The 72,089-nt window shown below is 37.2% G+C and overlaps 1 protein-coding gene and 1 pseudogene across 2 annotated transcripts; one reads left to right on the top strand and one right to left on the bottom strand.

Moving 5' to 3' along the window:
* Positions 1-19,639: 19,639 nt before the first annotated feature.
* LOC145134455 (uncharacterized) lies at positions 19,640-48,432 on the top strand. 2 transcript variants are annotated; one of them, XM_079069301.1, is made up of 4 exons: positions 19,640-20,013; positions 21,079-21,228; positions 43,322-43,423; positions 48,195-48,432. In XM_079069301.1, the coding sequence occupies exons 2-4, from the start codon at positions 21,094-21,096 to the stop codon at positions 48,423-48,425; spliced, it is 468 nt and encodes a 155-aa protein (XP_078925427.1). In that variant the 5' UTR covers positions 19,640-20,013; positions 21,079-21,093; the 3' UTR covers positions 48,426-48,432. The 2 variants fall into 2 exon arrangements, 1 of the variants encoding a protein (XP_078925427.1); XR_013719156.1 differs by lacking the exons at positions 19,640-20,013; positions 43,322-43,423; positions 48,195-48,432 and adding an exon at positions 27,538-27,943 and having other exon boundaries at positions 21,100-21,228.
* Positions 48,433-48,778: 346 nt separating this feature from the next.
* Positions 48,779-49,174, bottom strand: LOC145131774 (cytochrome b561 and DOMON domain-containing protein At4g17280 pseudogene; annotated as a pseudogene).
* Positions 49,175-72,089: the final 22,915 nt, after the last annotated feature.

A 72,089-nucleotide genomic window follows, 5' to 3' on the forward strand; every position in this document is an offset into this window, starting at 1 on the left:
CCTTCCAAAGGAAATTCATTTCTGAATCCGGAATCTCATTTTGCCTACTCAATACACCACTAGAATCGAACTCAACTCGAGAGTCTGATCCGGCACAGAGTTGGAACCACTCGTCCCAATGAACCACTCAACTCATGACTCATGACCCGCAACCCATGCATTCCTCACTTATCCACTTCCCTTTGGTTGCGACAACCACTACTAAATTCAGAATATAACGACTCCCGACAAATATGAAGACCCCAGTCTCGCCCCTGGTTTGACCCCAGGCTTTCACAAACTCAAATATTAGGGCTACCCAAGCCTATAACTCTTTTGCGTCAAGCTCTGATCAGAGAGCACTTCATCACAACATTCTCTCGCTGACTAAGGGGTACTACGGCTCCCCGCAATATCACAACGACCTTTCACTGAATAGTGAGTACTACGGCTCCCCGTAGCATCACCACACCCCTCACTGAATAATGAGTACTACGGCTCCCCGTAGCATCACCACGCCCCTCACTGAATAGTGAGTACTACGGCTCCCCGTAGCATCACCACAACCTCTCACTGGATAGCGAGTACTACGGCTCCCCGTAGCATCACCACACCCTTTACTGAATAGTGAGTACTACGGCTCCCCGTCGCATCACCACACCCCCCACTGAATAGTGAGTATTACGGCTCCCCGTAGCATCACCACACCCTTCACTGAATAGTGAGTACTACGGCTCCCCGCAGTCTTACCGCACTTACTCTTACCACTTCACAATCTCATCCTCAGGTTGACATCACACTGCGATCATTAACTCATGCTCTGCGGCCCAGCATAGATAGGTACACACACACCCATCCAGGCTAAGCATCACTGCTTCAGACGACCACCGTCGTGACAAGACCTCTTTTTCTCGCTGCAATTCACATTCTCAAATAAATCCATTTGATGTCAATTAGCTGAAGGGCCCCTACCGGAACCATAGACACTTGATACACCACTCGTCATCTCAAACTCAAACTTAAAATAATCCGAGATTTAGGACGTTAAGCTCGGATACCCCCGGAATACCATCACAACGCCTCGCAGTGTCTTGACTCTACCACTGATCTCATACTCATGGCATCATACTCAGATACCGCATTGCTTCCTCGGAACCTCGCAACCGGTCTTTCTCTCGTGCCACTTGTAACTCCGGAATACTCCATCTCCCAAATTAAAACACGGAGAAAATTGCCAACGACTTAGAACATGAAGATGACAATCTGAAACTTTCTCCTCTATTGCTCAAAACTCATGCAAGGATACTCATAACGACCCTGAAGTTGGTTGCACAATCAACTTCTTCCCTTCCCATACTGCATAACAGCCCAAACATTGAATCAGAATTCTTCCACCGCCGAACTAACCCTCCAAGCCAACCACCTTGAAGAATTTCCTATCCATCACAAGGTCTCCGATCGATGGCAACTTGTTGTGGAGACATTCATCCTTTACCAAACGTATGCCACATGCATTATCTCGCTCTGTACCTCGCTTCAATCACCGATAACCCTGATCAACTGAATCAGCACCGCAGGTCTCGATATCCAAATCTCCAACTGATCTCGAACAGATCTCTGATCCCCTCAACAAAATACCCGGTTCTCCCCCGCTCAGGGTTCGAACCAATTAGCGCACCAACAATCTATCTCCCAGGCTGTTTCCACCAGTAACAGCGCACCTACTCTTGGAAGGTGCTACGCAACGCTCGATGATCCCCCTGACAGAGACCACGCAACTCCAAAAACCTTGAATCTTATATGAAATCCTCAGAACTTCCAATCATGCCTGCCTCTTAGTCATTCAGAATCTCACACCATTCCATCATCGGACCTCCCAATTGTCCATTACTAACCCTGACTCTTAGTCTGGAAATAATGAACTATCATTCTCCTCGTCCTCGACTCCTCAACCAATGCTCCATCACGTCACTTATCACAAGAGCAGAACCCACATTTCCACTCTCGATACCCGTCAAAGACAATAAGAGTCACCGCCCTAATATACCCTTCTCGATCGTCCGACACTGCAGCTAACACATGCCCTACCATACTCAAATAGGGTATATCCAGGTCCTTGACCATCTCGATCCCCACTGACGACCTGATCACGCTATATTTTTTACCTTACGACAACCTGTTGCCCTTTACTTTGATTGAGGATCATCATCAGTGCAATCCCACAGGGCTCACTCCCAAACTCAGAGACCGAAATCTCAACACCTCTTACGCCTCCCACAGGAAACGGAAATGGCACCACTCGGGTCACAGAAAGTAACCTCTCCTCAATCGGCCGGTTGCCCAGCCCAGAACGTATTCTCCCATAACACACCATCCCTACTTATCCCTGAGTATTGCGACTCCAACTGGCATATCACCCCAAATCCCTCGGAGCTCACTCGATTTCCCTTTTCAAGGGATGCTCCACTAAAATTGTTCATCATGGCCTTCTGGCCCCATACTTATTCACCTCTGATCTCAGTCTAGACAATCCCCACGGAATAACTAGAAACACTAACCGCCACATGTCAGGATACTCAAACCGTGTGGCCACCTCTCGATCTGCTATGGATCATGGTACCTGAACCATGTTATCTCCTCTTAATCTTCTACGAATCATGGTACTCGAACCATGTTCCCTCTTCTCAATCCACCACACATCATGGCACTCGAACCATGACATCACCTCTCGACCTGCTACAACTCATGGTACTCGAACCATGACGTCGCTTCTCAATCCGCTACTTATCATGGTACTCGAACCATGACATCACTTCTCAATCTGCTACTTATCATGGTACTCGTACCATGATATCGCCTCTTGCGGCTATCCGATCATGTCCCATCAAACCCTGGTGACTTTGTGTTGCTGAGCTCCCGGTACAGCAACGAGTCACCCCCTCGTGGCCTAGCAGTTGCGACAGCTTCGGTGGCTGCAGCAGCAGCAGCTTCCGAAACAGCAGCGTATCGCTCATCGAACGTCTTAATCAACATTGTCTCGATAGACTCAAGCATCTCGTGTATGACCTCACGTATGGTCGCGGCCACCTCATCACGAATCATCATGCGAATCTCGTCATCGCTAACTCCGCTGCTCTCTGGTGTGACGTGTACCCACCATGATGTCTCTGAAACACAACACAAGGATACCAGAGACTCGATCGAGTATACTCGCACTCGATCACCCAACCCTACTTGTTCCTTAGTACCCTAAGGATTCTTACTTGGACTGCGCACTGATCCGGTGTCTTCAGTAGTACGGGCCCTATACTACCGTCCATACCGCATCAGTATTCACCCCAAGTCCTCCTCCTTGGATCCCATATCACAAGTACTCTACATCTCGCTAGCATAGGCTACCCTTCGGTAGACCTCTCATCATCTCCTCACTGCTACCTACTCACTCTCAAGCATCTCATAGCAGCAGAAATCTTCCTAGGCTAAGGCATCACAAATCAGGCCACTCTAGTCCTAATATGAATACCTAGCCCACTCTAGCATGCATAACATATCATAACATATCTCATAACACATAATGTAAGGGTATTTGGGGAAATCACCGTTCGGGCGCTGGCTGATCGTACACACTGCTTCCTTCTGCTTTTCTCAAATTCTTTTACTCCCTTAGAAAAATTGTTTATTTTGTGAAAAACTTCCTCAAACCCTCAGTTTGAGTTCAGATACGCCCGAAGGTGCATCCGAATCCCTCAAACCAACGCTCTGATACCAACTTGTAACAACGTAAATTTTCAAACAATTTTTCATTTTTAAAACATAATTTCATCCTTAACAGAATCCATTGTATCACATATTATCTCATAAACAACCCCAGAATCTCAAGTACATAAATCTTTATCAGTGTGTACAGATCATGCCGGCGCCTTCCCGCGATCCTCGCTAGTACCTGAAACACATATCACATAACACGGTAAGCATAAATGCTTAGTGAGTTCCCCAAAATAATACATACAACACATACGCCACTCGAGGCTACAATACGACCCTCCGGTCAATGTGTCTCAGCGGAACCCTCCAGTCCCGTAGCTCGTTGGACCCTCTGGTCCGGTCATAGCTCGTTGGACCCTTCGGTCCGGTCTGTATCGTTGGACCCTTCGGTCCGGTCTATATCGTTGGACCCTCCGGCCCGGTCTATACAACACATAACATGCATATATCACATAACACATAATCTCATACATACACATAGCACACAAGACCCTCCGGTCTACATATAGATACCACTCTAGGTAATGTATAGTGAGAAGACTCACCTCGGGTAACTCTGATAATCTCGCTCACGAATATACTGATCTAGCCCCCGCCTAATCACATAAACAATATCCTCAAATAAATAATGGCTCTCAAAGGCTAGATTAAACCCTTCCTATTATCCCACAGAAGGGTAAAAGACCATTTTACCCCTCCCTGACTCAAAAGTCCACATGTTGACCAAAACCCTAAAAGTCAACGAAAGTCAACAGCAAGCAGTACGCGGGGCGTACCAACTCGTGTACGCGGGGCGTACACCGGCTAACCAGAATCGGGGACTCGACCCCCTACGCGGCGCGTTCTGAGACTTACGCCCAACGTAATTCCCAGACTCATCCTTTCTATATTTTTGGTCTGAATAGATTAAGACAACAGTTCAAATCTCAGATCTCCACATTCCTCAGTCTCCTAAACCACAAAGTCGGGACCTTTAGGCCTTTGCATGGCTGAAAAGGTTATAACTCACTCCAACCTTTTATCCCCTTTTCTCATTAAGACCAAAACTCAAGCATGACCCCATAACCACGACCAAGTTTGGATTTTTATAGATCCACAACACATCCTAAACTGAAATGGGTCAGATCAAGGCTTAGGGAGACCATTTACACCAAAAAGTCTCCATCTTGGGACAAAACCCTAGAAAATGGACCATGAAACACAAAACCAAAATAAAGAGCAAAGTGCTGAGCTTTTTACCTCCAAGTGAAGCTCCTCCCTCTGAAGAACTCAGATCCAAGCTTGAACTCCAAACCCTAGCCTCCACAAGCCTCCCCTTCTTCTTCACTAACACACAAAGGCACCTTCTAGCTCAAAACACTCACACACAAGCTTTAGGACGAAGATAATGCTCTCTTAGGGTTTCTCTCTGTGAAATGGTGGCTGAGGATAAGGCCATAGCATTCCTTATATAGTGCACAAGTCTCATTTAGGGTTTGAGTCTAGGCCCACTACGCCCAGCGTAGTTCAAGGTACGCCCAGCGTACCGTGAGTATTCTGTGTCCAACTTAAGCGCATGAGTACGCGCAACGTACTCATTTGCCATAACTTTCTTTTAAGGGCTAATCTTGACAACTTGAAGAAAAAGAAGGGTTAAATAGATATATCCAAATTTCCGGATGTTACAGAGAGTTTGTGTATAGATCTATACGGGGGTGACTCCCCCACACCTGAGTTGTTCGCTACAGTTAGACTAGGCCAGTCTAGGGTGTGAAAACCATGATCGAAAATCCGGCGTTTAGAAAAATGCCAAGACAGGCAAATCAGTCACTATCATGTATGGTTTTAACGACTCATATAGAGATCCATTCCCATTAAGACATTACGGAAAATTAAAAACTCGTAAGTCATAATGATACAAAACATTTCTACAGTACAAAGACCGTGACATTTTTATAAATCAGAAAAGATCGGATTTTCTGGGGCAATACTATTATTCAAATACCACTTACTTACAATAGAAATAATACAAAGAAATTTGAACTGCATTCCTATATGTTATTACTATGAAATTCACACATGCATTATACTCAATTTTCACATCATTTTTCAGACTTTTTACAGAAAATATCGGATTTTCTGGGTTTTACAAACAATACAAAGACTTTTATTCAAACATGCTTATGAACTCACCAACATTATATATGTTGACCGTTTTGAAAATAACTTGTATTCTCAAGTAATCGTTAAGCAGAAGGACTTTCAAGTATGTATGGATTTATTTTGTGTAATGTCACTCAACGCGCTATTAATACTTTGAATTTATGTAATCTATGACAATGTACTTTATGTGAACAATACCAGTTGTACTATGTAATGTTTGGTGATGAATGTGTTATGTTTCATGTATATTCATTGTGATGATATTTCAATTGATAGTCACACAAGCCCTCAGACGTTTCCGCCGTCTGGTTCGAGGGTGTGACAGATCTATACACAAGTGTCACGCTTTCCCTCCAGGAGACTCTGGTTATAATATCAGGACTTGATTGGTACTCAAATAAGTACTTGAAGTGTGTCTCACAAATGCTATATTGATGATTATGTATAGAATAATGAAAAGTTACTTTGTAATGAATAAACTGTAATTATATTTCATAAATTATATTTAATATAGTGTATATGTTTGTTTCCGTATTGTAACTTGAACTTATAAAATAGTACATTTGTTCCATAAACTATATCTATTATACTTTATATTTTGTTTTTGTATGAAATCCCAAACTAGTATAGTAGTATGTTTATCCTGGTAAAAACGGCAGTTGAAAATTATTTGAATAGTTTTATTATTGACACAAGATTTCCTTGTGTTTTACTTGTATTTCCCCCCTTAAAATATAAAAAGATAGTGAAAACGCAGGGGTATGAACTCACTTGAATAAGTGGTGATTCGGGAAGCACTTCGTTACTAGAAATGATTTTCCTTGGCGAAACCGTGAGTTTCTGTTGAAAACCGAGCTTTGCGCTGGGCAGAGCTTCGAACCGGAAACACTCTTTTCTCGAGAACTTTGGGGGCTCCGAGGCTTTCTTCGGGTGTTAGGGAGGTTCTCTAAGCTTCGGGGGGTTTAAAGTGGCTTAAAAGGGTGTTAAAAGTGAAAGGAATAGCAAATTTTGTAACATAAACCGGGAGATCTCGCATACTATTTATAGGAGGCTTCTGACCTCGGAGCGCAGCGCGTTCCGGAGCGCAGCGCATTCCGAAGCGCAGGGCGTTCCTTCAGACGCAGCGCGTAGGAGCGAGGCGTGTCTGTTGTTCGGTTTCTGGGCTTCGGACGTATCAATGGTGCGAGATATATGTCCATCTGCATGTGAACGCGGGGCGTTCCCTCGGACGCATGGCGTTCCCCTTCGGATAAGCCTCGGAGTGTGTGTCCAAAACTTCAAAAATTCATAACTTTTGCATACGAACTCCGTTTTCGACTTTATTTATATCCACGCTTAGGTGAGACCGTACTCTACGATTTCGTTTAGATTCCGTCGGCTAATTTTGAATTTTATTTTTAATATAATACTTTTAATTGGCCGGGACAGGAAAAGTCCGTTAAAATTTCATAACCTCTTCATCTGATGTCCGTTTTCGTCTGTCTTTTTACCGTTGAACTACTACTGACGAGATCTTCGATTCTCGTTTAGGTTGTGTCGGCTAAAAATCACTCGATCTTTAATTCAAATTTCGGGTTGTATACTACTATGCCGAATCTTAGAAAAATCATAACTTCCTCATACAAATTCAGATTTGGACGTTCTTTTTATGCACACTCTTGGTTTATCGTTTACTACAACTTTCATTTAGATACCTAAGGCTAAAAAGCATTTTATTGTAAATTCACTTTTTACGTCACACAGTGTCGTGTCGGTTCCGTCACGAAACTTCGATAGATCATAACGTTTTTGTTATAACTCGGGTTTCAGCATTCTTTATATCTCTGGAATCCTTGTTACGACCACCACAAGTTTCTTGATAGATATCAAGTTTATCTAACATTTTATATTTGACGATTATTTTTATCTTAATTTATTACATCTTTATATATAATTAAATGCACATAATATTCAAATAATTTCTCTTTATTACATTAAAACTAGTTACAATGGTTAACCTAGACTATTACATTGACTTGAAATATTGGGTTGTTACATTATCCCCCCGTTAGAGGGAATTTCGTCCCGAAATTGTTTCTAAAGTGGTACTCATGAACGAGGGAAAAAATGTGGATATTTTTGTTTCATCTGATCTTCCTGTTCCCAAGTGAATTCAGGTCATCGGTTGGCATTCCAGCGAACCTTCGCTATTGGTATACGACTTTGTTTTGTTCTTTTATTTCCCTATCCATGATTTCCACTGGTTCTTCTACGAAGTGTAGACTCTCGTTTAACTCGATTTCGTCAAGTGGAAGTACAAGAGTCTCGTCAGACAAACACTTCTTGAGATTAGAGACATGAAAAGTGGGATGAATGTTACTGATTTTATGCGGTAGTTTGAGTTTGTAAGCAACCGAACCAATTCTAGCAAGAATCTCGAATGGTCCGATGTACCTTGGATTTAGTTTTCCCACGTTTTCCGAAACGTATCATGCCTTTCCAGAGTGAGACTTTTAATAGTACACGATCACCAACTTGAAATTCCAATGGTTTTCGTCTTTTGTCTGTCTCGGGAAGCTTTCAGTCGTTCACGAATTTGGATGATATTTCCGTTGTTTCCCTTATAACCTCGGGGCCAGTAAGAGTGCCATCAGGTATTTGATTCTTGGCTAGTTGCGTATTACCCACTTCAGCCCAACACAGAGGGGATCTGCACTTGCGGCCATAGATGGCTTTAAATGGAGCAACTTTGATGCTAGTGTGATAACTTTTGTTGTACGAGAATTTGACGATCGGTAAATGGGTATCCCAAGCTTTACCAAAATCTATCACACAAGCTCTCAACATGTCTTCCAGCGTTTGTATGGTTCTCTTGCTTTGTCCATCTGTCTGAGGATGGTACGTTGTACTCATGTCAAGATTGGTTCCCAAAGACTTTTGCACTGATTGCCAAAACCGTGAGGTAAATCTACTATCTCGGTCAAAGATAATAGATATTGGCACACCATGAAATCGTACTATGTCTTTAATGTACGTCCTTGTTAACTTCTCCATTTTATCAGTTTCTTTTATTGGCAGGAAGTGTGTTGATTTGGTTAGTCTGTTGACGATTACCCAAATGGTGTTATGACCACTTGTTTTCCTGGGTAATTTGGTTATGAAATCCATAGTAATCCGCTCCCACTTCCACTCAGGTATTTCTGGTTGTTGTAATAAACCTGAGGGCTTTTGATATTCTACCTTAATTTTGGCGCAAGTTAGACACTTGCCCACATAGGTAGCAATTTCAACTTTCATGTTCGGCCACCAATAGAGTTTCTTAAGGTCCAGATACATCTTGTCTGAACCTGGATGAACGGAGTATCGAGTTTTATGGGCTTCATTCATGACAATATCTGTGTAGCTACCAAACTTCGGTGTCCAGATCCGATTCATGAGATAACGAACTCCGTCACCCTTGACATCCAAGTTCCTTTCCATTCCTCTTAGGGCTTCACCTGTCACGTTTTCGGGTTTCAAGGCTTCTAGCTGAGCCTCCTTGATCTGTGTGGATAGGTGGGAATGGATAGTCATATTAGAGACTTTACTCGGTGAACCGAGTACTCTTTTCGACTAAGGGCATCTGCTACTACATTGGCATTACCGGGATGATAGCGAATTTCGCATTCGTAATCATTGAGTAGTTCCACCCATCGTCATTGTCTCATGTGAAGTTCCATCTGATCGAACATGTGTTGGAGGCTTTTGTGATCAGTAAAGATTGTGCATTTCGTACCGTACAGGTAATGTCTCCAGATTTTCAGAGCAAAAACCACTGCTCCCAATTCAAGGTCATGTGTGGTATAGTTGACCTCGTCGTTCTTAAGCTGTCTCGAGGCATAGGATATGACCTTTCCTCGTTGCATAAGAACGCAGCCTAGCCCTTGCTTGGACGCATCGCAGTAAACCACAAAATCTTCCGTTCCTTCTGGGAGGGACAAGATTGGTGCGCTGCAGAGGGCTTGCTTTAGTGTCTGGAAAGCAGTTTCTTGTTTTTCTTCCCAGCTGAAGGTTACGCCTTTCTGGGTTAAGGTGGTGAGTGGCTTCGCGACCTTTGAGAATTTTTGGATGAACCTTCTATAATAGCCAGCAAGACCTAGAAATTGAGGAATCTCTGTTGGGGTTCGTGGGGTCGTCCAGTTTTTGATAGCCTTGATCTTGGAGGGGTCAACATGTATTCCTTCCTTGCTGACTACATTACCCAATAATTCCACCTTCCGGATCCAAAATTCACACTTTGAGAACTTCGCGTACAATTTCTCTACCCTTAAGGTTTCCAAGACTTGTCGTAAGTGTTGGCTGTGTTCTTCCTTACTTCGGGAATAGACTAGTATATCATCAATGAAAACAATAACGAACTTGTCTAAGTAAGGTCGACACACATGGTTCATCAAGTCCATGAACACTACAGGTGCGTTCGTTAAACCAAAGGGCATCACTACAAATTTATAGTGACCGTAGCGAGTTCTAAAAGTGGTCTTTGGAATATCGATCTCCTGGACTCGTAGTTGGTGGTATTCTGATCTCAGGTCAATCTTTGAGAAGAAACTTGCCCTTGAAATTGGTCAAAAAAGTCATCAATTCGAGGCAAAGGGTATCGGTTTTTGATAGTAAGTTTATTTAATTTTCGGTAGTCTATACACATGCGAAACGATCCATCCTTCTTCTTCACAAACAAGACCGGTGCTCCCCAAGGTGAGAAGCTTGGTCTTATGAAGCTCGTTCAATTGGCTGGATAGTTCCTGCATCTCTGATGGCGAAAGACGATATGGGGATTTGGCTATGGGGGTAGCTCTGGGAATCATGTCGATTCAGAATTCGACTTGGCGTTCAGGAGGAACTCTTGAGAGATCTTTGGGGAAAACATCAGGGAAATCACATACTTCAGAGATATCCTTGATTCCTTTTACTTCTTGTGTCTTATCTACCACATGGGCTAAGAAGACACAATAATCTTTGCGAAGATACTTCTTGGCCTTGATGCAAGAAATGATTTGAAGATTTGCACCAGATTTGTCGCCATAGATAACGAGAGATTCATTACTTTGCAGATTAAAACGAATGGCTCTTACAAAACATAGGATATCAGCACGATGAAGACTTAACCAATCCATGCCGATTATAATGTCAAAGCTTTTAATTGAGACCGGCATAAGTTCAATTTGAAATGAATGATTGTTTAGAGTAAGTGTGCATCCTATGTATATATCATTTGTGCTCTCGGTCTTTCCGTTTGCCATCTCTACTGTGAATGTATCTTTTAATGATTGAGGATTTTGTTTTAGTAGATGTTTGAATTTATGGCTCACGAAGCTTTTCTCCGCACCACTATCGAAAAGAATGCATGTGTAAGAATTGTTGAGAAGAAACGTATCGGTAACCACGTTAGGATCTTCCATTGCTTCTTCATGGACAATTGCCAAGATTCTCCCCACACCACCAACATTCTTTGACTTTGGGCAGTCCCTCTTGAAATGCCCGATTTCCCCACACTCATAACAAGCTTGACTTACTCCTGCGGCGGGGACTTGAGAGATGGGTTGCGCTGGCGCTTTGCAGAAACGGGCAATATACCCATTCTTGTTACAGTTTCTGCAGTTTATTTCCCTGCAAACTCCCGTGTGATGGAAGTTGCACTTATTGCACTTAAGAAAAGTTCCAACATAACGACTTGGGGTTGCCGGAGTAGCATAAACGGTTGTAGGTGTATGAGTAGGAATAGTAGCAGGAACAATAGCAGTGTGTACCGCCACAATTTGTTGTTTCTTAGAAGGCTCTTGTGATGATTGCCCCTTTCATTTATTCCAGAATTTCTTTTTGCTGCCTCCTTCTTTGGTATTTTCAGGAGCGGCTGGTATGGAATCTTGAATAACTCCATGATGTACTAATGTTTGTGCCAGACGTTTGGCACTATCGAAAGTAAGTGGATTGGCGGCAATAACGTTTCCTTGAGTCGAGGGAGTTAATCCCTAAATATACCTCTCCACGTTTTTACTCTCCGTGGTGACCATCCCGGAACACAGTAGAGCCAATTCACTTAACCTAGCAGTGTAAGCAATGATATCGGAGCCCTTCATCTTCAAACTCCAAAGTTCCTGTTCTAGTTTTTGCATTTCGCCCCTCGGGCAGTATTCAGATAACATTAGTTCTTTCAAATCATTCCAACTCATACCGTTTTCTATCGGAAGAGTCATGGATTTGACTTGGCTATTCCACCAAGTGAGAGCTCTGTCTGTAAAGGTGTATGCTGCAAATTTCACTTTGTTAGACTAGGGGCATGCATAGATTTCAAATATTGATTCGATTTTCTCGAACCAACAAGTTAAAGCAATGACACCTCCCGTGCCATCAAAGGATCGAGGTTTAGCATTGGTGAAGTCCTTATATGAGCATTCCTTCGGGAGACCATGACTATCCCCATGATTAGAAGGATGGGCACCACTACCTGCCCCACTGATTCCACATGCATTAATCTGTGTCATTGTTGCGGCCACAGCGGCAGTTACTGCTGCTTGGAATACAGTAGTATCATACTGCAGAGGTGGCGGCGGCGGTGGATTTGGTGGATTGTTGATCTTTCTGTTGGACTTCCTTGGAGGCATCTTTATCTATAATGATTTAAGAAAAATGGTGATAAGTACTCTATAGTGATCATGAGTCAGGTGATATTGAATAAGACATATCTTACTTCTAATTGCATTATTTCCTGACTGCTATAGTGTTCTATTAAGCGATTTACAATAAAAGTATGCTAATATAAGTAAACAATCGCCAATTTTGTTTATAACAACACTTGTAATGAATTTGTATAATGTATTCCGTACCAGGTTCTTCTACATTCATTTTATGTATACAAGTTGTATGTAATTAAGATTGAATAGATTGTCGAACATAATAGGTCTGCCTCAAGTCCACAACCAAACAAGGAACAGGGCCTAAGGTGGACCTACCATTTCTAGGTCAATATAATTTTAATTACATAATACTTTAACATATACACTTAAATAATTATAGATTTACCATGAGTAAACAAAATGTTATGAAAATTATGCTAACTACCAATGAAATAAAATGCTTGTCATTTGATACATATTTTTGTACATACAATTGGAAATATTTAACCTTGATATAGATCTATATTATATCTACATAAGGGAAAATTTGACAACATTACGACCTACGAGTAGTGTATTCACTTAATCGTAGGGTGAAGTTTTACATATAGATAAAAGTAGTATACATATCCGAGATCCTAGTCTATATCAAAATAGAAGTAGTGTAAACACTACTTGCGGCGAGTACGGTTATGGGCAATGGATTTTGTAACATGGTGATCTTTCCCATCAAACGCCTCTCTAGTGTAGTTTGATGCTCCCGAAGTGCTCTAATTTCGGCTTGAGCAGCAACCATCTCTTCTTGAAGCCTATCAGTGTGGTTTCTAGTTTGATCATGATCTCTGTCCAGACGACGAAGATTAACGGCGTTAACTTGGGAAGTAGCGTTAGCTTCCAGAATTCGGTTGATCGATATTCGTGATTGATCAATCTGGCGAGAGACACGGCGTATTATGATAGGGAGGGCCCTGTCGGCAGAACTTCCTCCTTCGAGGTTGTAGAAATCCATGTTCATACCGAAAGGAGGGCGTTGACCATATTCTCGACTCCATAACTTTAATTCCTCGACCCATTGGGGGGTCGGGCCCCGAAAGTGTTGTCTAGGAACGGGGACAAGAGGTGGGTTGTAGAACTCGGGCTCCTCGTCGGAATCCTCACCCATCTCCTCTTCATCCTCGTCCTTTTCGGGATCCTCTTCAGGATCATCTTCAACCTAACAATTATTCCCTTGATCAGGGAAGTAGGGATCTCCGTGCGGGGGATATCCTGTCATAATGTCTATACGAGTATTTAGAGGTAAGAAGCATAGAAAAAATGTAAACATGTTGTTTTATAGTATTACAAAATACTCCTATATTATTTTAAATGATAAAGGTTCTCTGTATAGTTTATTGGTAAGTTTTAGACTTGTTGCAACACCACGATCACTCCCGAACACATGTTGGTTATATCTTAAATAAATATAGTTGATCAGGCTATATTTATCCCAGATATAATTACATAACTGTCTAGGTTTAACTGTAGTGTCCAACATCTAAATACTTCTGTTTTGTTCTTCTTGTGATACTTGTCCTAGTATGTAAACATGTATGTATACTTTTATAAAAATATTGTTATATTTTAAAATTATAACTCTTGGTCAGAGAGCTTTAGCCCCATTGTATTTATAGTTGTATATCTTTTATGGTTTGATATACTTAGTTCACTATAACCAATGCTCTGATACCAATCTATCACACCCCAAAACCGGAACGGCGGAAATGTTCGGGGGCGGATGACTTCATGTATAATATCACAACAATTGCACAATAGTAATCAAAGTACAACAACCATGCATTGATAAAGTATAAGTTTTACATTTGTGTTCAAAATCATTGTTTACATGACAACAAAATGTATATCAAAAGTTTAAAAGACATGAGTCTATAATGCTCCGTCTTCTCAAAAACTCGTGGATGTACCTGTTTACCGATTTCCTAAGAATATAAGTAGTTTTGAAAAGAGTGTCAACAATTAAGTTGGTGAGTTCATAAGTATGTTTGTAACTGAAATCCGATGTTTGTTCCTTGAAAAATGTAAGTATGTTTTTCCCATAAAATCCTATATTTTCTGTTGTAATATGTTGTAGTCAAACGTGTAATTGTTATTGTACTTTGAGATAGTAAAATGTAGTTCTGACTCCTATAATACCATGAAAATTATGTTTTCTCTAAACCGGAATAGTATTCTGTATCTGTACTTGTATGAAAACTATGTAATTGTAAATATCTGGATTCACCAGTTGCACTTGTAAAATACTGTATTACAGTTTTATTAGTTAATAAAACTATGTGAAGTTGTTTACTTATTCATACACTAATCGTATTGTTCAATACCAAATTGTGAGTTATCATAACCATGCTTGATGACCTAAGATGGCCTGAACACGACGTTCTTCAGGCGTCGCTATCGGTACGACATTTGTCACCTCAGGCTTGTCGGCCTAGCTATTCCAAGCAGCTCAGGTGCGGGATTGTTAGTCCCGTATAGATCTATACACAAGTGTCACGCTTTCCCTCCAGGAGACTCTGGTTATAATATCAGGACTTGATTGGTACTCAAATAAGTACTTGAAGTGTGTCTCACAAATGCTATATTGATGATTATGTATAGAATAATGAAAAGTTACTTTGTAATGAATAAACTTAAGTATATTTCATAAATTATATTTAATATAGTTTGTATGTTTGTTTCTGTATTGTAACCTGAACTTGTAAAATAGTACATTTGTTCCATAAACTATACTATTATAGTTTATCTGTTTGTTTTTGTATGAAATCCCAAACTAGTATAGTAGTATGTTTATCCTGGTAAAAACGACAGTTGAAAATTATTTGAATAGTTTTGTTATTAACACAAGATTTCCTTGTGTTTTATTTGTATTTCCCCCCTTAAAATATAAAAAGATAGTGAAAACGTAGGGGTATGAACCCACTTGAATAAGTGGTGATTCGGGCAGCACTTCGTTACTAGAAATAATTTTCCTTGGCTAAACCGTGAGTTTCTGTTGAAAACCGGGCTTTGCGCGGGTAGACCTTCGAACCGGAAATACTCTTTTCTCGAGAACTTCGGGGGCTCCGAGGCTTTCTTCGGGTGTTAGGGAGGTTCTCTAAGCTTCGGGGGGTTTAAAGTGGCTTAAAATGGTGTTAAAAGTGAAAGGAATAGCAAATTTTGTAACATAAACCCGGAGATATCGCATACTATTTATATGGGACTTCTGACCTCGGAGCACAGGGCGTTCCTACGACGAGCGCAGCGCGTTCTGAAGCGCAGGGCGTTCCTTCGGACGCAGCGCGTAGGAGCGAGGCGTGTCTGCTATTCGGTTTACGGGCTTCGGACGTGTCAATGGTGCGAGATACATGTCCATCTGCATGAGAACGCGGGGCGTTCCCTTGGACGCATGGCGTTCCCCTTCCGATAAGCCTCGAAGTGTGTGTCCAAAACTTCAAAAGTTCATAACTTTTGCATACAAACTCCGTTTTTGACGTTCTTGATATCCACACGTAGGTGAGACCGTACTCTACGACTTTCGTTTAGATTCCATTGGCTAATTTTGAATTTATTTTTAATATTATATTTTTAACAGGTCGGGACAGGAAAAGTCCGTTAAAATTCCATAACTGCTTCATCCGATGTCCGTTTTCGTCTGTCTTTTTACCGTTGAACTACTAATGACGAGATCTTCGATTCTCGTTTAGGTTGCATCGGCTAAAAATCACTCGATCTTTAATTCGAATTTCGGGTTGTATACTGCTATGCCGAATCTTAGAAAAATCATAACTTCCTCATACAAAGTCAGATTTGGACGTTCTTTTTATGCACATTCTTGGTTTATCGTTTACTACAACTTTCATTTAGATACCTAAGGCTAAAAAGCATTTATTGTGAATTCACTTTTTACGTCACACAGTGTCGTGTCGGTTCCGTCGCGAAACTTCGATAGATCATAACTTCTTCGTTATAACTCGGTCTTCAGCGTTCTTTATATCTCCGAAATCCTTGTTACGACCACTACAAGTTTCTTCATAGATATAGAGTTTATCTAACATTTTATTTTTGAAGATCATTTTTATCTTAATTTATTACATCTTTATAAATAATTAAATGCACATAATATTCAAATAATTCCTCTTTATTACATTAAAACTAGTTACAATGGCTAACCCAGACTATTATATTGACTTGAAATATTGGGTTGTTACAACTTGGCTCCCCCTCAACAAATGGATTAGCTTCTTGTTGCTCCACTTCAACATAATCTTGTAAAGGTAACGACTCCCCCTCGATTAGAGGTTGTGTAGTCAAGTACTCCCCCTCAGCCGGACTTGATGTTGAAGTTTGACATTCTTCGACGTTAGCACTTGGTGCCGATGATGAATATTCATCTGTTCGTCCATTTGTGATTGTAGAGTCAACTGAATGCTTCGACACTTCCGGTATTTGAGTGTCCTCGATATTGACTTTAGAATCAATTGCTCTATCAGATTAACATCATTTGTGATTGTAGAGTCATCTGAATGCTTCAATCACTCAGATTCTCCTTCCTTCCTATCAAGTGACATGAGCAAACACTATCGATATACCAGTTTTCATCATACTGCTCCTTACATAGTACCTGCGATTATTCAAAGAGATTTAGGTCCCCAAGGCTTTTTGGGTCCTTGGATATTAGTGTGAAAAATTATGTGTAGTGACGAATTAAAAATCCAACTACGAACTTTTGTTTTGATTTTGTCAATTAAATCAACTTCGTCGGTTTTGGGCACATAAAAATAATCATTCATTATCAAACTTTTAACTTTGATTTTCTCATTTTTCATCATTTTTTCTTAGAAAAATCAACTTTTTTTGTTTTAACTTCTTTCCATTTTGACATTTTTGACACTAATTCTTGGGATGAAGTACTTCCACTCATCGAATCATTCAAGTAATTCTCATAAGCCTTTTTGACTTGTTCTTGAGAATACTTATCCGATTGAAATTGCTTTCCTTTTCCTTCAAACCAATGATTGAAACTTTTCATTTCATTTTTTCCCTTAATGAAACATTCGATTTATGCCTTGAATCTAGATTTGGAAAACATGGACCAACAAGTTTGAATGGTACATTTTTCTTTAAAACATTTGTTGGTTTAGAAAAACTCGTTTGCGAAAAAGTTTTGTGTGATTTTTGCTGAAACGATTTTGATATCCAAATTGAGATTTCTGTTGAAAACCATTTTGATTTTGTGAAAAAATCTTTTGAGCATTTCTTTGAACATGATTTTGCTCTTTTTGAACTTGTTTCATTTTTGAACTTTGATCAACCTTCGTCTGTTGAGAAAAATCATTTTGATTCTTGTTATCAACCTTCTTGCTAACAACTTTGGGATCAACTTTCAAAAGTTCTTTTGGAACTTGAGTTTTAGGTTTTTGTGAAAACTTATTTTCCTGAGTTTGTGGCGATTTTTGTTTCAGTTTCTTTTCTTTTTGAAAATCTCTTCTTTTCTTCCAATAAGCTTTATTTTGAGCTTTATTTTTGGAAATTTCGTCTTATGAAACAGTCTTTTCATCATCGTTTACACAAGTTTGAGTCTTCTTATTTTGTTTATTTAAATCATTTGGTAAAGGCTTCTCAAAACATTTCTCTGCTTCGCCTTCGACATCAGTCTTGGCAGTTTTCACAACCCAAACACCATTTTTGTTTTCTTTGGGAAAAGATTTTTTCTGACTCTTTTGACGTTGGAAAGTTTTTAACCTTTGATTCAGATTACTTTCCTCAACATTTGATTAGAATAAAATCCTTCATCAATCACTTCTGAATTATCTTCTTTTAATAATTTATTCAATTTAGGATTGACATTATCCCGATTTCCTTTTGTAACGAAAACTTGGTTTGGAAGTCCTTTAATGAATGTTGGATAAAGAACTGAGTTTTGTTTAAGAAAATGTTTTCCTTTATCTTTCAAAACTTTCTCAAATTCCTCAGAATCCTCAAATACTTACAACTTGAGGAATTTCTTTTTCAGATGAATCATCATCATTGTCACTTTCATTATTCGTTATGTCTTCAACAACTGACTCTTGTGAAACACCAATGTTGGTCGTCAAACATGAATCATCGTTTAGCTTCATTCTTGAATCATCATTTACTTTGCTATTAGCTAACTAAGTGATATTAATGACTGACAATTTTGTGCAATCAACACATTCCTCTTCCTCAATTTCATTGATATTATCAGAATCATCTTCGATATCAGCAAAATTTTGTTAAGTACCGTGTGTCGAATTCTCAATTTTTTTCAAAATCTCTACTTATTCGTTTTTAGACAAGGTACCATTCACAATATTAACCAAATCATCAACATCTAAGCAATCATTGATATTAACAACACCATAAGCATAATAATAGTTAGGAACTTGTTCATATTTAACTATTTTAATCTCACAATCAAAGGTAGTTTCATCAACTAATTCATGTTTGAAATTTGTAAGTGAGAGTAACTTACTATGCTGTTTGTTGCATATGTCAAATGAATGATAAATGTCATTTAATTTCCCATACAGACGTTTAACAATGTTACGGTAAATATTTCTTTGCTTAATCAACATGCTATTATCCATCCTCAAGGAATCCCTATCTATAATGACATTTATGATTTTTAACTCTAGGCCTTCTATCCTATTCCTAGTGTTCTTCTCTTCCAATTTATTTCTTGCTTCGTAAATCATGACCTTAGTTTTCTCCGCTTTGCTACTCATATAAATCAACATATCATTCAGGTAAGCGAAAGTATCATAAAAAACAAATTTCATTTCCTTTCCTTTATCTTCTTTTCTTTTTGTATTTTCTTTTCTCGTTCTTTTTCTTTTCTTTGATTAAACTCGAGAACTCCATTAAAGTTCAAAACTCACAAACACTCTCTAAAACAAAAAGCGCTCCCAAACACCGCTAACCCTAAGACAAATTTGACGCCTTCTCCATATTCCTTCTCTTTCTACCAGACTACCACCCTGCTCCCGAGTTCAACTTAAGAAGATAAAAGAAAGGAAATGAGTGGAAATGAGTGGAGAGTAAGATAAATCGGTGCTTCCGAATTTCATTAAAGGATGAAAATGGAAGGAAATGGAAGGCTCACTTCCCTCCTAACTTCCCCTCTAACTTTCCTTCCTATTGGAGGATCAAAGAACAAAATTTTTAACTTACCCGTTAACTCTATCGCCGTTCACCCCCACACCACTGTGTACCGTCGCCGTCATCGTCGCCTTCTACTTCGCCTCCGCGTTCGCCTCTCACCCGCCTCCACCTTCATCCTCTCCACCGGTTGAGGCTACTTCGCCACACAACCATCGTCACCATCCGCTTCCACCCACGACGCCACCTTCCTCGCCGAAGAGAGCATCACCAGTGTCGACGACTTCTCTACCATTATTGCCAACGACAGCCTCCCCACCACTCCATTTTGGGGATTTTTATGGTAAGAACCCTAAATTCATAATTTTTTGGTTAGATTTTAGTAAAATCTTTGTAATTAGTTTTTGGTTTTTTGTTAGTTATCGATTTCTATGTTTCATTGGTTTTGAAACACTTTGATCAAGGAAGAGCACCGATGATGTACTTTGAATCTTTCGCAACTGATTATTTGAACACCGTAATAAATTTTACTTTACGTATTTATTGAATTTTTTGATTTGGGGTTAGAAGAAACTTCATCTCAGTTCATACCTACTAGTTTCCAATGTTAGATTCTGTTTTCTGATGCAATACTTAACACAAACAATTTTCAAATTAATCTGCATTCTGCAGTACTTTGTAAATACATTATTATAGCCAGCAGTTTTTCTTGATTAAAAATTCATCATAGAAAAGATTGCCCATTTGACATTCAAATTTTATGTTGATAACATATTGTTCTTACATGAACAAAGTACTTATTATTTATTGGCATTGTGAGAAGGATAAATTGTTTTGGAATTTTGTAAGCCATCTAATGAATTAGGGTAGGTCTTACTAATTATGAAATAAGTGCTAATAACAGGACTTTTTTGTTTGTCATTTCACATTATCTACATCCCAAATACTTTGTATATATACAAACCAAACAAAAATACACAAAAGACCGAATTTGAATTCCATTTCATTTCCTTCCAACCAAACACATGGTAGAATTGAATTTCTTAACACTAAATGCATGATAGAATTGATCAATCTGATTTCAATTAAAAAAATCATCAGGATCAAGTAACTTTCATGTCTTAACCTCCCAAGTGTGGAATTGAGCTACATTGCACTAATTCATTTATGCTATTATGGATCATGTTTCTTCATAGTTCTGATGCTCAATTGTTGAAAAATCTTATAACTGAAAATATTTATATAATTATTATGCATGAGGATTATTTATTAATACCAGGAAAATGAAACTTATGGTCTTGATGCCATTATAGCTTCTCTTCTTGATTGCTAATGATGATGGAGCTTTTGTAGTTTCTCCTCTCGATTGCTAAAGAACATTCCATTTTTTGTTTCTTTGGACATGCAGTGATAGTATAACAAGATGGATGACAATGATAGTCATTTTAAATCCAAGAGAATTGTTTTTGTGACTGACCAAGTGAAAGAAGAACTGTCAAAGAAAGGATACACCCACCTTGTCATTCAAATGGGTCATGGATCCTACATCCCCCAAAAGGTATATTTAATTATGTTTTTATATTAATTTACTTTAAGTTGATTGAATTAAATTGAATCTAAGTTGATTGAAGCCATATCTACCGGATAGAGTTTGACTTTTACGTGTTTGACTTGATTTGCTAGTTGCAATCAACCGCTATATAAAAAATTTGTTAATCCCCCAATTGCCATTTCATTTTGATAGAAACATATCTCGCTTGAGTACTTCAATATTCAAAGCATATTACCTCAGTGAAAGTTGGATATATTGTTTCTTAGATCAAGGACTTGTTGCATTATTCGGCCTTTTATGCTTAGCAAACAAAATAAACTTGAACTCTTTTTCCTTCTTTTTCAAACTAACAATTGGTCCGGGAGGTATAATATGTCTTCAGAGTAAAATTATATCACACATTCATTGTAGAAGGGTTACAAAGGGTGGTTGAATACAATATTTAGAAGAAAACATAATATTTGTTGTTAATAAACTTTTAAAGGTTAAGTTGATGACTTGTTGTATATTTAGCTTTTAGATAGATGCCCTTTTATGTAATTTTACATATTTCAAAAGCTTCTATCTACTTTTGCCAAACACTCATAACAAAAGCTCTAGCTTCCGGTTACCAGCTAGTTTTGCCAAACACGCCCTAAGCCTACAAGCATTTTAAAAATGAATTGCTTTACCAAGTGTTACACGATAAAAAAGAGAAACAAAATATAATAAAGATTTTAAGAAAGCATATATACATCATGCCCTTTTTCCAATCTTTATGGTGTGTTTATGTATATACGTGCCACTTTGTTACTTGATAAACATGAAAGATGTGAATAGTTTAGAACTTATTCTTAAAGCCGAATTAAAAAATCGACTGTTAGTGTTTGATAAAGGTTATGGATATGAATCCTAATGGCAAAGACAAACATATGTGGAATTATAATTACGTTGCCCATAATAAAGTTTTTAGAAGCAAAGTATTTACATATTTAAAAAACTGCATAAATTTACATTTGTCGAACAACAATATCATAAAAATCCACAAGCAAAATATCTCTAGATTTAATAAAGCATAAACATCCACCAATAAATGATCTTTAGATATAATAAATCATAAACATTCTGAAGCATTTGATGTTTTACCAACAAAGCAAAGGTTAAGACAACTATTTCGTAAACAAAGTACCGAATGACAAATTCATGCGTTACATGTGTTTGGGTATGAAGTACATAGAAGCTTAAAGATATAAAGTGATAGCTTGATGTGTTTGGGTATGTTGTACATACAATGTTATATTATTTACCAACATAATAATAGGGCGACATACATGATTATATAAACTTGATGTAGGTTTGCATGAGACATCATCAATTTGATTTTGCTTCTCTAGATGTTTAGGAGGTTAACTTTTGATGTTTAGAATTGAAGTATGTAAAATACTTATGAATTTAGAACTACTTACCTTTATTGTTAGTATTGATCAATAAAGATCTATTTATAGGACGTATCATCTATGTATTAACTATTACTTGCTGTGATTTCTAATATTTGGAAGATACTAACGATAAGTGCCACATATGTATCCAATAGTTGAATTGAGCATACAAAAGCAATTGTATCAAATAAATATTAAAAGTTTTGCCTTAAAAGCTATTGCAACTTTATCCTGCATGTAGATTTGGAGATCCTTTTTGTAATTTTTTCTAGTTTGACCACCCTTAACTGTCATAGGATCATAAGTCCTTTATGCTGCCACAACAGCCCCCGCGGTGTGCAACTTGCATTTTTTCTTACATCATTTGAAATTTGAATTAATATACCACGCGACCAAATAAAACACACAATATTATCAAACATTTAGGAAAAAAACTAGTGTACTGTTGAAATGGGTTAATTGAGAAGAGGGGCTCTTTATGCATTATATAATTAATATACCAAACTAGTCCACTTATGTCAAGGGACTTGAACCCTCAATCTCAAGAAGTGAGCGCAACACTTGTAAATTTAATGGATTACTTTTGAAATCACCTCATTCTGTTGATTTCGGTTTACAAAAACGAAAGTCCTCTGTTAGTGGTAAAATAGTTATTTTTTTCACTCATGTCGTTTATTCAATCCATAAAGCAAATATTATTATTATTATTTTTATACAACACTTAACTACAAATACACAATATTTATCGATTCTAACACTATATTCACACAATACTTAATGAGAAAAACGGAACAAAGCCTTTAGATGTCAACAACTAAGTATTTGAAATGGTTGTGGATTACGAACTACTTATAAATAATTTTAATTGCCATTGTTGGCATTAAGCTTTGAAGATCTATGTACATGATGTATCTTTAATACGACTTGGGGCGACTTGGGGTGTGTTTGACAAAATTAGCTGGGAGAGGGTAGCTTGTTGCTTGTAGCGTTTTGTTAAAAGCTACATGAAGTAGCATTTGGATTTGGAGCGTTTTGTTTAAACTAAACGCTAGAAGCTTGTAGTGCCAAACAATGTTTTCTGTTCAAAGTGGAGCGTTTTGTCAAACGCTAGAAGCTAGAAGCTCGCAAACGCTACGTGCCGAACACGCCCTTGGTATAATTTAATTTTTACCCTTCATGGCAATAGACATACATATGAGGTGTTTATATATAATAGATGTGATATTAGCATACTATAATTGTTGTAATTATTAATATAATATAATTTTAGTTGGAAAAGTCACCATAAAAGAGAACTTGCAAAGCATCAAAACATTTTTTCCCCTTAAATATCCTTGCTACGAGGCGTGAGTGCGTTTTGTTTGCTTTTCTATATGTGGCACAAATTTGATCCTACAAACATTTGAAAAATGAACTATTATACCAAGTGATCACACAACAATAAAAGGGAAACAAAAAATAACGAGACATTTCGAAAAGGGCGGTGATTCGTACTCAACACTTTTTAGTCATATACAACAAATTATGTTTTATACAGTTATACAATACAATCATATAAATCATAAATTGTTGTGTATGGCTAAAAAGTGTTGTGTACAAATCACTACTCTTTTGAAAGTATAGGATCGAGCCAAGAGTTGTAAGTATTAACAACCGTATAGTATGCATTTTGGCATGGTGTTTCACAACATTATAAAACATGTGAATAATTGTGAAATTGAAGCGATCATCAAAACAGAATACACAACGTGGATGCAATCAAGTATTAAGTGTTGAAACAACATATCAACAACCAATAAGGAATAAAGTCCTGATACTTAAATGTGCGAGTGGAGAAAGTGTATTTAAATCTCCTACTTAATGAAAGGTGAGCACCATAAATCTATCATGAAACATCGTGTAAAAAAGACAGGTGAATTCCATGCAACCATTTTAAAATCCACTAATCTTTGATCCCATATGTTTTTCTTTAAAATTGGATTTAGGTATACAATGTCAATCGCTTACTTACAAAACAAAAGAATACATTGATTTACCATCTCATTCAAATCGCTATTTGATTGAAAAAAGATTGAAAACTTATAATAAATATGTAGGGCCATACCTAGTTAGAGTCCCTTTAACCATCAAATCCAAATAGAATAACAATATGATCTGTAAAAACTACCACCATAAGAGATTGTTCTGAGCATAAACTAATTACTTAAAGAGTTATCTTGTCATGTGGTAGTTATTGTGGCAATTTGTTGGTTGTTGAAGGCATCTAGTCTAGGTGATGCAAGTAAGAATCAGATCATTCATAACTATTCCTTCTACCTCTTTCGGTTTCGTGTTATTAATAAAAAATCTCCTTAAGTATTCTATTCATTTATTAAATAATAATGTCATTTTTTCCGCACTTACGAGTTATTTTAAATTGTGTAGGCGGAGGAATTGACACTATTGTTTAATGAATGAATAAGATGTTTAAGGAGGTTTCTTATTAATAATACGAAACTGAAAGAGGTAGAAAGAATAGTTATGGATCACCTGTTCTTGTTCTCATTACCTAACTGTATCTAGTTGCCTTCAATATCTAACAAAATAGCCACAATAACTGCCATATAACATGTTAGCTCTTTAAGCAATTAGCTTCTCCTTTGGACGATTTTTTATATGGGTGTTGTCTATACGGATCATACTATATGCTATTTGGATTTGATGGTTATGGGACTAATAAGACCCTACATATTTATTAGAATTTTTCAACCATTTTTTTTCAATCAACATGTAATTCAAGTGATTTGGTAGATCAATGTTTCTTAATTTTCGTATAAGTATAATGTTGATAACGTATACCTCATCCAATTTTGAGGAAAAAATACGACATAAAATATTAGTGGATATTGAGATGGTAACTTGGATGAACCTCAATCTACTTTTTTTTTATGGCGTCCACCCTTCGTGAAGTAGGAGAATTAAATACCTTTTCACCACTTATCACGACGTTATTTCTTCCTGGTTATTGATATGTTTTTTCAACAATTTATAGTTACTTGTATTCACGTTGTGTATTCTGTTGTGATAATCGCTTAAAATTTTCAAATATACATGTCTCACAATGCTGTGTAAACATTGTGCCAAAATGCATATTATATTGTTGTAAATACTTACACCTCTTGGCTTGATCCTAATTCCTATATATATATATATATATATATATATATATATATATATATATATATATATATATATATATATATCAGTGTTGTCAATAGCGATCATAGCGATCGCTATTGCGTTTAGCGAGGCGAGGCGTTGGTGTGTCGCTATGGGGCTTATAACGAGGTAATAGCGACGTAGCGATAAAATGTTTTTTTTTAATTAAATCGATTTTTTGTATAAAATGGCAAAATTGATTGCTGGAACATGTTTTTACTGATCGGAATTGGTCTAATTATTGATCGGGATTGCTAATTTTGCATTTGGGATCGCCAATTTGGTGTTTGGATCACCGATTTGGAGATTGGCAGGAAAACCATCGATCGAAAAAAAAAAGTTGTGCTTCACCTCTTCGATTAAGTTTCTGAATTCTAATGCTATGATTAATGCTTCTAATATATTCAATTGATTATATATTCCATATTTCTGTACTCCTATTCTACAATTCCTTTAACTGCCTATACCACAATTCCAGTGTTACCACTTTTCTTCTAGTTTTGCTTTCCTGTTTGAAGTTGTTTGAAGTATAAATTAGGTTTGAAGTGTTAGAAGTTCTATTTTTAAGGAAACTTTAATTTTTGTTTTTATGTTAAATGTTATTAAAACAAATAGGAGCAAGGTTTTCTGAGATTTGTGTTAGTTTGATTCCAAGTAGTATGATAATGGAAAGTTTTCCTGCATTGCTCCTTCTCTCCATATCAGCTTCAAAGGTTTTTGTTCTAGATTATTTTACACTTCGTTTCTTTCTTTGTTGTACACCTATGTACTTACAATTTCTGTTCTTCTCAGTTATAATTTGAATGCTTATTGTGAATCAGTTATTTAATATTCATGTTTTAGAACTTATTTGAGCCACTAGTATTGGTTTATAGCTTATTTATTAGTTATAATTGTTAAATAGGTGAATGTATAAATAATATTAATTTTTTATTAGGCAATCGCTAAAATGAAATAGTCGTCGCTATTCCATCGCTATAGCTACGTAGCATATAGGTAGGTTATCGCTATAACCTCGCTATCGCTATCGATAACACTGATATATATATATATATATATATATATATATATATATATATATATATATATATATATATATATATATATATATATATATATATATATATATATATATATATATATATATATATATATATATATATATATATATATATATATATATATGATTTTCAAAATCTTTTGTTATTTTTGTTTTTGTTATTTTTATTATTTTATTATTTTTTTCTTTATGGTGTAGTCACTTGGTATAATAGTTCACTTTTCAAAAGCATGTAAAATCAAATTTGTGCAACACATAGAAAGACAATCGAATATTTTTATGGTAACACATCTCTTGCCCTCGTAACAAGGATATTCGTGGAAAAAGAATGTTATTAACGTTTTGCAAGTTGATGTTGTGGTAGTTTTCTGGATTAAACTTTATTATATTGTTAATTACAATAGTTTTTCATATCTTTTAGATACAAACAACTCATATGTATGTCTATTGCTATTGCCATGACTTGGGTAGACATTAAGTGGTACTAAGTCGTACATTGAAGATACACCTTAAATAATGTGTCTATAGTTACTGTTGTATGAAAAAACATCCTTTGCGTGGTTTGAATAAACGACATGAATAAGAAACAAATGATTATCTTACACCTTATATCAAAAGACTTTCTTTTTTGTGAACTAGTTCACGAAATCAACAGAAGAATGTGTTAAGGTATAAAGTGACCCTCGGCAGCTGAAGTGTATGAGCCATACCAAAGACCTAAGACCTGATGATTCAAAGGAACTGGCGAAGAGTTAAGGCTCAGCGAAGAGCCTTGTATGTTTTGAGTTACACCGAAGAGGAGTCGACCGAAGAATGAAGATTCCTTAGTTGTCTTTTCATAGCTTTATGCTGACATTTCTTGTAAGACTATCCAAATCAGTCGTAGGCATGGGCAGTATGGCCGCCTAACTATTATTTTATATTTTATCATGTACTGTTTTGCTCTTTAAATAGATGATCATGTTGATCAATCTAAACACACCTTCACTTCCATTATACTTCCTGTGTGTATTCGAAATATTGAAATACAGAAGTCTCTTTCTCAGATTATCTCTTATCTTATGTTGTTCATCAATTACTAACTTGGTCTTGACTGCAAGCCTTGTTACGATTCAACTATGTTTTATTGTTTAGCTTTCTTAAAAGATCTATTGAGATTAACTTATTCCATATCTATCTCAAATATTATTCAAAAGTTAAGTTTTTCTTCTCTCAACAATTTGTATCAGAGCAATAGTGGTTGCTTTTTAATTTTCTTTAAAAACCAAACTTGTTTTCAAAAGAAAAACTCTGATTTAAAAAGCCTTCTATACCATTTAGCTCATCTTTTTAAATCTAAGGAAAATGGCACAAGCTTATTCTCTAAATATATATAACAGTGTCGGAGGTTCGGATAGAGCTCCAATACTCGTTGCAAGTGAATACCATCATTGATCTCAAAGAATGGAGAGATATCTAAGAAGACTTGGAAAGGCCACGTTTAGAGATCTGTAGAAGAAGGACCACATGTTCATATTCTCACACCCATTTTCACTGACGGTGACCAAGTTAGACTTGGAGGAGGTTAGATCGCCATGACCAAACCCACCAACAATGATATTGAAAAAATGAAGAAAAATTCTATAGCCTTCTATGAAATCTCGTGTGGTTCCTCCAGATAGTTTTGATATTATCATTAATTGTAAATCTGCTAAAGAAATTTAGGATATACTCAAAAATCTTTATGAAGGTATTGAACAGGCACAACACAAGAAGCTCACCACTGCACTCAACGAGTTTAACAACTTCAAAGCACTACCTGGTGAAAGTCTTGATGATTCCTTCAAAAGATTCAACCTCATCGTTACAAGATGCCAAGCGTTGGTACAGTCAGAAGCAACCATGAAACAAACCTATAGTTTCTAAATGGCTTGGGTAGAACAGTGGACTACAACAAAGATGATCGTCCAAGGAGATAGCAAGATCTAAACGCTCTTCGTACAAACTCTACGGTGAGCTCCAAGCACAAGATTCTACGGTGATGAAAGACTGTGGATCTCGGTGGACCATTAGCACTTGTTGCTTATATACCTCAGTTTCCCAAAGGATCTCAGTATCCCCATACCAGAGACTCTTTATATCAAACTCCATATGACAACTCTTCTCAGTCATATGAAGCACATATGGAGCTAGAAGATGAAGAAGGTTTTCAAAATGCCTTAGCTCTTGTCAGTTAACAGTTCAACCGACTTCCACCACCCAACTTTCGCAAAAACCAACAGTTCACAAGACCACCTTTAAATAGAAACTACAACTCTCAAAACAATCCATCTCCCCATCCAAATCAAAGGTATCACAGAAATCCACCTTATCAGTCTCACTCTCAAAACACATCTATGATGATCACAAACTCCACTGAAACACCACATGAAGACAAATCCTCAGACATCAACAACGTCCAGGAAGAGAAAAAGGATGGAGTTCTCATCTGTCGCAAGTGTCATAAATAGAATCACTTTGCAAGGGACTGTAAAGCCAATGTGGTCAAGGACAAAACATTCTACCTCAGAATGGCTCAGGAGGTGGAAGATAAAGAAAAAGTAAAAGCATTGGTAGCTCAAGTTCGAAGAGACCACCAAGTTTGGTATTTAGGAGATGAAGATGATAAACCTGACAACAAGAGAAAAAGAGGAAATATATGTCTTGTTGCAACCGAGAAAGATGGCTCAACCAATTTGAAAAAGAACTACTGTTACATGGCCAAAGAAGGAACTCTCAACATCGTGGAACAGGTAAAAATTATGATTCAATCAAATAATTATAACATGCTTGAATGTGAACCTCATTTAGACAGACTGACTCAAACGTGTGCTGACGTCCTTACAGATTATAACAAAACCTTAGATGAAAAGAACATAGCGACCCAAGAGCTGTATCACTTGAGGGGAAGACTAGTGGACAAAAAGCTTCAGGTCACTAAGGGCCTGTTTGATTTACCCTCTTACTGGTCCAGTAAGAGATTATCTCTTATTGGGTCCGGTAAGAGTGTTTGATATCATAAAATATAACATCTTACTAGGTCAACAACCTCTTACCAACTCCACATAAAAAAGACGCCGACTGAGAAAGATAAGAGATTGTTTACCTATCTGCCGTTCTCCTTTTCACGCTTTCCTTCTCCTTGCCCACCTCCTACATCTGCAAGGGCAAACTGATATCTGCACCACTCTCGTCTCCTCTAAACGATGCCTTTTCCGTCCTCGTCCAACGTCACCGTATCTAGCGACGCCGCCTCCTCCTCCTCCTTCCCCTCATCCTTCGGTATGTCTCTCCCTCTCCTAATCGATCTGTGATTTAGATTATTGCATCGATTCACACTGAATCTCTTCTCACTGCTCGCTCAATCTCTTCTCATTGCTCGTTCAGTTTGATCAATTACAAGATCAGAATGGTATTCCCTTTCGTTCTTTATGTAAATTGTCACCTAGTTATGTGTTGGCACTCTTAATATTAAAAAATGAAACTGAAGTGATGCTAACCATTGAGAATTTGACCGAAACAACTTCGAATTTAACTGCTAATAGGGACGATGATTATGCAGAAAGTTTTAGGGGCAAGGTTAGTAAGCGATATAGGAGAGTAAAGTGATAGCAACAACTGGAATGGTGTCAAATGGAAATTTTTCGAGACAAGGTTGAAGGGATTTGTTGATGGAGGTGCAACCATGAAGACGTTGAACAGTTTTTGTGCTCGATGCCTACCTGCTTAGTGATGAATGTGAATTGGGCATGGATTTGGTCAAGAACATACATCGTGAGCATTATAAATCATCCAAGATCTTTTTGTTTGATATATATTCTATGCAACTTGTTCGTGCATTGTGTTTCAAGTTGTTGCAATTGCTATTGAGATACGTATTGTTGTACAACACACTGTGTGAAACAGAGGTTCTTGATGTTTCTGTAAAATTTGTTTGGGAATTAGTCATAGGAAAGATTATATCTTTTTGTTATTGAATCATATTGATTGTGGGGAAATAAAATACGGGTTTTCTCTGTATGTTGATAATTTCCTTGACTATGGGTTTTTTCCTGTGTATTTTGTAAATGTATGAATTATATGCATTTTATATTTGGATTTGAAATGATTTATCAAACAAATACATTTTATCCAATACAAAATAGAACATAAGGGTAATATGGTCATTTTCATCTCAGTCAGATGCATAATCAAACAATATGGTTTCAATCAGAACAGACTCAGTAAGATTTTCTAACTCAGTCAGACCTGACTCAATCAACAGCTATCAAACAACCCCTAAGCTAGAAAGGAATTTGTTATTATAAAAAGATGCTAAACTACTTTGTGAAACTCAACTAGATATAACTTTCAATCAACGGGATTAGCCCGCAATGAAATTATACGCTTGAATCTTTTAATAGAAAAACTGTTTAACGAAAGCGAGGCTATTGAGAACCTAGTGAACAATGGATCTGTTGATAACTCTTATAACTGGGGATGGTCCAATGGTTATCGTACTGGAGAGAAATCTCCACCACGATTTGACGCTGATCACCTTATGTCCCTCCTGACCGGACCTTTCACTATCCCACTAATGACAAGACCTTCCCTGAGGACTTAATGTGTCATTTTGGAAAACCTCATGCCCTTAACAATAACTGTGTAATAGAGGAAATCCTCCTATAGGAAACCTCTGAAAATTAACAGTCGCTACCCATCACTGGAACAATCCATTCAGGATCTAGTTCCGAGGTAGATGAGGAAATCATTGTGGAAGGACCTAATGCACCATCAAAGTCCACTGAGGACTTACCCATCTCATGCTCTGCGGACCCCAGTCCTTGTCCAACATAGAAGTCTTACTGAAGACCTTTGTTAAAACAACATCCAAAATTCAACCTCTTCCTTAAGGGGGTTAAAAACGGTCAAATTGAAATTTGCCAATGCTCTCGATGTCATGAACGTTACAGTTCTGACGACTCATCTCCCAGACCTATACTGAAGAATCAACTTTTCAAAGCAAGAATTTCAAGGAAAAAGGGTTTATCGAAACCCCCAGAAGAAAAAACTTTTCAAAATCATTCCGTGGTAGTCAAATCATTTCAAAATCACTCTGCGGTAAATAAATCTTTTCAAAATCATTCAGAAGCAGAGAAAACATTTCAAAACAACACAAGATTAGAAACCTTGTCTAAACTCTCTTCAGAAAAGGATCACAAAATCAAAGGTCTCTTTTAAACTCCGAGTCCATCAAAAAACAAGACTGCAGTGTCCATATTCCAGACCAAATCTTTACATAAATCGAAGGACTCTTCGGTCACCCTTAATTCCAATATTGGACAAAGAGACAAGTCTGCAGTCCCTGTCAATCATAGTCGAAACAAAATCAAGACTCATGTAAAGACAAAGACAGTCTATAATGTGGGTCAATGAACAGAAACTTACCTTCGGTTTCTACCTACCTGTGAAGAAGATACATCACACCTCAATCTCTGTCTTCAAACAAAAGACAAAAAATCTTAAACCAATGATCAAGAAAACTTGGATAGAAAAATCTATTCCTCGGTCCCAAGTCAAAACAACACAAGTCACCATCACTCCCATGCATTTACATGATAGGAATTTTTCGTACATTGTTACGGGCCCCAAACAAGTTTGGGTGCCCAAATTAAATCATTGATTGTGTAGGCGTTGTGTGTGGAGGACCATGAAGAAGATTGATTAATTGATAGTGCTTGTTCCTTGCACATGATGGGAAGGTTAGAATACCTTCGTGACTTTAGGCCAGTTACTGGTGGTGGATATATTACTTTTGGAAATAATGCAAATGGAACAATTCGGGGTTATGGTGTTCTGACTATAGGCAGCTTCTCTATTCTACAAGTAGCTTCTGTAGATGGTTTAAAACGCAACCTAATTAGTGTTGGGTGTAAAGTTGGTCATCGTGTGAAATCTGATGACAAATACTGCTACATCATGTCAAGTGACAGAGAGACATGTCTCATCAAGTCTAAAGCTGAAGGCATAATGTATCCTCTAGACGTCTCTCCAATTATTGGCAAACCACAACTGTGTTTTCTGTCAAAAGCAGTTTCCGATGTCAGTTGGCTATGGCACCGAAAACTTGCCCATCTCAATTTCCGGTATATAAACAACTTGGTGACCGGAGAAATGGTGCGAGGACTGCCTATCCTAAAATTCGACAATGACACTCTTTGCTTTGCTTGTGAGTGTGGTAAACAGACTAAAGGAAGCTATCCTTTGATCATAGACTCTTGAATTGCCGAACCCTTGGAGTTAATTCACATTGATCTCTGCAGTCTGTCAACTGTAGCCAGTCTCAATATCATAAGAAGTATATCCTGGTCATAGTTGATGGCTTCACTTGTTTTACTTGGGTCTTCTTTCTTACACTTAAGTTTGACACACCGCAAATCCTGGTCAACTTCATCAAAGAAATTGAACTTCAAATCAAGCTTCCCATCAGGAAGATACGAAGTGACAATGCTAAATGACTTTCTTGTGTCTAAAGGGATCTCTCACAATTTCTCAGCTCCTTACACCCCACAACAGAATGGCGTAGTAGAAAGAAGAAATAGAACTCTAGTTGAGGCTGCTCGATCCATGCTCAATTTCGCAAATCTACCTCTCTACTTTTGGGCAAAAGCAGTCGCAACTGCTTGATTTGTTCAAAATCGAAGTCTCATCTGCAAACGTCTCAATAAGACTCCATATGAAGGACTGAACAACCGAAAACCCAATGTATGTTTCTTTCATATATTTGGTTGCAGGTGTTTTGTGGTCAACAAGGATCATCTCAACAAGTTTGCTCCAAAATATGATGAAGGCATCTTCTTGGGGTATTCAACAAACAAAGTTGCTTACAGAGTTCTAATCCGACGAACCAGGATGATAATTGAAAGCTTTGATGTGAAGTTTGATGATTTCTATGCCCGGAAAGCTGCTCCAATTAATGAAACAAAGTTCATTTTGGAAAATGACATTCAAACTCACTCCGGACCTCTCAACATAGTCGAAGTAAACTATGACACTCTCTTTGATCCCCCTGAAACTGCAAGATTTTTTATAGGAGTTAAGATGGTTAAATACTTACAGGGGTAAATGGGTAATTCCTAAATAGAGTGTGTTAGAGGTTTGCTAATAAATAGAGGGTAAGATTGCATTGTTACTCAAGCAGAAATATCTTAGATTCTTATTAGTCTCTAGAGTGAGATTGGCTCATTGGCTACGCCTTTGAGAGAGGGATTCATCCATGGGCAATCATCCTATCAGGAGATTGTATTCTCTATTTTGGTTCATTCAATCCTCAATATCAATTCCAGTTTTCTCTATCAATCATCCATTGTTTGTTTGTTCTGTTTCAATTCTTCATCATTGGTCTGACCTGCTACGACCTGCCTTTGTTTCACCATGTTTGATATCAATGAGTTTCACCAAATGATGGCTCGTGAACGGGAAGAAGAAAGAGAATTCTGAAAAGCTATGTTGACTTGAATGAAGCAACGGGAACCTGAGTTTTTCTCCGATATTAGAATTTTTCAGATCCGATTAGGGAATTACTAGAACCAGTGGTTGATGAGGCTTTTAGGGATACGTCCAGCATGGTTAGCGGTTTCCAATCTCACCCTACTTCCGGTGTCGTCGCATCGATGGGATTGCCTTCGATGGTGAAAAAGATCAAGTTAAATTACCAGAGTTCCAGATTCCTCATGTACTTCTCCGGTCACTCCTGTACCTATGAGTGAAAGTTCAGTGTGTTTATCTGGTTGCAATTCCACTCCGAAGTCATCAAAGGTGGTGGAGAGCTTGCCATGGAAAGCGAATAGGAGCGGCTATGAGAAGCTGGATACGATCAAACAAGCATCGCCGATTTATTAGTCTGAGATACACTTGTTAACCTTCTCCAATCTGAAACCATAGGGGGGAATTTGGGTCTGGCTAAATCTATAACGACCGGAGCAACTTAAGAGCATCGCCCAGGTATACTTCCGATTAGGACATTGACGGAGTGCAAAGGGAGCTTTACGGAGATAACGACTCCGTTAAATGATGGATGGGAGGAGGGTTATTTGGGTCGACACAATAAGTGGGCTGGAATTATATCTGTAGGCCAATCTAATATGAATCAGACAATGGGTTTATCTAATCAGGAGAAAACAAGCCCTAGTGAATCTAAAACAACGGTAACACATTTACCCCTTTCACTGTTATCCAAATACTCATTATTCCTATCGATATCAATTTCACCGTTTCCTCGTAGGGAGTTACAAGACGAAGGTTTTTCACTAATCACTTCTTATCCCCCAAAACCATTCACACAATCATACCAACTAAACCCTTTTCAAAGTGTTTTCAGTCCTCAAAATCATCATTCTTTGATTAAATTTCCTAAAGAAACACTTAAAACCTCATCTAACTCAAATTTCCAGTTTTACCTTTATGCATAAGTCAAATGGGGGTCCACTTACGATCATGAAAATGGTTTGACCAAGTCAAGGTATGTTCAAACGGTCAAACCTATAGAAATTACAATTCTGAGTTTCATGACACGTATAAACTTGAATCTAGTAGTTACATGCATACCCTTGGGGAACTACCACTTCATGTTTTGTTAGTAACTGATTGTAGGGAATATGGGTTAAATTATGAAGATAAGTTTTATAAAGAAGTTCAGGAGATTCTACTTTCAAAATTCAATGAAACTTGTGATTGGTCTCTAATGGCAAAAATAAGGGGGAAGAAAACAAGTGAGGCTGCTCGATTGTTGGTCAAGAAGCCCCAAATTATTGATTGTCTTATCACTAAAGGATATATTTTGGATGCATGGATGTGTGATGAGGGGCATTTAGACATGGTCTTAGGAAGGGTTTGGCTCAAAACCTCGTGTGCGGTTGATCAAATCAAGGACAAGTCAGCGATATGTTTGAGGTATCAAGGAGTGTCGGCTCATCTTCAGGGGCTAGTTAGGATAGTGATGGAAGCAGTGAGTCATCATCTTAGGGATCACCTCAGTTGGTGGCCAAATGGAATTTTTTAGGCTAAGTTTTGGTATGCTTCCAACTTCATGGGGTCCATGAAGCTTACATATGAGATTATGTATGGCCAAAAACCACTAATGGAGAGTCATTGTGTACCAAGAGGGATACGAGTCAAAGAAGGATTTGTAGTTTATATGTTTTGCTATCAGAACGAGAATTGAGTGCTTCGGATTGGAGGATCCCCATCAGTATACTGGTTATCCATTCTATCATTATTGGACATTGGAAAAAAGTTGAATGGTGGTTAATCTGGTGGGAAGAGAGCACGACTAAGAAAGCTATAGGGGAGGAAGCATGGGCAATTAAGAGTCAAATTCCTGAAGCAAGTCTTGAGGCTTTGTTGAAGGGGGGAGTAGTGATATGAGTTACATAGTTAAATACTTACATGGGTAAATGGGTAATTCCTAAATAGAGTGTGTTAGAGGTTTGCTAATAAATAGAGGGTATGATTGCATTGTTACTCGAGCAGAAATATCTTAGATTCTTATTAGTCTCTAGAGTGAGATTGGCTCATTGGCTACGCCTTTGAGAAAGGGATTCATCCCCGACCAATCATCCTATCAGGAGATTGTATTCTCTATTTTGGTTCAGTCAATCCTTAATATCAATTCTAGTTTTCTCTATCTCATCCATTGTTTGTTTGTTTTGTTTCAATTCTTCATCAACTTTCAGAGATATTGGTATCTCCGGTAGCTCAATTACAACATTCCGAAGTATTAGGGCCGTCATTTTCTGATGACCCCTTACTCAATACTTCCACCTCGTCGGGTGTGGGGGAAAGCTCGAATCCTCCACTTCACACAACCATCGAGGTTCCAGTAATTGAAGACGCTGCTCTGGTACCTCTCCCTAGAAACAACAACCAATCAAGTGTCAAGTGGCTCTGATGATTCCGAGGACGAAGAAGTTGAGAACATAGATTTTGAAGCTAACCCCAAAATAGTAACCCTACCATCAGTTCAGGGGGGACAATCAACTTCCCAGGGGTAGCCTTCGTCATCAGTTGCTGAACCAATTCCAATAGTTCATGATTTATCTATGGGATGTTCTCACACCGAGGGGGACCAAATTCAAAATGTTCATCCTATCCCTGAATCTCCTGAAATAGAAGACATTCCCTCCAATGCAGCTGTTGAACATCATCAACTACGTCTATACATCTGGACAAAAGATCATCCACTCGACCAAATAATAGGAAGTCCTTCTATAGATATATATAAACTCGGTCATCTACTGATTTAACTGACCAATGTCACTATGCAGCTTTCATGTCATTAACTGAGCCCATAACCATCAAAGAAACTCTTTTGGAACATGACTGGATCGTTGCAATGCAAGAACTAGCAAAATTCGAGAGGAATAAAGTTTGGAAACTTGTCCCAAAGCCAAAGGGACATACGGTAGTTGGAACTCGTTGAGTTTTTAAGAAAAAATTAGATGAATCCAGTGTGGTTATTCGAAACAAAGCCCGATTGGTAGCCAAAGGTTATAGTCATTTAAAGGAGTTGACTATGATGAAACATATGCTTCAGTTTCAAGGCTCGAGGCCATATGCATCTTCCTGGTGTATGCGACGCACAAGAATGTTAAAGTTCATCAAATGGATGTTAAAAGCGCTTTCCTCAACAAAAAAAATAAAAGAAGAGGTATATCTACAACAACTTTCGGGTTTTGAAAACCTTGATCTTCCTCATTACTGTTACAAATTGGAGAAGGCTGTATATGGATTAAAACAGGCACTCAGAGCCTGGAATGAAACACTCTACGCATTTCTTGTCAACTTTGGATACGAGCGGCGGGTAATTGATCCTACCCTCTTCAGACGTTCAAATGATAAACACTTAATGCTTGTCCAAATCTATGTTGACGAGATTATTTTTGGTTCTACGGATTAAGCGATGGTCGATGACTTTGCATTGCTCATGACAAGTAAGTTTCAAATGAGCATGAATATGTAGATTAACTTCTTTCTTAGTCTTCAAATTAATCAAGTCCCTCAAGGAATCTTCATTTATCAAAAAAAGTATACCGCATAATTTCTAAAGAAATACTCACCGGATAACTGCTCTTCGGCAAAGGTCCCAATGGCCTTCGGTTACAAAATTTCAGCCGATCCCACCGGAGAGTCAATAGATCATAAGGTATACCGATGAATGATAGGTTTCTAATCTACTTGACCACAAGTAGACCATATATTGTCTTCGCAACAGGTTTGTGTGCCAGATACCAAACTGATCCCAAGGTCTCTCACCTGAATGTCGTAAAACAAATTTTCAGCTACCTCAAAGGGAGCAAAGCTCTAGGTCTTTGACACCCAACAGGAAATGACTTCAGTCTTCAAGCTTTCACAGACTCAGATGACGCGGATGCAAATTAGATAGAAAAAACATTTCTGGAGGATGCCAATTTCTAGGTGGAAGATTAGTAAGTTGGTATTCAAGGAAACAAAACTGTGTTTTACTCTCCACTGCAGAGGCAGAATATGTTGCAGCAGCCACCTGTTGCTCACAAGTTCTTTGGATAAAAACCCAACTCTTAGATTATGGCTACATGATGTTAAGAATACCAATCTATTGTGATTTAAAAAGTGTTATCGCCATTTCACATAATTCCATTCATCACTCAAAAACGAAGCACATCGAATTACAATATCATTTCATCAAAGATCATATTCTTAAAGGTAACATCGAACTCATCTTTGTTCCATCTCATGAGGAAATAGCCGATGTTTTTACCAAAGCTCTTGATGCAACAAAACTAAATGGATTTTTGGAAATGGTAGGAATGATGAATCCTGACTCGCAGTTCTTAAAAGAATGAATGGCGAATGCCTCATAGTCTTTGCATCTAACAAATAAATATGCTTCACTCATTTTACTACTGTAAGATCTTTGAAGCACCTTTATTTGTCTATGTTTTAAAAAGTTCATTGCTCTTCAGTCTAACTATTGAGCACAGATCTCATAAACTTCTCGGCATTTCCACATACCGAAGATTATTTATGACTTATGTACTCTATGGGTCTTATTATTTTTATTTATAACCTTGTAATTTAGTTACTCTGCAGTATCCTTCATACCGAAGCATTACCTATTGCATCACACCGCAGTCCCTCCTTCAAGTAACATTGAAGTCTCTTTTCCTGTCTAGAAATGAACCAAGGTTTTTTTTTGGTGTGTGTGTGTGTGTGTGCTGTTTAATGAATTGGAACATTTAATTTTTACAAAAGAATGTTTTTATTCCATTCATTAAATATGTTCGTAACACTTAATGGTACCTTTTCAAAAACCGATACATTTACCTTAAAGTAAAGTAAAAGGAAATTTCCTGTTTTCAATAAACGATTTTTCAAAACCCAAATTGAGGTGACTATTCAAACCTTTAACCGCCAAGAGACGATTTTCAAAACATATTTTCCACGTCTCTGACAGTTTTTATCATACCTCAACCCACGATTACCCATTTCATACTTCTATTCATTTAATGCGCCTATTTAGCATTAAATGCGGGTCATTTTTGGATTTTTTTTCTTAAATTAATTAATTTCAGTCGGCTAAAAACCCTTTGGTTTCCTGTTTACACCTGTCAAAAGAAAAACTTTAACCACATTGAATAAGTTTTCAAATCTGGAGGTATAAATTCCTCATTCTTTTTCCCAGGAAAGCTTTTATGCTCTCTGATTCTCTGACGAACTCTCTCTCTTTCCTCTTGCACTAAAAACTTTTCGGCAAGTTCAAAAAAAAAACTTTTCCGATCAACAATGGTGAAATCAGGCGTTTCAAAGAAACAAACAAAACCAACAGGCTCTACATCCACTGTGAAAACCCCCGGACTGACGATTGCTTCGAGCAACTATCGGGGAATCTTTTAAGACCATGACCTCTATGATGAGCCGATCAAGATCATGAACAAATTCACGGAGAAACACTTGCTCTTCAGTGCATTCAACTCAGCGATTGACATTGTTCATCTGCCTCTTCTGTTCAAATGTGTTTTCTCTGCCTATCAACCAAGGGATGGCCCTGAAATCATCAACTTCATTCTTGCCGATGACTCGACGGTGACGCCCTCCAAGGCCAAATTTCTCGATTCCATTAATCAATTGGTACCCCTAACCATCGTCTTGAAGATTTCATCAAATAAAGAAGTGTTCAAAGCCCTGTATCAGATGGGTTATTAGTGAAAATTGAAAGGCATTGTCGATTTCAAAAAGGCAAAACTTCCGGCTGTGTGGCAATTTGCGTGTCACTATCTCATTCGATGCCTTTCTGGCAGGATTGGCGACACTAATGCCATGGGAAAACAATTCCTGGATCATCTCTGGAGTATCTTCACCGGCGAACCCGTGGATTTTGGGTCAATCTTGTGGGACGACTTCTTAACCTATGTTGGAAGGAATGAACTAAGATCGGGCCTCACCGAAGTCACTTTTTCCCGCTTCTGGTCTCTCTGCATCAAAAACCTTCATGCCGCAGCCAAAATCAGCTTAGGCGCAGACATCAACTACTTCGTCTGCCGTGAGCTTAAAAGGTACTCTCTTCCCAATGATCAATCTATCTTCAGTCCAATTAGACAACTTCCTTTACACATCTTGGCAGAGGTCAGACTAATCACCCAGTTGGTCTCTGACCACATGTAGGCTACGAACGATATATCGCCATATCATTCTACCTCGCCTTCCCCCTCCTAAATCTATTGACCCAATATCAGATGGGCTATTGGTCCAAATTGAAAGGCATTGCCGATTTCAAAAAGGCAAAACTTTCGGCTGTGTGGCAATTTGTGTCACTATCTCATTCGATGCCTTTCCGGCAGGATCAACGACACTAATGCCATGAGAAAACAATTCCTGGATCTTCTCTGGAGTATCTTCACCGGCGAACCCGTGGATTTTTGGGTCAATTTTGTGGGACGACTTCTTGACCTATATTGGAAGGAATGAACCAAGATCAGGCCTCACCGAAGTCACTTCTGCCCGCTTCTAGTCTCTCTACATCAAAGACCTTCATGCCACATCGAACATCAGCCTAGGCGCAGACATCAACTACTTCGTCTGCCGTGAGCTTAAAAGGTACTCTCTTCCCAATGACCAATCCATCTTCAGTCCAATTAGACAACTTCCTTTACACATCTTGGCATAGGTCGGACTAATTACCCAGTTGGTCTCTAACCACATGTAGGCTGAGAACGATATACCGCCATATCGTTCTACCCCGCCTTCTCCCCTCCTAAATCTATTGACCCAGTCACTGCACTGAAGACAAAATGGACCAAACAGATTGAAAAGAAGAAAAACTCTAAGTCCGTTAAGAAACCGAAAACCAAGAGGAAAATGTCTGCGGTTACCAAACCATCTACAGAGGTTCCTCCGACATCAAAATCTCGTTAGACTGCAGACCCATTGGATGAAGAACCTGAAGACTCTCAGCCTCTATTTAGAATGAGGAGAGCTTCTACTCCCTCCCCCTCTAGCCAAAAGCGTCATAAGGCCCAAACCAGAGACTCTCCAAAGTCTCTGGTAGCCATTGGACTCAATGCTGAGTCACCCAAAAGAATCCTATTGATGAACCAGTTTCAGAACACTATTATAGACAGAACCCAATCAGGATTCGAAGATCCTGATGTCCATCAACCTCCCAAGGTCGCCGGGAGAAAACAACTGCACTTCTTTACTCTACAAGAGACGAACTCCATTTTTTCTTCACTTTCACATACACGACAAACACTTATTGTACAGTATGGTTCTTTTTCAGAGACCGCAGGATTCCAAGATCCTGATGTCACTTAGGGGAAATTGTTAAGGAATAAAGTGACCCTCGTCAGCTGAAGTGTGTGAGCCATACCGAAGACCTGATGATTCAAAAGGAACTGGCGAAGAGTTAAGGCTCAGCGAAGAGCCTTGTATGTTTTGAGTTACACCGAAGAGGAGTCGACCGAAGAATAAATATTGCTTAGTTGTCTTTTCATAGATAGTATAATGATTAGCTTTATGCTGACATTTCTTGTAAGACTATCCAAATCAGTCATAGGCATGGGCAGTATGGCCGCCCTAGCTACTCTTATTTTATATTTTATCATGTACTGTTTTGCTCTTTAAATAGATGATCATGTTGATCAATCTAAACACACCTTCACTTCCCTTATCCTTCCTGTGCGTATTCGAAATATTAAAATGCGTATTCGAAATATTAAAATACAGAAGTCTCTTTCTCAGATGATCTCTTATCTCATGTGGTTAATCATTTACTAACTTGGTGTTGACTGCAAGCATTTTTATGATTCAACTAAATTTTATTTACTTGTTTATATTTTAAGATAACTTGTTGCTATATCATTTCCTTATTATTCTGCATTCTAGTTATTGTTGAGATTTTTTAAAAGATCCACTGAGATTAACTTATTCCACATCTATCTCAAATATTATTCAAAAGTTAAGTTTTTCTTCTCTCAATAGAATGTGATTTCGATAATAATCCATTAAGTTTTACACAAAAACATCGAAATCAAAGTTAAAACAAATGAGTCTTTCATTGTCGTCCACTAATTTCTAATCATTTACCTTGTTAAGGCAAAAAAAAAAAGAACATGTAATTGGCTTCGAGATCCTTCAGAGAGAGAAAGAGAGAGAGAGAGAGAGAGAGAGAGAGAGTACCCCAATGGTATTACAGTTATTTCAGCTTATCAAGGTATCAAATCTACAACAACACTAGCTCAAAAGTTCCACGAAGCCAAAAAAATTGAGTAATGGTCCTTTGGAGTAACACCATTAAAAATAAGGGTTAAGTTTTTGTGAAATGACTAATATACTCTTCTTGTTTTATTTTATTTTTTTATTTTTTTATTTAAAAAAAAGATAAGTGGAACTCTCTCTCTCTCTCTCTCTCTCTCTCTCATTGTGGCTATGGTTCTTTTGCACAAGAGTAGATTAGATCTCTTTGAACAGAAAGGGCGGTTAACTGTGAGTTTTTTCAGCAGTATCAACCCATGTAAAATGCACTTCGACAACATTACAGAGAAGTAGGCAAGTGGGTTGCGGTGTCCTGGATTTTACTTTACATTTGCGAGAGAAACCAATTGTGTGATGAATCCATGGGTGAAATATAGGTTAAAGTAAATCCATTTCACACATGGCGCTAGGTAAAAGGAAAAAGGAAAAAGTGTGGGGAAATGACATCATCCAAGAACTGTGTGCCCCAAACACTAATCTTCTATATACACTAAATAAGTAACTTTAGGGACACCTGTCACCTTCCTGTGTTCCCAACTATCTAACCTAGTCTTTTATTTATAAAAAACTGTGTTCCCAACTATCTAACCTAGTCTTTTATTTATAAAAAATGTTGATGTATATCATAAAAATGCAGTCCAGTGGAGAAGATGGATCACTAATTGTGGATTACTTCTCTTACTCCTCAAGCATTGCACACTATTTAAGATCAGCATCTCTTGTGATAAGCCATGCAGGTATTCAAAGTTAATTTTATTGCATTGTTACAACATTATTTATATAACAAGGTTGGTGACTTATTTTAGGTTCAGGGTGTTGGCGAGAGCCGAAGAATAGGAGTGGTTGTTGTATTCCTTGTTAATAGGCTGTAGATAAAGAGTTAGTTGTGTTAGTACCTGTATAAATGTATGTACTCATTTCCAAAATCAATATAGAAAACACAGGAATTATTCCTCCATACGAATTTGCTAAGTCTCCAGATGGTATCAGAGCTAAGCAAAATCTGATCTATTGAAATACTGAAGCGATATGGGGTCCGGTGACACAAATACAGGATCGTCTACCCCTGTTATCGTCCAGAATGTTCAGGACGCCCCGTTGCCCACCGGAGTCATCCTCGATGACACAAACTTCCCGCTGTGGTCCCAATTAATGGAGATGTGAATTGGTGCTCGCAACAAATTAGGGTTCCTCACAGGTACAACTGAGAAACCCACAACGAACGAAAAGACTATTGAAGTATGGACGACAGATAACAATCGAGTGAAGAGCTAGTTGATTGACTCCATGAGTCCAACCCTAATGCGCAGGTTTATTAGATTAAAGACAGAAGCAGAGATTTGGAATGCAGTTTCGAAAACGTTTTACGATGGAACCGATGAAACTCAACTCTTTGAGTTGAACCGAAAATCCTTCAACACCCGCCAGAACGGACGTCCCCTTCCAGCTTACTACAACGAATTAGTGAGCCTTTTTCAGGAAATTGATACACGATTGGAGGGCGATGCAGAAACAGTTGATGAAACTGTTGTGGCTAACAAGATGTTGTCAAGGTTCCGTGTCCACATCTTCTTAGCTGGATTGGATTCTGAGTTCAATCACGCAAGAAGCGAATGCTTAAGGAAAGACCCACCACTCAGTCTTGAAGCATGTTATGCTTACATCAGGAAAGACTCCAGTCAGTGACAAGCCATGGAAGACTCACCTGTTGAACCAGATAGTGTGGTTCATGTTGCAACACGAAACCGAACTGCGAAAGGAAAAAGCCTTAATGGAAAAGGAGGAGGAGGAAACACCTTCAAATGCACTCACTGTGGAGAAGAAGGACACTCTAAAGCCAGGTGCTATGAGATAATTGGCTACCCAGATTGGTGGGATTTTTCAAAGAGGCCAAGAAAGAAAGTCGGACAAGCTACAGTGGCAACCTCGACCTTTGAGACTCAGGAGGTAACCCCTCCTTTGGCAGTACACACCTCCACTAGTTCTGGTAAGTCTCAATATAAAACTACTCATAGTAATGAGTGGATAATCGATATTGGAGCCTCAGATCATATGACAAATAACCTTGAGAACTTAACTACATCGCATATTCCTAAACAAATGAACATTTACACAGCTAGTGGTGAAGTTGAAAATGTCACAGCTGAAGGCACTGTGAAAGTGTCTAGCTCTATGGAGCTTAATAAAGTCTTAGTAGTTCCCTCGTTGTCATCAAATTTATTATCAGTTAGTCAGATTACCGAAGCTCTAAACTGCTATGTTACTTTTTGGCCGAATAACTGTGTATTTCAGGACATTGTGACACACCAGATTCGTGGCTATGGTACTAGGAGGGGGGGCTATACTATCTGGAAGAAGACTATCGAAGTCAAGCAAATCATGTAGGAGTAACTCAAACGAATAAAGCCATGGCCATGTTATGGCATCGTAGACTAGGGCATCTATCCTTTAGTTATCTTAGAAAATTGAAACCAGATTTGTTTTTGAATATATCAGATGATGAATTTAGTTGTGGGATATGTGAGTTATCGAAAAATAAAAGAATATCTTACTCTCCTAGTAATAATAAAAATTTGGTACCATTCATGACAATTCACTCTGATGTATGGGGTCCTGCACCAATCCAGACCCCGAGTGGTGCTCGTTACTTTGTTACGTTTACAGATGAATGCACACGCATGATTTGGATATCTCTCCTCAAACACAAAGGAGAGGTGTTCAAAGCCTTTACAGAATTACATAAGTTCATAAAAACTGAGTACAGGAGAGAGATTCATACTCTACAATCAGATAATGGGGGTGAGTATGTTAGTTGGGAGATGAAAAACTTTTGTAAAGAAAATTTGATACGGCATCAAACTTCTTGTTCACAAACTCCACAACAGAACGGACTTGCTGAACGTCGAAATAGATCAATTCTCGAAATTGTTCGGGCTTCCCTCTTTGATATGACAGTACCACGCACGTACTGGGGAAGCAATTCGATCCGATGCTTATATCATGAATCGTACACCTTCAAGGGTCATTGAATTCAAAACTCCTCTACAAAAACTACATGACCTCATAGAAATTGCGCCAAAACAGAATCTTGAACCTCGAATTTTTGGGTGCACGGTCTATGTTCATCAAAGTATAGGTAAACTTGAACCACGAGCCAGTCGATGCTTCTTTATAGGGTATGCGGACTATAAGAAGGGTTACCGATGTCTTGATCCCCAAAGTGGAAAGGTATATGTCACTCGTGATGTGTCGTTCCATGAAACTATACCATACTTTGATCATAAGGGTCCGCTTCAGGGGGAGAGATGTCATGAAGAGAACCCAAATGAACAAAGTCCCAACCAGAGTGAGTTTGTTGAAATATTTGAATGACAGCAAGATAGTAACACCAACCCAGAAATCGCAGAGGCTGATACTAACGAACGACAGCAAGATAGTAACACCAACCCAGAAATCAAAGAGGTAGATACTAACGAAACTGAAGTCACCGACGAACCAGTTATCGAACAGGAGCATAATCAAGTGATTGAAGATACTAACGAAACTGGTAATATAATACCAGATGTGTCTGTTTTGCAGGAAAATGAACAAGGAAATGATGATATCTCAAACCTTGAAGAGGAATATGATGATATTGAAACAGGAAGTGTACAGAGATACCCCATAAGAAGCAATCGGGGGAAACCAAAGAAACAATATCAACCAGACGTGAAGGCAAGAGGAAAATACGCAATCATTAACTATGTTTCACAACATAGGTTGGCAAAACCACATGCACTTCTGGTAGAAAATTTAACCACTATCTCAATTCCGAATAATGTGCAAGAAGCCTTGAGTGACGAAAGGTGGAAGGATGCAATGAATGAGAAAATGAAGGCACTTCAAAAGAATCAGACGTGGGAACTAGTGAGACTTCCTAGTGGAAAGAAGACTGTGGGGTGTAGGTGGATTTACACTATCAAATTGGACTCAAACAGGAACATTGACATATATAAGGCCAGATTAGTAGCAAAGGGGTATACACAAAAGTATGGAATAGATTATGGTGACACATTTGCTCCGGTGGCGAAAATCAATACCATTAGAATTCTTGTTTCAATTGCTACAAACGAAGACTGGCCCCTTAAACAATTTAATGTAAAGAATGCGTTCCTCAACGGATATCTTGAAGAAGAAGTCTATATGGATCCTCAACCGAGTATTAAATGCGAAGGGAAGGTGTGCAAGCTGAAGAAAGCCCTGCATGGACTGAAACAATCCCCACGTGCATGGTTTGGAAGGTTTTCAACATTTATGAGGAAAATTGGATATAAGCAAAGTGATGCTGATCACACTTTGTTTGTGAAGGCGAAAAATGGGAAGGTGACTGCCCTAATTATTTATGTTGATGACATGGTAGTGACAGGAAATGATAATGTTGAAATGAAGAATCTCTAAAGAGTATTGGCCACTGAATTCGAGTTGAAGGATCTAGGAAGTTTGAAATACTTCTTAGGGATTGAGGTGGCAAGATCAAAGGCAGGAATATCAATGAATCAAAGGAAATATGTGCTAGACCTCTTAGCAGAGACTGGGATGTTGAATTGTAAACCGGCAAATACCCCTATCGAAGCAAATCACCATTTGGAGATACTTCCAAATCAAATTCCAGCAAATAAAGATCGGTATCAGAAGTTAGTAGGAAAATTGATCTACCTATCTCACACGAGACCAAACATAGCTTATGTTGTGTCTGTGGCCAGCCGGTTCATGCATGCGCCAAGCGAAACTCATATGAATACAGTATACCGGATCTTGAGATATCTTAAATCATCTCCAGGAAAGGGTATATTTTTTGGAAAAAATCAAGACCACCATGTTAGTGGTTTTACAGATGCGGATTGGGGTGGAGATCGAAGTGATGGGAAGTCCACTTCAGGTTATTTCACCTTTGTTGGTGGTAACTTAGTCACAAGGAGAAGCAAGAAACAAAAGGTGGTCTCAAGGTCAAGTACGGAAGCTGAGTATAGAGGAATGGTTCATGGCATTTGTGAACTGTTATGGATAAAGCGGATTCTAAGAGATCTAGGGGTCTCCTTAAGATCACCCATGAAGCTATATTGTGATAATGAATCAGCAGTGAAGATTGCCAATAATCCTGTACAACATGATAGGACAAAGCACGTGGAGATTGACCGACATTTTATTAAAGATCACCTAGAAAGAAATACTGTGGAGCTTCCACATGTAAGCTCTGAGGATCAACTTGCAGATATGCTAACGAAGGCAGTGACTGGGAGAGTATTTCATAGCTCTCTTGACAAGCTGGGAATGAAGGATATACATTCTCCACCTTGAGGGGGAGTGTTGGCGAGAACCGAAGAATAGGAGTGGTTGTTGTATTCCTTGTTAATAGGCTGTAGATAAAGAGTTAGTTGTGTTAGTACCTGTATAAATGTATGTACTCATTTCCAAAATCAATATAGAAAACACAGGAATTATTCCTCCATACAAATTCGCTAAGTCTCTACACAGGGAGCATATTTGAGACATTAAGGCTAGCCAAACCTTTAATAGTGGTAGTCAATGAAGACCTAATGGACAACCATCAAAGTGAGTTAGCACAAGAACTTGCACAAAGGAACCTTTTGTTTTGTGCCATTCAATCTCTGGAATCGGAATCCATCATTCCATACCACCCAGGTGATGTCATTCCGGTTGCTAAACTCATCAGCCGGTATCTGGGTTTTCCTTCAGATTGATCAAATCAACCTGTTGATATATGTTGTGTCCATTTATTGAATTCTTGAATGCTCTTTTCCCCTTAAAAAACATTGTAAAAACTCAAATGTAAATATGTTATACCTCTGATGTTAGCGGAATTTGAATTCACTTAAATTCTTTCAAAGAGATTCAAACTTCACTTCAAATAATATGTTTTTTGTAACAATAGAAATACCCAAATACTACCATCTTTGTCATTATGTACAAACATCCTATCCTATCTATGTTTTTCCTCATCATACAAGAAATCAATCTCCCCTGTTGACTGAAGATTTTGCTGTGAAATCGCATGCATTTGAGGGACATCATTCAAAACCAAATACCCACTTTGTCACACTTGATTAACAACAGATCCACCTGAAAATGGACCCACATCAGCAAAAATAGTAATCTCATTAATCGATGACTCACCAGATAAACCCGAAACTTGAAAGCTAAGATTTCCAGGCATCATTGAAGGACTGTAACTATTTATCAAAGTTGTATAAACTGTCATACTTCCATTACTATTATGAAAAGCCACAAGTGCTTCTAATCCAACCATGCCTATTTGGTTCGGGTTAACCGCCCACACAACCCACCCGCGTGAGCCCTGGCGGGCCCGGTATGCGATTTGAGCTATGCCCGTTGATGAATTGTAGGTCCAATGAAGTTGTGCAGATAGATGGGGTAGATCCCTACAAGAACTGTAGATTCTTCTTGATATGAATTTGTATTCTGAACACATTTGAGCATACGATATATCAAAATGGGATACAAGAAAATGAAAATAAGGGTGGAGATTATAGGTTTGGCCATTAATGGAATTAAAAACTTCGGTTATTGATCTTTGTTTATGTTTAATAACAATTCATAGTAAGTGTATGTAGAATTGTCATGAAACATTTGTTTACTCATAGGAGGTGTATCGTGTGTGATGAACCAACTACTTGATGAGATCAAATCAGTAAATGTGTGAAATATCAGGACTTTATCACAAAAAATAGGTTTTGTGTTGAGATACTCTTGTAATTATTTCATAGCTAGATTTAATAGTTTGAGAATTGTTTTCTTTTGGGGTAAGTGGTTGTTCAGAGAGGGAGGAAGCTACCTTTTAAATGTGATCAGAGTGTTGCTTTTTCCTTGAAGGTATTTACTATTTATTGATGCTTGGGAATAAATATAATTTCATGCTTGTAATTAAATAAAAAAATTTAATAACTCTTTTTCTGAATCTGTAGGTCAATGCTAGGATGGTGTAATACAAAAACTGGGATGGAACGTGTACCATGGGAGTACTTTTAAAGTTAGGCCTTGCACCAGACCTCTTATATGTCATATTTGTGCTAGTTTTTAGCTTTTATTATGATACATTTAGCTTTCTAACTATAATTTGACAAGGCCTACCAATATTAAAAATCCTAGCTCTTTTCGTTGTAGCTTCAAATTAAACATAAGATCACATTTGGTTATGAAATATTCTTACTCATGGGTGGTCATTTGATTTTTGTAGCAAAGACCCAGGTTGTTGAAACTAACATACATGAGTCACCAAACTAACATACATTGTCACCATAGTTGGACTAGCAAATACAAATATTATAATCTACTCCTAAACTAACACCTAATCCCACCTATATCCACCACGGGACTTGAATCCTCGACCTCAAGGAGAAAGGGTACCACTTGATACCGCTGGGCTTGTTAGTAACTATATTTAAAGTCCAATTGAAACTTTCTTAGTAACTAACATACATGTGTTTTAATAATTGGACAAACGATATATGATATAAATGCACACATGATATATGATTGTAAATGCACAATCGAACTTAAAGAAACAAAGATAATACTAACAATAAAATATTATTTTATAACGAACTATGTTAGTATCTATATATCTAACGGAAACTTCCTCAAAAGTTTCTATATTGTGTATCAGTTTACAAAAGTCTTAAATTATTATTTTATTTTTTTACAAAAATGTCCAAAAAACGGTAAAAGTTTTTTTTTCCGGCGGGAAACAAATTACTTTGTAACTATTTCGTAAACTGATCCATAATATTGAGAATTTTTTTTTTGAAAAAACCAAAATATTGGTATTATTTTGTAAACGGACCCAAAATATATATCAAAAACGTTTTTATATATTTTTACACCTTAAGAAACGTGTTTAAAGTTCTTTTTTCATTTATACATATTATTAAATACATGTGTAAAAACATTTAAAAAAAACTTTAAAAATGTTTTTTTATTCATGTAACGATAAGTTTTTTTATACATCTTTTAAACATTTGTATACATGTAAAGATAAGTCTTTGATGATATGTAAATTGTGTGGGCTTATGTGAAGGTGGTGATGAAGATTGATGCGAAGACACTCTTGACGTTAAGTGTTTTGAAGATTATCTCCGTCTGTCCACCATATTTAAGCATGATCTGGTCTGTTCGTTGTACCTTTTTAGTCTACAAAAAGAGATGTTATGAGTTGATCAAAAGTGTGTCTTGTACCCGTAGGTGTCAATTCTCGACCCAACTTGTAACCCGATACACACTTGACACCAATGGCGATGTTAGTTTTGTATCAGGTTACAAGTTGGGTCGAGAATTGCCACCCCTAGATAGAACATATGTTGGTACAAAACACACTATTGAACAACTCCTAACCCCTCTGTTTATAGACTAGAAAGGTACAATGAACAAACCAGACAATACTTAAGTACGATGGACAGACGGAGATCAATCTTCATAACACTTAACGTCAGGGGTGTCTTCGTATCAATCTTCATCACCATCTTCACATAAACCCACACAATCTTCGTATCATCGAAAACTTATCTTTACATGTATGAAAACATTTAAAAATGTATAAAAACCATATTTTTACATGTATAAAAAACGTTTTTAAAGTTCTTTTCTGATTTAAATATTTTTATACAAGTATTTAATAATACAAATGAATATGTTTAAATGAAAAAATAACTTAAAAACGTTTCTAAAGATGTAAAAATATATACAAACATTTTTCATATATATATATATATATATATATATATATATATATATATATATATATATATATATATATATATATATATATAATGACAGTTTACGAAAACGTCAAAATATTTTGGCTTTTGCATAAAAGACCCAATATTTTGGTTCAATGTATGTAATAGTCACAAATTAATTTGTTACCGGCTGAACTGGAAAAAAGGGCCAACATGCAACCTTTTACTGTTTTTAGAATTTTTTTTGTTAAAAAAATGACAAAATTGCAAGAATGGGTCTTGTGGTATGTCAAAACTAGTAAGTTTAGTCCAAAAAAGTTTGGGCTCGCAAGGGTAGTCCAATAGTTTGGTTTTGTTGCGAGTTTGGTCCAATGACTTAACAGCCGTTACCATGCTCCCGTTAATTTCCCCATACCCCCTCACGTGAGGGTATTTTAGTCCATTCATGTATTTTCATCTATTATTTTATTAGTATTTAGTTTATAAAGAGACTACAACGTCTCTATTCTCGTCTCCAACAACAAGCCCTAATGCTCACTCCCCTCTGTGATTTCTTTGTCTCCAACAATAATGGTGATGTGCTTCTGCAGAGAGTTGGCCATAATTTGAACATCATGGACATATCGCAACCCAGGGTGCCGATTTTGGGGATGTCTTGAGCTGGTAAGTAAGTTGTAATTATCAATTTTTGACCTTTGGTACCGATCATCTAATGTTTATTTCTTCTCTTTTTTCAAGAATTCAATATGTGGGTTTATTAGGTGGTATGATGAACCCATGTGTGCTCATTCCAAAGCTATAATACCAGGGCTGCTTAGGACAATCAATAAGTTGCAAAAAGTAGTGGAAGATATCAAAGAACAAGAAACTAAGCATGAAAAAGCAGTGGAGAATATCAAAGAACAAGCAACTACGCTGAAGTATTACCTAGTTTATAGCTGGATCTTTTTTGGTGTTGTGTCGATGTTCATGTTGTAAGTCCAAAAATGTTAGGGTTATCTTTGGTAGAAAGTTAGGATTATATGCAAGGTAATGTAACTATTTTGGTTGTTTTTTTGTCAAAAAAATGGGAAATGTAACTGCTTTGGGTAGGTTTTTGCAAATGTAGAACCTTGTTGTAATGCAAATTAATGGTAATGAAAATTTGGTATGTATTGACCAATTATGAATTTGTTCATGTACATAACCTTGTAAAGAAAAAATAGAATGCATCCATTGTTTTAAACAACTAATCACAAAAGAATACTAAAGACATAATATCTATTACCATGTTCAAAGTACATGTCACCTAGTTAATTGAAAACACAACTACTACAACAAAAGACATTCTAACATATAGGAGTCAACTAAAACACACCAACAAATACAAAGTTGTTCAAAAGGTGTAATTCATAACCCATTAACATAGTCAAACCAAAATATAAAACCAAATGCAGTACTAGTTCAGGCTATAGTCCATCAATTCCCACCGTGACATGTACATGTCCTGGAATTGTGACCCTTGTTTCTATACTTCCTACAAGTTACACTAACAAGCTTTCTTGTCAGTTTCCCACTACCACATGGGCCATGACCATGAATATCACTGGGACCAACTTCTGACTTTTGACTCTGACTCTAACTCTTTCTTTGACTTCTCTCCTCCATGGATTCCCTTCTCTTCTTCTTAGGTCTCCTACGGTGTGATCTTCATTAGACACTCACTTCTAGGATATAGTACCCGACCTTTAATTTGTTCCACCTTGTACCCATAAGCAGTTTTCCACATTTATAGCCAGTGCACCTTGTGGATATAAGTCTAGAGCTCCTCTACATGATCACCGTTAGAAATCACATGCATGCAAGGGATACATGTTAATTCCTATTTTCTATAGTTGCATACCCTTTCACGCATATCAACAACATGTTGATCATTCCATGGGGCTTTGACTTGGTATTTTTCTTCACCATACCAGTCTACAATGTACTAAGTAGCTGTTGTTTCATTCTTCTCGATGATCTTTGTTGCTATTGGGGTGAGTGCGCCTACACACTTCTGTTGCACCATGAGGACATTGCATATCCTCTTCATCATGTAGTCCCTAATAAACTCCAAACAAATGATAATTGGTTTGTCTCTCCCATCAACCAAGTTGCCATTAAACACCTTACAAAAGTTGTTTAATAGCATGTTTGTGGTTGCTCTCCCTATAAAGAAAAGGGTAAAAGTGTCATAATGTCAGCTAAGGGTACAATTTATGAATATAACAACTTACTTGTGAAATGGCTTTTTGCTCAATGTTGTGGTGGTATTGACTTCAACCATTCATATGCTGAGTTGTATAAACTCAATTAGTGCATGTAATGGTTAACCTTGGGCACTGTTGTAGCTTTGGCACAGTCCCAAAGGTGATCTTTATATTCATTACTTCTCCATTTTTTCTTCATGTTCTCATGTAATGTCTGAGACAGAACCTATTATCAGCACATGAGAGCAGTTGATTTACGGCTTGTAGCAAATTGTGACAACAAATTAGATATAGTTAGTATTTAACTAGGTTAACAAATAAAGATTAAAAATAATAAATAAATAACCCTTACCTTTTTTCTGTCACTAATAAAAGTGAAGTTGGACATAACATTTAGATCCAAGTCATCTCCAAGACATTCAAGGAACCACTTCCAACTTTGACAGTTGTCAGTCTCTACAATGGCATATGCAAGTGGGTATATGCCATTGTTGGAATCTAATCCAACTGCACTTAAGATCTGGATTGGATACGAGCCTTTCATATAAGCCCCATCTAATCCCATGAAATCTTTTAAACAAGATTTGAAGCCTTTCTTTGTTGCCCTTAAATAGACATAAAATCTTTTGAAACATTTTGAAGTGCATTTGAGCATAGTGGGTTCTGAAACATCTTCAAGTTCTAATTTGACTGTGGTATCAAAATTGGTTGTCTGCAACTCAAGGATATAGTTTCTCATAACTTCATACTGCTTTTTGTAATCACCCACCCCATGCTTTTTTGCATCTGATTTAGCTCTAATAACTTTATGAATAAAGAAACCCACTCCATACTTCTTTTGTAGCTGGTCTTGTAGAGATTTAACTGGAATAGTGGGGTTGGATTCTACCTGATCCATAATATTTTTGGACATAAACTTTTATGTTACAACTTTGATCTTCCCTGTATTCATTCAAGTGTGTGTGTGTGTGTGTCTTCATATGTTTTAATGTACCAACTGTTTTTCACTATAGACCTCGAAGCTTGTAGCACCCAAGGACAAGAAGAATCTACTTTTTCCTGATCTGTCCCCTTTTGTTGTTTTTTTTTTTTTTACTTTTCTCTTTAGTTTTCCCTTTACTTTTCTCAGCATGGGTAGGTCCACCAACTGCATCATTACTAAATGCCACATCTCACTTACATATGACCCTCAATCTGCATTTGTCATTTTTTTAAAAGGAATATTCTTTTTTGTTTCCAATGCATGCATTTTGATTTTCTCTTTCAACTCATGCTTACTGTTATACTTTTGACCTATTTTAAAATAACACTTATCCGCCTCACCTAAAGAGCAACTTTTTTTCTTGCTTAGTTGTTTCATAACTGCTCTTCCTTTCGTGTCCTGATCAGAATCCTCATCCATATAATCAAAAGCATCATTGTTAATGACATCTAACTAATCAGGTTCTTCATCAATCTCATGTTGTCTTGAATTTCTAGCCCTTTCATCCAAGAACTCTACTTCTGTATCAATGATCATGTTAAAATACCTCATATCAACTTCAACATCATTAGTGACATTATCTTCATCCACCCAATAATCACTATCCTCACTATCATCTTCCTAGTCTGTTTCACTTCTTTCTTCACTTTCAATCTCATCTACATTATGTTTTCCACTATTATCCATGTTAGAATGAAACTCATCTTCACTTGAATCTTGGACACAAGCATCAGTTTGAAAGTCAAAATCCCGAAAGCCATTCATCTAAGGTGCATTCTAATCATTTACATGAGGTTCATATCCATGTGAGGTTCATTTACTTCATTCACCCGAGGTTCATTGACTTCATATATATTATGAAAATTGAGAACTTCTTTGTCAACATTGCTTTGTAATATTTGTTTGTACAGTCCAAGATCAAAATCAGTAGCTGCCTCAAAAAAGTCTTTGGCTATCTGCTCAGTCTCACCAATATTATCCAAGAATAAATTCTTACTACAAGGTGCCATCCCTCTATCCTTCCTCCTAACCCTTCTCCTATTATACTTAGGTGATAAGGACACGACTTGAACTATTTCATTGCCTTGCATTTCAGTTTTTGTTTGGTGGAATGGGCACCACATAAACTTAAATATCAGTAAGGGTAGGCATCACATGTGCTTCATCTGATTGGCCATTAAGAGCTTCATCAGTGTGTTGTACATCCTTATGAATAACATCTAACTATACAAGGGTAACCTTCATAACTTGTTTAGGATTCAAGAAATAGGTGAGTAGTATTGTCTCACCGTGTTCTGTGTATACCTTCATGACTTTGTGCTCACTTACATACTGAGAAAAATTAACAACATCATCATCATTTCCTAAAGGGTGAAGACCAAAGTGGAAGTCTCCACCAAGCAGAAGGAAATGATAGTATATAACAAGAGGAACTCCGTATCTTAACCCTTAATGATTACATCGAGCTCATGAACTAAAAACTCATCTATATCCACCATGTCAACATAGTTTACACTTCCCTCGATGTAATGAACATCAGGGTACTTGGTGAAATCACCTCCATGGTACAACTTAATGGTAAACAATGTTGGGTGTCCATCTTCAAAACAAGAAAAAAATGACCTCATTTGGAGTTGTTTCAAAGAAATCAAGTAATCAATAGAGGAAAAGAGGGAAAATTACGTATCATAAGAAACCTTGGGGTTGAAGGGTTTGTTTGACAAAGTTATGTACGACATTGGTATGTTCATGTACCGTTAATCTCTGCAAATCGTAACTCACATAGCAGAATTTGTGTATATGGTTTTGTTGATCTTGGTTAACGACGATTGGAAAATGAGGAGACTAACTGCTTTCTTGATCTTTAGTGGGAACATTACACGAATGAATGGACTAAAATATGCTCACGTGAGGAGGGGGGATTAACGGGAGCATGGTAACGACTGTTAAGCCATTGTACAAAAATCGCAACAAAACCAAACTATTGGACTACCCTTGTGAGCCCAAACTTTTCTGGACCAAACTTGCTAGTTTTGACATAGCATAGGGACCATTCTTGTAATTTTTTCAAAAGAATTAATTTGGAACTATTTCGTAAACTGGTCCAAAATATTGTGACTTTTTTTGGAGATTTCCTTTTTATTTTAAAGTCCAGTTGTATGATATAAATTCAAATTTTACTATGAGGTAACCAAAATTTACATATTTCATGGGTACACACCCTCCCCTACTTTAAAAACTACAAATCCTAATCATCGAAATGGGACTATTTGTCGAAAAAATGTAGTAACTACCACATCCCTATCTCTTCTAGCCAAAGAAGATGTATTCAAGTTATCTACATACGATGTTCATAAGTTTAAGGTCATTAAACCAAAATATGTATTCAAGTTTTCTATACATCACCTTACACATGAAGTAAAAGACAGTCTAATTTTTCACATTACAAGTATGCCAATAAAATACCAACAAATGTTGTATATCTCATCAATTTATTACATATTATTTTGAAAACAACATTTCTTACAAAAGAAAAACTAATTGATAAAAATTAGACCATTCAATAAGAAAACTAATTGATGCCCACCGAAAGGAAAATAATCGGCAAAATGAAATTATTAACACCACCGGATTCGATTCCCGTAGCATCGCATGGGTAACCCACTAGTATATATATATATATATATATATATATATATATATATATATATATATATATATATATATATATATATATATAGAGAGAGAGAGAGAGAGAGAGAGATAGAGAGAGAAAGAGACACACACACAGGTACGTACATACATACATACATACATATATACATACACACACATATATATATATATATATATATATATATATATATATATATATATGTATATATATATATATATATATATATATATATATATATGTTATAAAATCAATCAAATTATTGATAGTAGACAAAGCATGTGGATGAACAATTTTCACCTCTTGAATAATTTCCTTTACCTATTGAGTTACTATTTTGATGATATATGAATATGATGGTATTTAGTAGAATTACCCGTCAAACGTGAAAGATATAGACACACCATCTTGAATAAAATCTTTTAAGTGTTCAAGATCCTCTCTAAGTCTTTTTTTTCTTTCATAATGTTTTAGTTTAGTTTTTGTTAATTATGTTTTAATTACATCAAATCTATAACATGTTATCAGCACGAAAGCTCTAATCAAGTGGAAATCACATCTATCTTATCAAGGCTCATTAGTTCTTTCATATGTGAAGTTTAATATGAGTCCAACTGGAGAACAACACCAAGAAAAGGTTGGAGATATTTGCATAGAAAATAGTGGTACTACACATACTATTCTAAAATCAAAGAAATATTTTTCAAAATTAGTACCAACAAAAAAATTCATACATACGATATCAAGTCTTGCAGACTTGACAGAGGGAACTGGGAAAGCCCATTTTATATTACCAAATGGCACAAGCTTTTATATAGAAAATTCCTTATTTTCTCCAAAATGTAATAGAAACTTACTGAGTTTCAATAACATATATTTCAAAGGATATGGCCCAAAACCCGTGACCATTAGAAATAAGAAATATATGTATATTATAGACAAAAACCATATGCTTGAAAAACTACCAACACTTGATTTTGGTTTGCATTACACATATATACATATAATTAAATACAATATGGTAGTGACAGAAAAACATTGTGATCATGTAACACCCGTCTTGGCAGGTTAATCTCTTTTCTAGTTATTTCAAGTATTATTCGTGGTCTAGACATGAGTACGTTGGGCGTACACTAGGTACGTACGACGTACTCCTATGCATGCGCGAATCGGGGTGACCCTTACGTACGTTGGGCGTGCCTATGTGTACGCATGGCGTACTTAAGCTAGAGGCAAACCCTAATTTTTAGGGTTTGCATCCTATTTAAGCTCATTAAGTCCCACAAGTCCATCACCTTATCAGCCTCCTTTGCCTTTTGAGCTATATATCAAAACCCTAATCCATTGTCCTTAAAGTTTGAGCTAGTGTGTGTGTGTGTGTAGTGCTTAGTGAAGAAGAAGAAGATTTGCGAAGAAGCATTGGACCAGAAAGAGCTTGAAGATCTAGAGGTTTCTCATCATTTCTAGCTTATTGGAGGTAAAAATCTCATACGTTGATGACTCCATGTGTTAATTTTTTTAGTTTAGGGCTCATTTCATCATAAAATCGTCCTTAAGGTGTTTCTTGAGAGTATGAGTTACTCCAGAAGGTTATAATGTTTGATCCTAGTGTTTATAACGTCCATTGAGCATAAAAATGGAGCCTTAAGGGATTAAGTTCAACCATGCAAGGGTTGAAGGGTGTTTCATGAAGATAATGTGATTAAGTCCAAGATTTGACCCCATTAAGACATGCAAAAGCATAAAGTTTGCAACCTTATGGATTAATATGCTTGAATAATCTTAGATCTAAAATTTGAGGTTGGGTCTAAACTGATTAAGACCTTAGAAGGAGGTTTTGGCTAGCTGCAGCGTTTGCCGGGCGTACCTAGGGGTATGCTGCGCGTACACGTCTGAGGTCCTTAACTCTACAAGGATAATGAGTACACCAGGTGTACTGATTGGTACGCTGAGCATACTCTCCAGAGTGGACTTCACACTTTATTTCGGGCCATTTGTGGGACTTAGGAAGTTTGGGCCCTGGTTGGGTCGTAAGCTTTTCTGTGATGGGCCTTTGGGCTTAGGCCCAATAAGGCAAGGAATAAGTAACTTTTTCCCTTAAGGCCATGATTTAGGGTTTGGACTCGCAGGTTGGATTATTGAACTAATTTCTAATTAGGGTTTCTTTACTTGTGATTTATTGGGGATTTTCCTATTCAACAGCCCGATCATTTGCCTGACTGTCAGCAGACTGAGGTGAGTTTGCTCACTATACTATAAGACACTAGGATATGTTATGTGCTTGTAGTCTTTATGACTCCTGCTATATGGGTTATATGCCTGTGTGGCTATTTGCTATATCTATGTAGGGTGAAATAGACCCAGGGGTGAATTAGACCCGGTACAATCTTGCGCATACTCGGGGGTGAAATAGACGCGGGGGTGAAATAGACCCAGTATGGCCTTGGGCCAGCACATGAGTTGAAATAGACTCGGGGGTGAAATAGACCCGGAACAACCTTGAGCTGGCAGATATGTATGGTATGGGGTATTTTGGGGAACTCACTAAGGTTCGTGTTTACGGTTTTCAGTTTATGTTTTAGGTACTTCTGGATCAAAGGGAAAGGGCTCGGGATGATCGCATCGCACACACCATGTTGTTCCACATTTTTTTGACTTGATGTATTTGGATGATTATTGACATACTCTGATTTTCTTTTATGGTTTTATGAAAATGTTTTGGATGATGGTTTTGTTATTATAAGAATGAAATTTTTGGTCTTAAGTTTTGGGACGTTACAAGTTGGTATCAGAGCCTTGGTTTGAGGGATTCAGGCGTACTCTCCGGCGTGTCTGAACTCAAACCGAGGATTTGGTAGATCTTTTCAAAAAATGAAATGTTTTATAGAAAGAGTTTTCTAATAAAAGAAAGGGGTGTAGTGCATGAAATCGACCGAGATCACGTAAGTTTTCCCAAAATACCCATACATGTTTTATGATATGCTTTGAATTTTGAATATGTGAATAACATTCTAGATTAGGGCTAAGAATCTACAAAGGTCAGACTTGCATTCTGTCTTTTGAAAGACAGAGCTCAAGACTAGTAGGAGGAGGTTGGGAACGCCTTATGAGGCGAGGCGATTAAGTCCATGAATTGGGAGGATTTTGTGACGAGGTTTCAGGCCGAGTTTACACCTGTGATTGAGGTCCAACAGTTGGCGAGGGAGTTTTAGGACCTTCGCCAGACTACTGAGACGGTGGCGGAGATCACTGCTATTTTCCGTGAGAGGGCATTATTGGTTCCGTAGTATGTGGTGGACGAGGAGATGAAGAAGGCGAGGTGATTAAGTCCATGAATTGGGAGGATTTTGTGACGAGGTTTCAGGCCGAGTTTACACCTGTGATTGAGGCCACAGTTGGCGAGGGAGTTTTAGGACCTTCGCCAGACTACTGAGACGGTGGCAGAGATCACTGCTATTTTCCGTGAGAGGGCATTATTGGTTCCTTAGTATGTGGTGGACGAGGAGATGAAGAAGGCGAGGTACCATGAGATGTTGAGGAGAGATATCAGGCAGTTTGTGAGCCGATCTAGTTAAAAGACACTAGAGGATATGATAGCACGCGCCAGAGAGAGGGAGATTGACTTGGAGATGGAGAGGAAGAGGAAGTCGGATCGGGGCCAGGGTTAACTTGTTTTGGGAAAGAGGCCCAAGGTATTTGATTCGATATGGAGAGGCCAGTAGGGTCGGGGCCATTGTGGCAAGTACGGAAAGATGCACGATGTAGCTTGCAGGGGTGGTGGTGGTTCAGGCTGCTAGAAGTGCAGCAAGACAGGGCATTTTAGTTGGGGTTGCACATCCATTACCCAGGGATCGAGCCTAATTTGCTTCTATTGCAATCAGAGGGGCCATAAAAAGGCCGATTGTCTGAGTCTAGCAACGGAAGGACCGGTTGCAGCCCCCGCTTCGGTGACTTTGAGGATTATAGATGGGCACCACAGCAAGGCGGATGTGCCTATTATGAGGAGTAGGGCTTTTCAGCTGACAGGCGAGGAGGCTTGTGCCACACCTGATGTCGTGATGGGTATGCATCTTCTCCTTATCTATTTTTTATGCCAATATTTCTGCTTATATCTGTATGCTTTGTTTTAGGATCGTTCCTTGTGAACGGTATCCCAACTTTGGTATTGTTTGATTCGGGGGCTATCCAATCTTTTGTATCTCTTACGCTCAGCTAGAGGTTTTCAGATGCTCCGGGGGAGCTGGATTGTCCACTAGAGGTTAAGATTGCTGACGATCATCCTATACGATAATCTAGGTTTCATCGGGGTTTTGTTTTGGAGCTGTTCAGCGAGCGGTATCCGATCGATTAGTTTCCTATTCCCCTGCGTGGGAGCAAGGTTATAGTGGGGATGGATTGGCTGAGCCCCATTGGGGTAATTATTGATTATAAGCAGCAGTTGGTGCGTATCAGTGCCCCAAGTGGGAGAAAGTTGGTGATTCAGGTAGAGGGTGTTTAGCATGGGCCAGTTTTATGTTCAGCAGCTAGGGCCAAGCGCTATCTTCAGCAGGGTTGTTCTGGATTTGTTGCCTATGTTATGGATGTTGGGTTTTATTCAAAAATTGTTTCAAAAACATAAATAATGCAATGAAAGACTTAAGATTTGAACAAAAATAAAACTAGTTTTATTCCCATCATGGATCATTTTGCAAGACTTGGAAATATTAGAACAACCATAGAAGAGAAAGCATAACAACCTTTGAAGACTTTGATCCTCATGGGAGGTTGGAAGTAGATGAAGATGGCATTAAGCTCTAAATTAAGAGCTCTCTACAAGTATCCACCAAGCAAGACAAAACCACCATATATGCTAGGATAACACTTGTAAAATGTTGTTATTAAGCTTTAAGAAATATGCAAAAATATGTCTAAATAGAACCAACATTTTAAGCCTTCATCTTTACACCAAAAAGGAAGAAAGAAGAAGAAGGGAAGATAACATCTCGCTCTTGGCTTTTGAAAGGGAAAAAGGAGAAGAAAAATGCCAAAAACTAGCACTCCCTCTTCCTAATACACTTTGTTTTATACATCTAATCCAAAAGGCAAGAAGGGACCATGAAGCAAAATTAACATTGGCTTTCTTACATGTATGAAAAATGTAATAAACAATTCAAAAGCAACTCTAGCCCCTGCCCTTCATAATTTCGGATATGGACGAAACAAAAGCAAGATATGGAGTGTTTTATACATTACCTCATGACTAGATGTTATATATATATATATATATATATATATATACCAACTTTATATAAAAGCCTATCATTTATATAAAGTGATTCTAGGATATATATATATATATATATATATATATATATATATATATATATATATATATATATATAACTACCTTTTATGTAAAAATATACTCTAACTAGTTTATCAAGATATAAATATAACTTATAGATATCATACTTTATGATATATTTTATATGTTGTTATTTGTCCAATAAATATTATTTCTATAAATAATAAATTCTCAATTAGTAAAATATTATTTCCATGAAGTATTAATTTTCTAATTAAATAAAAGTCTTGATATATTTATTAATAATCAAATTATACTAATAAATAACCAATTGATGGTAACTTGCTATAAGGTGTGACCCTATAGGATCGTATGTTATTAGCAAGATCATTCTATAATGACTCTTGGGCATATTAGATCTTTCAATCTGCCACTTGCACAAGACTCATCATAGATTGATATAGACAGTGGTGAACGTCTAGCAACATTTCACTTCCCCCAACAACACATGACGAAGAATGCTATTCATAACCATCAAATTCCCAAAAGCTCGAAGATTCAATTGATGTATAAGGTAAGTTTATCAATTATCCCTTTGTTACAAACATCCTATTAAACATGAGCCTTGGATCACAATCAATCACATTTATACTTCAACTTTGGGTAATGCACGTTAGATGTCTAACTCTCAACACATAAGTGGAACACATCCCATCTTGACTACATAAGCCTCTTGCATAGTTCACACCATACCTGAAAATGGCTTTTATAAGTGCCCGGTTAAGGATGAGCGTTTGAACATATCAAAGCACAATACTCCCTAAACTTATGTCAGACTATGTATATCTAGTGTTAAGGATACAAAGATAGTACCTTTTAAAGTGTCACTCATGACTGCGATCTATGAGTTGATCTTGATGCGGGTCCATTCAGTATTAGTTCTCTAACAAGTACCTATGAAACTTGGTTACAACCACTTGCCTACTTTCATCCATTGAGTGTCAACCAATCCAATTCATATTAGTCTTACTTCATAATTGCTCCTACAATTACAACCGACTATGAACTTTTAGAATAATAAGATTATTCATGCATTAAACATGTTAATGTAGAACACAACAAATATTAATGTGATGATCATATCCCAGTATATCAAAACATTATATAATAGTTGTTGTTACAATGTTACAATATCCAAATACTAAATCCAAACCAAAATCTCATTTCTATAAAAATAAAGTCATATGGCTGAAGTGTGACCACTCATACTTAGCTTAGAAGGAAAGACTTTATTAATGATTTCGACTAAATTTAATTTGTGTGAATTTCTTAAATAATATCATCTCCATATTTGACATTTACTCTAGGTATAGTTGGATATATTGGAGAATATGATTGGTGTTCTTTCGTGACATAGAATCTCTTAGCTGGATTAAGTGAACTCTCAAAGTCACAAAGATTTCTATGTGATCCTTGAATGGTAGAAATCAACATAGCTTTTCAATGAACTTATTCATCCAATCATATCTAACTTCAAATTTAAAAGTTGTGTATTCTTATTTTGTAGTAGATTGTGTCATTATGTTTTGTTTGGACCTCGTTCCAAGTAAACTTACTCTTCATTCCACGATGAAGTCATAACCCAATTATAATTCATAATTATCTATATTTGTTTAGAAATCAAAATCATATGTAGCTCTTTACATTAATATTTTATTCTAGAATAATTATCTCATATACATTTCCTTAGTTCTTTTTTTGAGAGAGTTCCCTTAGTTCTTCTTAAGTACTATTCGAATGTTCTCATAGTCATCTAGTGACTTAACCATGTATTAAATTTTTTTATCTCACGATTGACATAAATGATGGATTCATTTGCCAAGCAAATAGAATATAAATCATTTGATCTAGCTCAAACCTATGTGCTAGGTCCTTTTGAGACATACTCAAAAAGGTGTCATGTGACAATGCCAAGAATCCTCCAAAGGAATCTTGTATCTTGATGTCTTTCAAGATATTGTTAATTCATGCAAAAGAACTTAAAACTTTTAACATTCATATTTATCTATCTCTATAGAATTTACATTCCAAGAATATATCTTGTCTTTCCTAAGTCTTTCATTTTAGAAATACTTTCCGAGTCAAGGTGAAAAACGACCTTGCATAATCCGAATATTATTTCAAATGATTAAGTATGCCTCATTCATACAATATTAGGAATATCACTACACTCCCACTAGTTCTTAGTAAATACATATGTCCTTTTCATTTTGATATAAAAGCATACCTTGTATCTTTATATTGATATGACTATTACAACCTTGAGATGTTTGCTTTATATCCAGAAGTGGATCTTAAGCCTTACACATTTGGTTAGGATAAGATTAAGAAAACCTCCAGGCTAAGCTATATAGATATCTTCTAGTAGATGTATATTAAGAAAAACGATCTTTCTTGAAATCTATTTGCTATATCTCATATTAAGAATATGAAGTAATAATAAATAATATCCTTGTTGATCCAATCATATGTGACATCCCCATTTTCACGGCCAGAAAAGACCGATTTTGTTTATGCTTTATAAAAATCAGAGTACATCTTTTAATAAAAACATTGCGGAATTTGTTCGCAGAAAAATATGATAAATACGTTATCAAAGAATTTCCGAAGAAATGTATTTTTATCCATTTTAAAACATTTGGGATGTCATCGTCAATACAGAAAGATTAGCATAAACAGATCTTACATTCATTTACACTAGTGATCTACATCTCTTTTCAATCCCTCAGTGTAACGTAGCTTCATATCGACACCCGTGATATAAATAAGCTTGAGTGGGTCAGGTTGGGAAACCTGGTGAGTACATAGGGTTTTCAACCCACAATAATTTAATTATTATGTTTAAACATCAAACAATCAACCCAATTACCCATCCCCATTATCTTCCTTACTCTTAAGGATCTACCCTAAGAATCATCTATCTTGCATTCGTTCATTTCGAAGCCTATTGCTTCCAGGTTTTATATGATAGGCACTAAGTCCATAGCTGCCAATGCTTGTTTGTAAAGCACTAATTCCATAGCTGCTAAAGTTCATTCATCGGGTACTAAATCCATAGCTACCGGTGTTCAGCTAATAGGTACTAAATCCAAACCTACCAACGTTTATTTAAGAGGTACTAAGTCCATAGCTACCAACGTTTATCTAACACGTACTAAGTCCATAGCTACCAATGTTTATTCGATAGGCACTAAGTCCATAGCTGCCGATGTTCACTCATATCATCTTTCATCTCTCATCATTCATCTACCCATGTTTTACCCAACATATTTGTAGATATAAAATACATATACAATTTAAATTATTTAAAACATGTATAAAATCGTTCATCCAGCATAGAAAGCAAGTATTCAAATAATATGCACACATAACACGTAATTTATATAAAATACTTCATATCTATGTGTAAGATGAAAGTAACTATGCACTCACTTGTTAAGGTGGTGATTCCGAACTCAGACAGCGCTTCGCTTCTATTAATTTATTTTCTTTCGACAAAACCTAGTATCATTACCACTAGAGTTTAGTGTAATATTCACCGATACTAATTAATAGTCTAGCTATTATTACTATTATATAAGCGTTAAACAATACTCTTCACCCACTATGTACAGACGGGGGCTAGACATAAAACACCGGAGGGCAGGACCATTTTGGCATATAGCACTTCTGAAATCCAACAACCCTATGCGGCCCATTAAACCAGATTCCCCGTACCACGAGTGGTTAAAAAGATATTATAACGACACTTATATAACTCATAATAATAGCCCAAATAATTATAAGTTCCTAATAACAATACTATATTTAAATAAAAGATATATTTAAAATAAGGTAGGCGTATCTTACCTACGAGGAGGTTTGGCTAGAAGCCGGGCTCTGCAGGGGCAGAACTTCCGAGCCGAAAGCTCTTCGTCTCGGAGCCGTCGAGCGCTCCGGGGCTTTCTTCTAGCGCTAGGGGAGTTTTGGGAGGTTTAGAGAGAGAGAGTAGAGAGAGGAGGGTGGAGGTGTGAAGAAATGAGTGTGGAAGGGGTTGTATTTATAGGGTGAAATATGGCTGAAATTAGTGCCACATGTCACCATCTAGTGGCAAGCCTTGGGGAGAAAGCAATGACCAATATTGTGCCACGTCACCCCTTTTGCAACAGCACCCTGCCGACTTCTAAACCCCGTAACTTTCGCATACGAGCTCCGTTTTCGACTTTCTTTATATCCACGCGCAGGTAACAATAAGATCTACAACTTTCATTTTGACTCCGTTGGCTAATTCTCGACCGATCTTAAATTTAACAGTACGAGGAGATTATACTGTTAAATGTCCGCGTAAAATTCATAACTTCTACATACGGATTCCATTTTCGTCTGTATTTTTACCGTTAAGTTCCTATTAATGAGATATTAAATTCTCATTTAGGTCGCATAGGCCAAAAACCGCTCGATCTAAAATTCGAGTTTCGGGCTGTGCACTGTTATGCCAAATCTTAGAAAAATTATAACTTCCTCATACGAAGTCAGATTTGGGCGTTCTTTTTATGCACACTCTCGGTTTAACGAATACTACGACTTTTGTTTATATCACTTAGGCCAAAAAGTCTTGTATTGTAAATTCACTATTTACGTCGCGCCGTGTCGTGCCGGTTTTGCCGTAAAACTTCGACGGGCCATAACTTCTTCGTTATAACTCAGAATTCCGCGCTCTTTATATGTACGAAACCCTTGTAACATATACTATAAAATGGTTAAGATTAATCTTTCTAAATAATCTTCCATCAAAACTCATTTTTTTGATGCTCATTGTCTCTAAATTGTCTAGCCCGGATCAACGGGCGTTACAATTATCTCCCCCTCAGGATGATTGCGTCCCGGAATCATCAACAAAACAGTGCTTGTATAATGAATCCATACTTTATCTCTTCATCCAAGGTAATAACCGCAACTTCTATGTTGCTTCGAACGAGTATCTTGGACTCCTTGACTGCAGGCAGTGCTTGATCTTGCATCAGCTCCCTATTTCACGTTAGACTTCAAATTATGACCTTCAAATCACAATCTCGATCCTTACTGGAGACTGCTTCCTCTTCTTAACAAACTTAAGATAAGTTCTTTTATTACTACAATGGGCCGATGTGTCATATTCTAATGACCTATCATCGTATGTTGCAACGCTCAGACTCAGGTCTCTTATAGTTAAATTCCAGAACAGGCTATACCTTCCTTCATGTTCTAACCACATCTTATAAGGTAGCATTTCTAGCTACAAGCAACTATCGCGATACCTCTACTAATCGCTTTGATTATCTTTTATTTCAATCTTCCGGCTTAAGTCAGATGCAACATCGAACTTGGTTCTCTGAACCTTGTAACATACTCATCGTAGTCGGACTCAATTTGATATGACCACTAGGGTCGGAATAACAATCATCTTCTTAGTCATTACCGAAACGATGGTAACGACATACTCGAATAAAACAGAATCAATTACTAGCTCCTTGGTAACCTTGTGACTTTCCCTGATCCAAGTGTGAGTCCTGTGCTTTCGGTAGTATAGGCCTCTACTACCATTCACACCTACTCATACTCGTCCCAAGTATTGTCTCGCAGCTTTCCAAGTTACTATCACAAAAACAATTTTAACACATAAAAATGTGTCCAATCAATCATAAAATTTTCCTTAGACTCTACTAGGACTTCTTCCATGCGTATCTTCAATCATCAATTCTACTTCAACTCGGTTGGTGATGAAAATATCAGACGATGGGATAACTTCATGGATTATACCAAAAATCTTTCTTTCTGCAAATCGAAAGTTTACTTCTCCCGTACTAGACGTATTATTTATTAGAAGCATTCTAAAGGCAAGATATCACTCTTATGATATCTTCTGATAAGTACCATTCAATATCGTAAGCCTTCTCATTTCCTCCATTTACTCAATTCACTACAAGTCTTCACCATGATGTTCTGTACACCAAAGCAATCGTTTGGTGTATTGAGACGAGAATAAAGATAGAGGAAGGTTTAGACGCGTATTCCTCCTTATTACCTCGAAAAATTATATGCCAGTTCTAATATCGTAATTAAACGTTTAGAAATTCAAACACATAAAATTTCCAGATCCGGTCGGCAACAGACCATAGATCCGATCAAACGATAGCATAAAGCATCACAAATTATTAAGCACATAAAAGCATCTTAGGCATCTTCCCTCATTAAGCTAGTGCTTATGTCTATTCAGGTGTACTTCCTAAAATATATTAGACACACTCCTCAAGATCGCTTAGCATTCTAAGTTTAAGTCTAGAAATAAATCCTTATTCCTAGTTCGCTTAAACTAATGCTCTGATACCAACTGTGACATCCCCATTTTCACGGCCAGAAAAGACCGATTTTGTTTATGCTTTATAAAAACCAGAGTACATCTTTTAATAAAAACGTTGCAGAATTTGTTCCCAGAAAAATATGATAAATACGTTATCAAAGCATTTCCGAAGAAATGTATTTTTATCAATTTTAAAACATTTGGGATGTCATCGTCAATACAGAAACATTAGCATAAACAGATCTTACATTCATTTACACTAGTGATCTACATCTCTTTTAAATCCCTCAATGTAACGTAGCTTCATATCGACACCCGTGATATAAATAAGCTTGAGTGGGTCAGGTTGGGAAACCTGGTGAGTACATAGGATTTTCAACCCACAATAATTTAATTATTATGTTTAAACATCAAACAATCAACCCAATTACCCATCCCCATTATCTTCCTTACTCTTAAGGATCTACCCTAAGAATCATCTATCTTGCATTCGTTCATTTCGAAGCCTATTGCTTCCAGGGTTTATATGATAGGCACTAAGTCCATAGCTGCCAATGCTTGTTTGTAAAACACTAATTCCATAGCTGCTAAAGTTCATTCATCGGGTACTAAATCCATAGCTACCAGTGTTCAGCTAATAGGTACTAAATCCAAACCTACCAACGTTTATTTAAGAGGTACTAAGTCCATAGCTACCAACGTTTATCTAACACGTACTAAGTCCATAGCTACCAATGTTTATTCGATAGGCACTAAGTCCATAGCTGCCGATGTTCACTCATATCATCTTTCATCTCTCATCATTCATCTACCCATGTTTTACCCAACATATTTGTAGATATAAAATACATATACAATTTAAATTATTTAAAACATGTATAAAATCGTTCATCCAGCATAGAAAGCAAGTATTCAAATAATATGCACACATAGCACGTAATTTATATAAAATACTTCATATCTATGTGTAAGATGAAAGTAACTATGCACTCACTTGTTAAGGTGGTGATTCCGAACTCAGACAGCGCTTCGCTTCTATTAATTTATTTTCTTTCGACAAAACCTAGTATCATTACCACTAGAGTTTAGTGTAATATTCACCGATACTAATTAATAGTCTAGCTATTATTACTATTATATAAGCGTTAAACAATACTCTTCACCCACTATGTACAGACAGGGGCAAGACATAAAACACCGGAGGGCAGGACCATTTTGGCATATAGCACTTCTGAAATCCAACAACCCTATGCGGCCCATTAAACCAGATTCCCCATACCACGAGTGGTTAAAAAGATATTATAACGACACTTATATAACTCATAATAATAGCCCAAATAATTATAAGTTCCTAATAACAATACTATATTTAAATAAAAGATATATTTAAAATAGGGTAGGCGTATCTTACCTACGAGGAGGTTTGGCTAGAAACCGGGCTCTGCAGGGGCAGAACTTCCGAGCCGAAAGCTCTTCGTCTCGGAGCCGTCGAGCGCTCCGGGGCTTTCTTCTAGCGCTAGGGGAGTTTTGGGAGGTTTAGAGAGAGAGAGAGAGAGAGAGAGAGAGAGTAGAGAGAGGAGGGTGGAGGTGTGAAGAAATGAGGGTGGAAGGGGTTGTATTTATAGGGTGAAATATGGCTGAAATTAGTGCCACATGTCACCATCTAGTGGCAAGCCTTGGGGAGAAAGCAATGGCCAATATTGTGCCACGTCACCCCTTTTGCAGCAGCACCCTGCCGACTTCTAAACCCCGTAACGTTCGCATACGAGCTCCGTTTTCAACGTTATTTATATCCACACGTAGGTAAAAATAAGATCTACAACTTTCATTTTGACTCTGTCGACTAATTCTCGACCGATCTTAAATTTAACAGTACGAAGAGATTATACTGTTAAATATCCGCGTAAACTTTATAACTTCTACATACAGATTCCGTTTTCGTCTGTATTTTTACCGTTAAGTTCCTATTAATGAGATATTCAATTCTCATTTAGGTCGAATAGGCCAAAAACCGCTTGATCTAAAATTCGAGTTTCGGGCTGTGCACTGTTATGCTAAATCTTAGAAAAATTATAACTTATACGAAGTCAGATTTGGGCGTTCTTTTTATGCACACTCTCAGTTTAACGAATACTACGACTTTTGTTTATATCACTTAGGCCAGAAAGTCTTGTATTGTAAATTCACTATTTACGTCGCGCCGTGTCGTGCCGGTTTTGCCGTAAAACTTCGACGAACCATAACTTCTTCGTTATAACTCAGATTTCGGCGTTGTTTATATGTACGGAACCCTTGTAACATATACTATAAAATGGTTAAGATTAATCCTTTTAAATAATCTTCCATCAAAGCTCATTTTTTTGATACTCATTGTCTCTAAATTGACTAGCCCGGATCTACGGGCGTTACATCATAGCTACTTGTGAAAATGTTCTATAATAGTCAATGTCATGAGTACGATAAGGACCATATTCAATGACACGAGTATGATAAAATCATTTTATGACGAGCCTCACTAAATGTGTGTGATAACCATGTATACATTCTTTCTAAAAGAATATATTTCTCCTTCTAGCCTTGATATAGAGAGGAAGATCAATCAAGTCCATACTTGATTAATATACATGAATTACATCTCAATGTTTATGACTCTAAGTCATTTATCAAATTCAAGATTTAATATGGCATCTTGGTAATTGATAGATTTGCCAAAAACCATCAAGAAGAACTCATCAATGAGAGATTTCACATTTCTCAAGTCAAAGATGATTTCTACCAATAATGCGAACAATTTGTGTTTGAGAATATCTATTATTCAAGTTCAACAATTCCATGTTGAAACTAGTGCCAACAATTTCTACATTAGGCTATGGTTCTTCAGCTACTTCAAGTTCCATGTGCCTCCCACTTGCTTTGTCACTAGAAGCTTTCTTTTAGTTGACTCAACATTCAGAAGAATAATAAAATTTATTCTTTGTGGTTTTGTATTAATCATCTAAATGTCCTTTTAGAATATTATACATATATGTAATATGTTGGTGTTTGTATTCAAGATACAATTAATAGTGATTAATGTATAATCCAAAGAGAATAAAGGAATATAAT

This window comes from Lactuca virosa, chromosome 8 (genome assembly GCF_052849685.1).
Source record: "Lactuca virosa cultivar CGN04683 chromosome 8, Lactuca_virosa_CGN04683_v6, whole genome shotgun sequence".
In the NCBI taxonomy this organism is placed as follows: Eukaryota; Viridiplantae; Streptophyta; class Magnoliopsida; order Asterales; family Asteraceae; genus Lactuca; species Lactuca virosa.

Excerpts from the sequence above, each read along its gene's own strand:
- LOC145134455 (XM_079069301.1), top strand. The coding sequence starts at position 21,094 with ATGGATGACAATGATAGTCATTTTAAATCCAAGAGAATTGTTTTTGTG. Across the intron at positions 21,229-43,321 it reads GATCCTACATCCCCCAAAAG|TCCAGTGGAGAAGATGGATC; the intron begins GTATATTTAATT and ends ATAAAAATGCAG. Across the intron at positions 43,424-48,194 it reads TTGTGATAAGCCATGCAGGT|ACAGGGAGCATATTTGAGAC; the intron begins ATTCAAAGTTAA and ends CTAAGTCTCTAC.